The 71,943-nt window shown below is 43.5% G+C and overlaps 4 protein-coding genes across 4 annotated transcripts; 3 read left to right on the forward strand and 1 right to left on the reverse strand.

Moving 5' to 3' along the window:
• Positions 1–22,182: 22,182 nt before the first annotated feature.
• Positions 22,183–24,884, forward strand: LOC144716826 (Pseudouridine synthase family protein). The gene is made up of 11 exons (XM_078592077.1): positions 22,183–22,496; positions 22,581–22,622; positions 22,710–22,778; positions 22,847–22,927; positions 22,998–23,117; positions 23,215–23,289; positions 23,385–23,465; positions 23,645–23,718; positions 23,812–23,872; positions 24,405–24,460; positions 24,528–24,884. The coding sequence occupies exons 1-11, from the start codon at positions 22,320–22,322 to the stop codon at positions 24,604–24,606; spliced, it is 915 nt and encodes a 304-aa protein (XP_078448203.1). The 5' UTR covers positions 22,183–22,319; the 3' UTR covers positions 24,607–24,884.
• Positions 24,885–26,407: 1,523 nt separating this feature from the next.
• ECH2 (enoyl-CoA hydratase 2) lies at positions 26,408–31,250 on the reverse strand. Its single transcript, XM_078592078.1, has 11 exons — positions 31,115–31,250; positions 30,999–31,021; positions 30,764–30,869; positions 30,254–30,324; positions 30,086–30,158; positions 28,611–28,650; positions 28,368–28,440; positions 28,149–28,296; positions 27,209–27,279; positions 26,874–27,047; positions 26,408–26,599 (listed from the first exon to the last, which is right to left on the reverse strand). Exons 1-11 carry the CDS (start codon positions 31,151–31,153, stop codon positions 26,512–26,514), a joined length of 906 nt encoding a protein of 301 aa, XP_078448204.1. The 5' UTR covers positions 31,154–31,250; the 3' UTR covers positions 26,408–26,511.
• A 63-nt stretch (positions 31,251–31,313) lies between these two features.
• Positions 31,314–33,393, forward strand: LOC144716829 (2-Cys peroxiredoxin BAS1-like, chloroplastic). The gene is made up of 4 exons (XM_078592080.1): positions 31,314–31,737; positions 32,718–32,851; positions 32,934–33,010; positions 33,122–33,393. The coding sequence occupies exons 2-4, from the start codon at positions 32,803–32,805 to the stop codon at positions 33,263–33,265; spliced, it is 270 nt and encodes an 89-aa protein (XP_078448206.1). The 5' UTR covers positions 31,314–31,737; positions 32,718–32,802; the 3' UTR covers positions 33,266–33,393.
• Positions 33,394–56,345: 22,952 nt separating this feature from the next.
• LOC144716825 (GDSL esterase/lipase At1g71250-like) lies at positions 56,346–58,217 on the forward strand. Its single transcript, XM_078592076.1, has 5 exons — positions 56,346–56,881; positions 56,980–57,095; positions 57,182–57,421; positions 57,512–57,761; positions 57,845–58,217. The coding sequence occupies exons 1-5, from the start codon at positions 56,635–56,637 to the stop codon at positions 58,060–58,062; spliced, it is 1,071 nt and encodes a 356-aa protein (XP_078448202.1). The 5' UTR covers positions 56,346–56,634; the 3' UTR covers positions 58,063–58,217.
• The last annotated feature ends 13,726 nt before the right edge of the window (positions 58,218–71,943 follow it).

Below are 71,943 nucleotides of genomic sequence, written 5' to 3' on the forward strand. Positions count from 1 at the left end.
CTAATATGGGAGAAAATGGTGACAACTTGATCCAAATTTCTATAAATCATTCTAAATTAAAAAGAACAAAAAATACATCTTTCAAAAAGTATCCCAAGATACCTTAAAACAAGTTTGAAGCTTTTCATTCACCTCTTTTACATTAACATAATTTTTGCACCCAGATGAGCTACATAAAGTCACCAATGCAAACCAGTCTATTTCGATCAAAGAAACACAACTACATATTTGATCCAAAGAGGTTTTTTACATTTTTTTTCCATGAAGGCGAAAAAAAACTTAGATTCATATGGACTTGAGCTATCTTGATCACAGTGGTTTCATGGGAGTTGACACGACCTCAGTGGCGTGTGGTCCACAGTAATGTGTAAGATATTCATCAAATATCTCACATACTTCCATGTATACTTGCATACAAATTCAAAATCATGATTCCCTGATGAAGGATTTTAGTTTTTGAAAGAGTATATAATGGATGTAGAGAACATTGATTTGAAATAACCAATATCCACTGGATAACAGTGGACCACCTATGGTACACTCCTGTGTCAGGTTGGTGTTGTGTTCGCCTAGAGCTATACACTCACATACCTAGAGAGTGAGCTATACACTCACTCACTCCAGTCTATTACCGGCATGTAGATGCAGCCACATCAACTGCAACCTTAGGGCCATGACTGATGGTTTGAATCTTAAACTAATTAAAATTTCATAACTAATGGAATGACATGGTAATGGTAAAATAATCATGAAATAACAATAACATGCATCATATTCATGATAATTAGGAACAATATGCATGTTAGCATAGAAATGAATGATGATGGAATTGAGTGCATGCTATCATTTTTGCTTAAGGAAAGAGATAAAGGAATTCATCTATATGAATCCCTCAATGGTGTTCTACGTAAGAATCAAATTTTAAACTTTTTTATGGTTGTATAAGGGGTTTTTGGACCTAAGCCATGGTTGATCCATTGTGGATGGATGGCTATGTGTTGACTATGATTTATGACTCCCTATTGACAATATTCCAATTAGACTGGGCTCAAATATAGCAAGCAATACAAAAAGGTGATTGAGTGGTTAAAATGTGATCATCTAGCCTTTTAATAGGAGGGTATTAACTTGAAGAAGATGATGCATTAAATTCCTAGCTAGGGTAGTGAAGATATTAAAGATAACTTTATCAAATGATTCCCGTTATGCGTCACAATTGGAATGAAGGATTATACATATAAAGTAAGTGATGATGATAAAAGTTCCATCAAAGTTCATTTAATATTTTGTATGTTCTAGCGCATAAGGTCTAGCTTGGAATGCCATGGGCTGAAAACTTACTCTATCTGCTAAATTAACTATATCTTTACTTAAAATAAAAATGAGGATTTAGTTATTTTATACGGCTTCCAATAAATATTATTAGGACATACAATTTATTTATCAGACTGATACGTTGGCCTAGAGAGTCACACATACAAGATCTATGGACATTGGTGAATATGATAAAATTAGGGAACTTTCCCGAAGAATTAAAAACCCAGAGGGGTACCCATTTTGGGTTTCCATGCCAACCAGATTTGGGCACCTCCATTTATTCTTCCCATTTCAAAACCTCACTTTCTCAATTGTGACTGGATGTTGAGAATATCTAGAGGATCTTCAAGGAGGATTGCAAAAGTTCAAGAGGATATCTATTGTCTCATTGATTACGTGAATACATCAGAAAGTCATGCACATGAACACTTGAAGATACACTTACAAGAGCAAACTGAGCATGTAAATATGTCCACAAAAGCTGATATCATCATCTTACTCTTTATGTTTTGAATCTTGTTTGATTTTAATTATTTTATCCCATACATCATGTATGATGATTAATCATGGTTAGGGACCACACAACCATTGGATCTGAGACAATAAATAATTGATGTGGATTGATGGCTGTGCTTTTACTATGATATACAAGTTCTTATATATGGAATTCTAAAATTTCTTAGATCAGATACATCAAGATCTAGTGGATTCTAAGGATTTGGTTCGCCTGAAATATTGAAAACTCACATAGTAAAATACTTGGGATAGAATCATAACAATAATTAATTCATGATGATAAAATCACATGTACACAGATCAAGTTTCTTGGATCATAAAGAGAGAGGTATTGAGATGTTCATGTGTCAGGCCTCTAGACCTATCCATGAAAATCCTGGTACTTCAAATTTCATCTTTCATATTTGTGATCCCCATTAAAAGTTCACCATCATCATAACACAATTTTAGTTGTATTGAGAGTGGATGAAAAGGGATAAGAAAGGACGGACACCTAAAAAGTTCTAGCCTAATAAAATTTCATTGAAGATCCAATCATATTCATAATTGATGAGAGTCTTTTATACAACTCTCTAAAATCTAAGTATATCTTCCAACATTCAAAAGACCATCTGGTTGTGACTCTATAGGACTGTGTACCATTCTACTTAACAACTCCATTGACCCCATACCAATTATTAGCCTATCTAATAAATCATCATACAAATATATACATATTATATAGATTGTCATGGTGTGCAAAGTTAGTCATCATTCTCAACACTATACAAAGAACTTTCTCCCCTTATACCAAGGGATAGCTGATCATATCTTCACTACATAATTACTTTCATGAACTTATTGAAGGAAATATATATTTTCCAAGCAAGCTGATCACACATTTCATTTCTTAATTGATGTTCATAAAAATGACCTATTCATGATAATGCACATATGGTGCTTACGTTGAAGTCCATAAATACATGATTGATAAGGTCAAATAAGGGTAGTCATTTCTTGCATTCTTCATGTTAACTCTCCTGAAATTTAGTTCAACACTACCAAAAACTCTCATTTCACATAATAATCAGTTCAGGCCTTATACTTTTTGCAATGATTAAAGAGATACATTTTTCTTACTAACTTGAGGTTTCTATCGATGCTCTGACATATATTTGACCATTTATATAGTTTGGTACTTATGTTTATAGGCTTTCAGGGACATTTCTAAACCCCACTAGACTCAATGTGTCAAGTAGGACGTGAATCTAACAATTTCCTTAGTATGTTGACTTTTCAGGTCAAAGTCTCACTTCCGGTGGTCATACAATTACAACATTTTATTACGAGGCCAAGACACAAGTCTTGAGTCTTGGGACAAAATTTTAAATCAAACGGAGCTATGAACAAAAACGGCATGGTAATCAGAGGAGTCGGCTCAACTAATATGCCTGATGTGAAGTAGCCTAAAGAAAACCTTCTAGAAGGTCTTTGGAGGCTTAGAGGATGGTCAAGACAACTGAGGAGGACTCCAGCTGGACGGTATTTTTTGGAGGAGAGCCCAGGTTTGGGATCCAGCCTAGGATTCATGAGATGGAACCCATCCATCCATTCCAGCTCAAATCACTGATTTGTAGCCGACTCCTGCCAACTTGGTATTTTCCATCCAAATTGAACCTGGAGGGAAAGACTCTGACTGGTTGGGGCCTGATCACCTGGATTAAGGCCTCAAGAACTCAATCCAAGATGTTCATCCATGATCCAACTACCAGGAATGACTGAAAAAAACACTTGTAACCCTATAAAAGGGCCCCCTCACCCTCCTTGCGGGTATCCAAGAGTTGACTATTGTTTTGATACATTTTCTTCATCAGTTGAGCTTGTTCCTGGGTCCAACTTCATCCTGAATGTTTAAGGAGTATTGTGGGGTGATAAGGTGAAAATAGGGGCGAATTTTACTAAATTTTAATCCCTTATCGTTGTCAATTTTAGCTTATACAATAATATTTATTAAAACCATACTTAAGATGTGTAGTGATAAGTAAAGGGTATCGTCCAAGGGAAGCTAGTACGGACTCCAATTGATGATCTGCTTGAGTAATTGGGCCTAATTAGAGTTACTTTGATCTTGAATGAAGACCAAACCACCCTAATTAGATTATGAATTTAGAAAGGGGGGTAGAAGAGATGGGAGGAATAGAAGAAATTAGGGGCTCCAGATTGGCCTCTTTGATCCAAAGAGAAGGGTCAAAGGGGTCAATTAGAGAGGTTTAGAGGAGAAATGTGATTTGGTTTGGTTGGTTTTTGAAGATTGGTAATTCAAATAATAACTACACTAGTAGATGATATAAGGGGGTAATTTAATCTCCTAAGAATTAAATCTTTTTTAATAGTTTTTCTAATGTGCACTTGGAATAGCTAGGTAAACCTCTCAATCTCAGTAAGGGCTTGAACATTTCTTCATCGTTCTTCTTGAACTTAGTCTGAACTTCTAAACCGCTAGGCTTGAACATTTCGCTCAAGCAGAACGAAATGTTCTTCTTGAACATTTCGCTCAACAAGTTCAAGAAGAACGATGAAGAAATTCAACTAAAACAGCATCCAAAGTACACTAAAATTCAAATACAATGAAGAAAAAGGTACCAAAAAGGTTGGATCCAAGCTGGATATCCTCTTTGTCTTGCAGCTGTGATAGAGCACCATCCAGAATGATCTTCTCCTCTCAAAATTACATAGGTTACATTGTAAAATTACCATTTTACCCCTTTTAGTAATTAGTTTTTATCTATCAATGTTGGCTTTATCTGAATGATCCAATGATACACATAGAAATAGGAGGTCGAGATAAGCAAATCCATAAGAAAATCGTCTCAATCGGACTTCAGGATCAAAATTTATGAATAAATGAATTTAAACCACTTTTAGCCATTGGATTTTTAAATCCATTTATTTATTAATTTTCTTTTTAAACACACAATGATGTGTCCTTGTCTCGTTGGCTGATGAATTTTAAACTTCAAATGGTGGGTTCTTTCTCGTTGCTCCACGTACCCCCTGACGAAACTAAAAACAAAGAAAAAAATAAAAAGAATAGACGATGTAAATTTTTAAATGCACCTAAGTGTGTGTTTTTTGCGGTATTGACGAGTAGCAGAGCACCACATCATCACCCGTGCACACGCATTGTATCTGCCGTGCGGCGGTGAACTTACCTCCCGGTGCCCCCTCATCATGCACCATCAGATTCTCATCCGACAGTCGAGATGAGGCCACGTCGATCGCGCGAAAACCACTCTGGTGATTTTGCGTTAAAGTCCTTCTTAAAATGTGAAATTGCCGCCTAATGATGCCCAAAAATCATCATATATATGCCCCCTTTGCACTCTCTCTCCTCTGATTTTTTCCTGAAATTATAAAACATACCATGACAATTTTCAATTAAATCCATGCAACTTTTAAATAATTATATCTGCATTTTTAGGGGTATAACTGCAACATGTATTTATGAAAAGCCCCTCGAAGTTTGAAAATTACTTTAACACTCATTTTTTCCTTATAAATATATCTTTTTCCTCTTTAAAAATTTATTTCTTCCTCTAATAAATCCCAAAAAATCCAATAAAATCCTAAAAAATCTTAGAAAATTCCAAAAAATTCTAGAAAATTCAGTAATTCATCCCCACATAAATTAACCTCAAAAATAAAATTTAAACCTGCCATTTTGATTTAAAAATAATTATTTCAAGCTTAAATAAATTCCAGAAAATTCATAAAGTAACAAAAAATTATGGAAAAATCAGAAATCACTTGGAAATATATGATAACAACCCCACTTTAATATCTTTAAATGCATAAAATTGTGCTAAATTTTTTTAAGTAAAGACAGAATTTAGGGTGTTATCATGGAGACACTCTGGACCTTGAGCCATTTGGTAGGGAGCTGAAGGGATCACCTTGGGCCAACTGGGTGTGACAAAAATGTTCAGCTCTCCTTCTTGTTTTACCTCCTCCCAGTATTTTCCTAAGCTTCTTGGTTATCACTCGGACACATAGCGAACATCCTAAGCTTTCCAACACCTACTCATACATGTCAAAATGACTTCTGGAACTCCAGATTCAGTCATTTTGATTCAACGAGCATTATGAGCACTTCTGAGCAGCAGAGCGCCCAAGGCCTCTCTCTCCTCCCCCAATTATCAGGAATCATTCACAAACTGAGTTGACTCAGTTTGGTAATGAATCCATTAATTATCTGTCATCCAGGTCAACAACTTTGAATCGGATATGACCTTTATAACCTTTATCTCTCTTCGAAGATGATAAAAAAATCCCAAAAAAATCTCAAAAATCATTCTCTGTCTAGGATCTTAACAGAAAATTTTCCATACCTAGTAAAAATAGTAAGCATTTCTTTTCTCTGAAATAAACTCTCATAACAAATAAAACTTATCAAAGATATTTATAAACTTATGGAATTTAAAATACAGATTAAGATTTATCCTAATTAGCTCCCTAGCTCCATGTGGGATAGACCCTTACTAATTACTACAAGTAATATAACAAATCTGTTGATTAGGTCCATACTAACCTTGCAAATGACTTATATAGTGATATTCATATCATCTACTTTGAACCCCTAGTTTGGACCAATCAATGATCTGTATTAGTGAATTAGGATGAGGTTATAATGTGGCAATCACTTATCTTTAAGCATGTACTCCAAATATTGATATTTGAATGATACTCAAGACGGACGTAGAAATATCCAAATAGAATATTTATATCAAGTCCCACCCAACTGATGAGTATAATCGAACTTGTAGCCATTATTCTGAATACCCTAATGACAAATAATAGGTGATATTTATTATAAAGAGTTTATTTAATCAATTTGTATGAATACTCAAATGCTATTATGACAAAATTCACAACTAGATTGGTTTATGTCATTGTTATGTAACTAGTCCTTTGAGTTGTGATACCAATATGGTCTTTTGGATAGACCTTTTTGTAGTTTGACTATGACCTGCATGTTCTTATTTATGGTATTCTTAAAAGTCATAGGTTGGGTACATCAACAGGTATGATTGAATGGTCAAGATGCAATCATCCATGCTATTTTTTGTGGCAAAATACACAGTGTCGGGTACGTCCAACCTTGTGGTTGTGCCCCTCGACCAAATCAGCCGTGCCCTAGGCGCCACCCAGGGGGGGTTTTGTATATGAAATCGATTGTTTATCAACATTTATAGGCATGGAGCGAGCATAAATATCCCAATTACACTCGGATCCTACTCGTCCATGCCCATGGTGCGGTTAAAGAAAACATACATGAGTGCACCTAGGAGGTGCTCGGAGAAGGTCGCTCATGCCAGCGTTGCGTAGGGTCCACCACAGCGGTGATGGTGCATGGAGTGTCTAGAGCTTTTCCCACCTTCAATTGGTGTTAGCGTTGAGGTGCGTTGCTTGTACATTGGTCAGGTGAGAGGGTGAGCGCTCTCGCCTCTATTGCTCCATGCAATACGTAAGTCGCGGGGATTATCCTTTGACTGGGTGTGACGCATGCGAAGAGCCGACAAGCCAAGGCACTCAATGCGGTGGCTACCACGAGCTGCCCGATTCGTGCCAGGATGATTAAAGAGTATAAGGGACTCGAGTGCATACCGCATGGTTGGTAAGGGCATCCGTAGTCTGGTTGCCCTCACGCAACTAGTGACAGATGTTGATCAAGCGGGGGCGACACGTATGATGTCCTATTATACTTGTTACAATCGCCACTGTGAGTCTGATTCTACGACGACATTATGAAGGTTTCATGCCTCGCATAGGAGCAAGCCATTGTGAATTGCCATAGCCTTGGCTGTTGTGTTAGTTTGGATACCATAAAAAGATGAAAAGGCAAAGAGACTACTCCCTGTGTAGTCGTGGAGGATACTGCCCCCCCCCTCGGGGTCTGAGTTCCCTTTGGTTGCACCATCCACATTCAACTTGAGGATGCCAATTAGCGGTGGGTGCCAATGGACAAGCTGTAGCCGAATGGTGATGGGACCGAGGGTCACCGAAATGGCCCAAGTGCGAAGGAGATCATGAGGGCTGAGCTGCAAGCGATGGGTGGTATGAGATGGTTAGTGCGTCTTATCCACTGCTTGACTCGACGCATGATATCCAATGCTCGCTTGGGGGTCCCCGTAAAATGAGAAGAAGTTTGACCTATCCAGATCTCCCATAGGAAGTAAGCTACGGTGACGTGAAGGAATGGGCTTCGCTTAGAGAGTGTTGACAAAAGAAAAATCTTGCCAAAACACTCTAAAGGTGTTAGAGTAGAATGGGTACAATTTAGTGGGAGCTAATGATATGTAATTTGGCGCCAACAGTCTAGGGCTGTCTCACTATGGAAGAAAGATGCTTCATTTTCTCAACCTAGAGAGATGTAGGGCAACAATGGCAATGCAAACTGAGGGAGTGGCCAATACGAGTCACCCTGATGGCGCGTCACCTCCGGACGTCATCGAGCCAGCAGCAGAGGAGCAGCAGGACTTCCCCGACCCAGCACCCGAGGAGCCGGCACTACCCAGCTCGCCACCGAGACGAGTCCAGCCACCACGACGAGCCGCCGCAGCAACACGGGATCCCGCATTCCGTTACTCGGCATGACGCGGACGCCGACCACCGGAGCACACCGACACCTTCGGTTCCCTTATTCTATAGCTTTTCGGTTTTATCGTGTTGTCGTGTAGCGGGGAAGGATCCATATGAGGAACTCTTTCCCCCCCCCCCTTTTTATGTTGGGCCTGACAAGCCCGTTTTCATTATTTCCTTTCCTTTCCTTGTTTTGTTTTGTTGTTTTTGGACTTAAGGAAGGGCCTATCTTCACCCATATATAAGGGGAAGAGGTGGGCGCTTCCGCTCACTTGACCTAAATTTTTGAAGAATGGTATTTTGAGAAGAAGGGTCAGGTCGTGGAGAAGAATAGAAGAAAGAAGAAGAAGAGGAGAAGGAAGAAGAAGAAGGGAGGAGGAGAAAGGGGGAGGAAAGAGGAAGGAAGCCGCCACACGCCGCTGGCGCGCCCGCCGCCGCCCGCCGCTGGCCACCGCCGCGCCGCCGCCGCGCCGTATCGCGCGCCGCCAGCGCCCGCCGCCGCCGCCGCGATCGCCGCGCGCTGCGTCGCGCGCCGTCCCAGCGCGCCCGCGCGCTCACGCCGCGCGCCCGCGCGCCCGCCGGCGCGCCCGTCGCGTGCGGCCAGCGTGCCCGCGCCGCGCGCCACTGCCGCGCGCCCGCCGCGCCGCTTCGCGCCGCGCCGCGCGCCGCCCGCGCGCCGCCGCGCGCGCGCCGCGCTGGCGCCGCGCCGCCGCGCCCGCCGCCGCGCCCCGCTGCCGCTGGCTGCCAGCGCGCCGCGCCGCGCCGCCGCGCGCCGCCCGCCGCGCTGCCCGCCGCGCGCCTGCCGCCAGCGCCCGCTGCTGCGCCCCGCGCTGACGCCGCCGCGCCAGCGCCCGCGCGCATACCGCCGCGCGCCGCGCGCCACCCGCGCCACGCGCCGCGCACCAACCGCGCGCCGCCCGCGCGCTGCGCCACCGTCGACCACGCCTCCTGCATCGCTCGCGCTGACTGCGCACAACCGCTCCTCCGCACAGTCAACCCCGGCGCACCCGACAACTCCCTCCTCCGGAACCAGTTGGTGCGAAAATCCACGTCGCCAGCGGCGAAGGTACCCTGCTTTCCCTAGCCTCTTTCGTCATTTATTTCCGTCAGTATTCTTTCGTATTGCCTCCACCGCGCTCGGGTTAGATAGGTGAGTGGGACAGATTGAGAGAACGACGAAACAAAGACGGCGTCTTACCTGTCGATGCAGTCGGACGCCCGGCAGCGTGTGAGCATTCCATGGGAGTTACCCCATTCGGCGGCGTGCGCGCCCTCGACCCACCTCGGGCGACTTGGAGGGCTGGTCCGACCCAGCTTGGCGACCCGTCCCGCTCGGGTTGGCTCTCATAGCTTGTCGGCGCATTGCACGTACCGTTGTAGAACCATCGTCCTCGTTATCGTCCTTGTCGTGGACGTAACCCGATTAGTTAGCGATACGACACCGAGTTCCTTCCTTCGGTGACGGTCGGACGCCGTTGAGACGACGTCCGGCATCAAATTGGTATCAGAGCCCGGCTGTGGTCGCCCACAGCACGTCTCCGACCGCATCGCATCGCATCGCATCGCATCTAGTGCATCGCATCCATCGATTTCGTGCATCCATATCGGTACCCAGGATGGCCGTGAGGCGCGATCCGCGCGGATGGCGCAACGCGGAGGTTCTACCTCCCCGCGACGAGTCGAACCGTCGCGAGACGAGAGAGGCAACGAGATTGCCCTATCGGGACCTCAACGGGCCTCGCCGGTTGCGGAACCTACCTTACCCCGTATCGAGGACACGCCGGTCCCACCCGACGTCACGGGTGCCCCAGGCGCATCGAAATCACCGGCATCGCCCGGTGGTTCACGCCGATCCCAGCACTCCCCACGCGGCACACGCGCGCCCTCGGCGACTTCGATCGAGTGACTACGAAGACCGGGATACCACGAGGCGGCGACCACGGAAATCTCCGTCGCCGAGTACTCCCTAGAGCGACCTCGCGGGGTAGAGGACGAGGACGACGGCGCCACTCGCCAGTACCCGCCAAGAGAAGAACTTCCGGAAGACCAAGGAGCTCAACGCCGCGCATCGGCAGCTAGGACGAGCGCTTGGAGCGGATGCTCGCCGACACCAGTGTCCGAGCACGGAGTTGGCGGGACCGGTTGCACGAGGCCCCCTCGCCTCTTACGGGGCTGGTAGACCCGAATACCGTGGTCACCCCGACCGGACCTTGCTGATGATTACGAGGTCCCTGATCGCCCATTTACGGCGCGCATCGCCACTGGTACGCCTAGCCAGGAGCCCGTCGCGACCCACAGGATGTCCGCGCTTGGGACATGCATCGCTCGGGATGACTACACCCGTGGCTACGACGGGTCCCTTATGCTCGACCTGATCTCCTATACGCCAGTACGAGCGCGACCGAGCCGTGACTATCCGGCTCGTCGGTTCGACCCGTTCCTCCCGTGGTCCGCGGTTCGACGAGCCACCGCACGACGCGAGGACTACCACGCCACCACCCCGCCATATTACGGGGCTGACGGTGCATGCCCACCACCACATCACCGGTGCCTTGGGACCGAGCACGCGGATGGTCGTCCCTACCACGGGGACGACCGCGGACACGACCCATTCCCGCCCCGTCGCCCCATGGACCCGCGACAAGGGGACTATCCCGTGCCCGAGCGGCACTATGATGACGACGAGCGTCGGTGCGAGGAGCATCGTGCACGCATCCAGAGGAGCGTGCGCGCCCGACGCACCGTCTACGAGGGCTCGAGAGCCCAAGGAGTTCATTGACTAGGAATCAAAATGAACTCGTATTTCAGGTGGTACAGGATGGATGGCGACCTTTGCGTCGAGTACGCAGAGACACGGCTTGACGGACAAGCCAAGATCTTCTGGGAGAATGAGCAATTCTCGGCCGAACGACGAGGACAGCCCATCATGTCATGGGCAGAAATGGCGCGGAAGCTAAGGAACAAGTACGTTCCTCGTCAGTACCAGATGACACTCTTCCTCGTGGCTCGACCTTAAGCAAGGTCGACTCCGGTGTCGGAGTACATCGAGGCTTTCGAGGAATGCGGATGCGTTGCCGTTTCGTGGAGGACCCCGCGTCATCATTGGCCTCTTCGCCACGGCCGGCCCGCCTTGCGCAGCAAGGTCCTGACTGCCAACCGGCAGAGGTCGACGAGGCATACCACCTAGTGGAACACATGGATCCGCCTGTCGAAGACACCCGCGCCCAACGCGCACACCACGCCGCGAGTTCCTACGGTTCGCTTGCACCGCTGTTCCACCCTACCGCGACCACTCGGTCGCACCGTCACCGGGGCCAAGGAACGACCCCAACCACCTCAGTGGGGTCTACCCGCAAGCCCGGGCCTCGACCGCGATGCCCCGGCCCGTAGCGCTGCACCAAGTCAAGCACACATCACGTGCTACAAATGCCAAGGACGAGGGCACCGGGCCCACCAATGCCCATCTACACTTTTGATTGATGTCGGGGAAACCGAACAGGATTATTGCGATGGAGCCGACGCACCCCGGAGGACCACTATCACGGAACGAGGAATGCGCCGAGTACGAGGAGCCCGGTGGACATATAGGATTCATCCAGATCATCGAGGCGAGAGCCCCACCCGCGACAGGCCGTCGTGCGTCCGTCCGGCCGTTAGCCAACATCGCTGTCGACACACCCGGCAGCGGTAGAGATAGGATATCACCGCGGGTTGACAACTCCGATAGACTTCCACGGGCCGCTCAACAGCCGACACCGCTCGATGATGCGCCATCCGCATATCGATCTTCTACACGCATATCAAGATCAACGGCAAGGCGTGCAAGGTGATCGTGGATAGCGGTAGTTGCATCAACGCGATCTCAGATACTATGGTCAGCGGCTTAGGGTTGACTTCGATAGAGCACCCCACGCCATACGACGTTTCATGGATCGACGCTTCATCACTATCTGTGAAGCGCCGCTGCGCGGCCTGAAGGTGAACACATACGCCGAGACGCATTTTGATGTACTACCCATGAAGGTGGGTAGCATCATCCTCGGTCGGCCATGGTTATATGATCACGACGTCACCTTAGCAGGGCGCGTGAACACCTGCTCCTTTATGCACCAGGGACGACGAGTTACGTGGCACCCGTACACCACGAAGCCGCCCAGCAAGCCGGCCGCGACCCGACCAGTAGGGTTAGTGATAGTCTGAGGACCCTTATTCACTCGCGACCTTGGCCGCGAGGGTGACGATACACCTATGTGTCTGGCCGTCACCCTTGACGTCCCTGCTGATAGTGCAGTGACCCCTCGCACCCCAGAGGTTGAGGCTCTCCTATCGGAGTTCGGAGATGTCTTCCGGAAGAGCTACTGCGGATTACCCCGATGAGGAACATACAGCATGCCATCGACTTGGTGCCCGGCGCCGCTCCGAACCTACCGCATTACGCATGGAGCCGCCGGCACGAGGAGTTGCTACGGCAAGTGAGGAGCTTTGGGGAAGGGCCTCATCCAGGAGAGCATGAGCCTGCGCAGCACCCGCTCTCCTAGCGCCGAAGAAGGATGGCACGTGGCGCATGTGTTGCGATAGCCGTGCCATCAACAAGATAACGGTCAAGTACCGCTTTCCCATTCGCGTGTGCAGGATCTATTCGACATGATGGCGGGATCCACTATCTTCTCCAAGATAGACTTGAGGAGTGGGTACCATCATACGGATCCGTCCGGCGAATGGAAGACCGCCTTTAAGATAAAGGACGGTTTATATGAGTGGAGGGTTATGCCTTCGGCCTCTCCAACGCGCCCAGCACCTTCCAACGTCTCATGAACGCAGGCTGCGCGCCTTCATAGGGAAGTTTGTGGTCGTCTCGCCCGACGACATCCTCGCCTACAAAGCAGATCCAGAGCGAGCATGCAGACCACCTTGGCAGGTCTGCACCATCCTACGGCAGGAGCAGCTCGCCCACCCCAAGAAGTGTAGCTTCCTAGCGTCCGAGGTTGCCTTCTTAGGGTTCATCGTGTCCGCCCAGGCGTAGCCGCCGACCGGAGAAGGTCCGGCCATCACGTCGTGGCCACCCGGCAAACATGCACGACGTTAGGAGTTTCAGGACTGGCGACTTTCTATAGGCGATTCATACGAATTTCAGTTCCGTTATGCCCCATCACCGATCGCCTCAAGGAGGAGTCGTCGCCGACACTGGCGCAGAGAGCTTTCCAGCAGATAAAGCTCATGATGACACAGCGCTGGTATTACGCTTCCCGACGGGAAAGTGTTCGAGTTACATGCGATGCCTCGGTATCGCATCGGGCGCCCTCGGCCGGAGGGCCACCCCGTGGAGTTCTTCAGCGAAGCTGAATGATGCAAAGCCGACACTCCACGACGACAAGGAGTTCTACGGTCATCCAAGCCTTACGGCATTGGAGACACTACCTCCTATCATCGGAGTTCGTGCTCTTCTCGGATCACGAGGCGCCAAGTACCTGCACTCGCAGCAGAAACTGGCGATCGGCACGCCAGGTGGGTCGAGTACCTGCAGGACTACACCTTCGTCATCAAGCACAAGAAGGGCAAGGACAACGTCGTAGCCAACGCCCTCACCGGAGAACTCACGTGCTCAACGCCATGAAGGTGACAGTCTTGGGGTTCGAGACCATCCGAGATGGGTGCGATAACTGCCCTGATTTCGCCCCATCAACGCGGAAGTCCGGCGAGGACCATCCGGATTACAAGGACTATGTCCTTCGACGGATACCTGTTCTTAAGAACAGATTGTGCGTACCTCGCACATCACTACGTGACTTCCTCACTTGGGAATGTCACGAGGCCTTAGCGGTCATTTTGGCGCGATAAGACGATCGCCGCCATGGAAGGCCAATTCACCGGCCTTCCCTAAAGCGCGATGTTGGCAACATAGTTGCCCAGTGCGTGTATGTGCCTTGGCCAAGCAGGTCAAGAAGAGCCGGACTTTATACCCCATTGCCGACGCCGAGGCGCCCTAGGACGACGTGAGCATGGACTTCGTCTTGGGACTGCCCGCATCGCGAGGCACCACGACTCCATCATGGTAGTCGTGGATAGGTTTTCAAGATGGCCCACTTCGTGCCCTCGCGGAAGACGCTCGACGCCGTGAAGGTCGCCAGATCTTCTTCCGAGAGATCGTGCACCTCCATGGCTCGCCATCCTCGATCGTGTCCGATCGCGACGCGGCGCTTCACGAGTTACTTCGAGGACCTGTGGAGCCTCTTGGGCACGGCTCAAGTTCTGACTGCCTACCATCCGCAGACCGACGGTCGACGGAGGTGGTCAATCGTAGCTTGGGCAACCTATTACGTTCCTCGAGGCGAACACCTCGCGCCTTGGGATCTTGTCATACCACGCGCCGAGTTCGCATACAACTCCTCGGTGAACAGAACCACCGGGTTGAGCCCCTTTGAGATCGCTTACAGCCAGGCACCCCGTCGACCCTAGACCTAGCTCCCATAGATCCTCATGTTAGGTTTCCGAGGACGCACTTGCATTTGCCCAGCATGTCTCTGCATTACATCATCGCATTCATGATAGGATCACGCAGCAAAATGCATTGTACAAGCAAGCCGCCGACTTGCATCGCCGACCGAGCATTTGACGGGAGACCTAGTGATGGTCAGACTCAGGCCGAGAGATACTCTCCCGACGGCAACGGTTGCATGCTCCCGCCCGCCGTTCGGATCCTCCGAGAGTGGGCGACAACGCGTATGTCGCCGAAATTCCTCCTACGTGGGGAATAGGCTCTACATTCAATGTGGCGGACCTAGCTCAGTACGGGCCCCTTCTTCCTCCCCACTCCCAGCCTCTCTAGACCCCTTCAGCGTGAGTGAGTTTGCGAGACCACTCCCCAATTGTTTCACCCGACAGGCACGAGGCAATCGATTGTGTACTGCAGAGGTAATTGACCATGCAGGTGGGGAAGCATCGAGAGATTCCTAGTACGTTGGGCGGGCCACACTGCGTGACGACATGTGGGTTACAGAACAGAGCTCGACGCCTCCGTCCCGACCTCCTTCCCCGTCGCCGATCCTCCACCCCGACTCGCGGAGTCGAGTCCTTCCCACCCCGGGAGGGTTGATGGCGCGTCACCACCGGACGTCATCGAGCCAGCAGCAGAGGAGCAGCAGGACTTCCCGACCCAGACCGAGGAGCCGGCACTACCCAGCTCGCCACCGAGACGAGTCCAGCCACCACGACGAGCCGCGCGGCAACACGGATCCCGCATTCCGCTACTCGGCATGACGCGGACGCCGACCACCGAGCACACCGACACCTTGGTTCCCTTATTCTATAGCTTTTGGTTTTATCGTGTTGTCGTGTAGCGGGAAGGATCCATATGAGGAACTCTTTCCCCTTTTTATGTTGGGCCTGACAAGCCCGTTTTCATTATTTCCTTTCCTTTCCTTGTTTTGTTTTGTTGTTTTTGGACTTAAGGAAGGGCCTATCTTCACCCATATATAAGGAAGAGGTGGGCGCTTCCGCTCACTTGACCTAAATTTTTGAAGAATGGTATTTTGAGAAGAAGGGTCAGGTCGTGGAGAAGAATAGAAGAAAGAAGAAGAAGAGGAGAAGGAAGAAGAAGAAGGGAGGAGGAGGAGAAAGGGAGGAAAGAGGAAGGAAGCCGCCGCCACCGCCGCCAGCGCACACTGCCGCCGCGCGCCACCCGCCAGCATGCCGCGCCGCGCGCCGCGCCAGCGCGCATCGTCGCAAGGCGCCCGCGCCGCCGCGCCCGCCGCCGCGCCGCCGCTGCCGCTGCCGCCGCGCGCCGCGCCGCGCCACCGCTGCCAGCGCCCGCGCGCGCCCCGCGCCGCGCGCCACGCGCGCCAAGCCGCTGCGCCGCCACCGCTACGCCGCGCGCCGCTGCGCCGCCCGCGCGCCGCCGCGCCCGCCCGCGCTCGCTGCCGCCGCGCGCCGCTGCTGCGCGCACAAGGCCACGCCGCCGCTGCCGCCGACGCCGCGCTGCCGCTGGGCCGCGATCGCACGCCGCCGCGCTGACCGCGCGCCCGCCGCCGCACCAACCGCGCGCCCGCCGCCGCGCCGACCGCGCGCCCACCGCCGTCGACCACGCCTCCCTGCATCGCTCCGCGCTGACTGCGCACAACCGCTCCTCCGCACCAGTCAACCCCCGGCGCACCCGACAACTCCCTCCTCCGGAACCAGTTGGTGCGAAAATCCCGTCGCCAGCGCGACGAAGGTACCCTGCTTTCCCTAGCCTCTTTACGTCATTTATTTCCGTCAGTATTCTTTCGTATTGCCTCCACCGCGCTCGGGTTAGATAGGTGAGTGGGACAGATTGAGAGAACGAAACAAAGACGAGCGTCTTACCTGTCCGGTACGAGTCGGGACGCCCCGACGCGTGTGAGCATTCCAGTGGGAGTTACCCCATTCGACGGCGTGCGCGCCCTCGACCCACCTCGGACGACTTGGAGGGCTGGTCCGACCCAGCTTGGCGACCCCGTCCCCGCTCCGGGTTGGCTCTCATAGCTTGTCGGCGCATTGCACGTACCGTTGTAGAACCATCGTCCTCGTTATCGTCATACATGTATTTCTGTTCTCCGCATATCCATCGGTTGACGTCGTGGACGTAACCCGATTAGTTAGCGATACGACACCGAGTTCCTTCCTTCGGTGACGGTCGGACGCCGTTGAGACGACGTCCGGCATCACACCCAATCATCCGTCGGGAGGCCACAATGCATGAGTCTCCATGGGAAGAAAGAAATGCGAGTGATGATTGTCGGATGCTAGATGCGGCGGCCTTAGTGCTGGATGGGGGATTTCTCACAGAAATGTCCCAAGAAGACCGACAAGAAAAAGGACCCATCGAGGGTAAGCGTTCAAATAGGACGGTCATGACCATACCCAATGAGAGTACTTCGAGCCAGGCATAACGTATCTATGGGTAGGCCATGTTGCTCGTAAAGGTGCCACGTGTCGCCCGTGAGCAATTGTGCCATGGCTCAATTGTAATCAATGGGATGCAAAGTGGGGCTGGAGGGCTAAAGGCTCATTGCCAATCCATGTATCATAACAGGCGCTAATGTCGCCGCGGCCGACATGCCAACATGTAACCTTGGCTATCTCTAGCCAATGTTGCTGCCAAGTCCGCGATCTGTGATGGACCCGGGTATCCATCTCTATACGTGCCTATTCGTCATACTTGGCTGAGATGAAACTTGCCAATAGGGAGTGCGTGGTACGCCTATGCCAAACAAGCTTCTTCTGAAGCATGTCTTGGACGTCTTGAAGGAAATCATCCATGCTTAGTTTCGAAAGGGAGAGCTCAAGGAAAATGATGCGACGCGGTCCTCACTAATGGTAGTGGAATATTGAAGAAGAGCCCTCTGACGATTCAAGTTAGTATAGATTGGGATAACTGATTCTGTAGTGGCATTTGATCGTAAACTATTTTATCTTAGTAGCATCAAGGGGATGAGGGGTTATATGTAGATGATAAGTGATGATGGAAAAGGTTTGGTGAGGGACTAGATATACTCATTTGTATCTTTAAGAGTACAGCTCATAAATTTGCACAACACGAGGTAGAAACTCATCCTATGGATAAGATTAAATCCATTCATATTTATACTGATAAATAATAATATATATTTACATAAGCTTCAAGTTTATTTCAATGTACACCAAAGAATATCGACATATTCAAACTAATGCACGTTACAAAAATCTTCATTAAGCAGTTGGTAGAAAAAATATTAAGATAGAGCGTCATAGTGATCAAAAATTGATTCTAATCTGAATCAATTTGATAGAATGTTATAATTATACATCAGAGATTAGGTATGCAAGTCATGTTTAAATGATTGAACCTAATACATTTGTTTACTATTTTTCCCCATTATACTTTGCATCATAAATAAATATATCCATTAAGGAAAAAAAAGATATCGAATGATTGTATTTCATAAAGAAAATAGAAATTAAATTTAGTTAGGGGATGCAATTCAATTCAAGCATTAGGATTTTTTACTACATTAAGGTTGGTCAATAGGCATTATTGGATCATTGTAGTCACTAACAAGATTTATTCATGGGCCTAAAGGGTTGATAAGCTAGAAAATAGGGTATTTACTTGTTGTTAATTCCTGGATTAAAATAAAACTTTAAATATAGACTTGAGTAAGGATGAAGAGGTAGAGTCTCAAATATTTTTGGAAGTGATTATATGTATTGAGTTCTATAGTTCAAAAAAACTTCTAATAGCAAAATCACTTTTATAGGCAATTGGAGTGAAAGAAAACCTAAAAAATGTTTATTAGAATTTTGGAGGATTTTTTATGAGCTTTTGGAGTGAATTAATGTTAAAAATTATATAAATTTTGACTTAAATTTCTTATGGTAGTTCTTGGCAAAGACCACCAGGTATGCATGCAAGAGCTCCTCGAATTTGTGTGGTGGTACTAGAAAACGTGTGAAAGCTCTCCAGTTTTGAGGTTCAGAAAAAATATGATAACTTCATCTATAAGATGATATGTTAGAACTGTTTGCGATGTTGGAAAGCCATGGGTCTTGGGTATTATGCTCAATAATATCACAAGATAAAAATCAACTCTGGAAGGTGGAAACTGCTGAGAATGCACAAAGCTCTAGTGTCATTCTCTCTCAGGCCAAGGATGACTCTTCTTCAATGAACCTGAAACTCAACCATAGTTGATCTAAGAAACTGCTGAAATCATATCTTCAAAATAGGTTTTGTTACATAAAATAAAGGATGATTACAACGACAAAGAAAAAGGGGTATAAACGAATACCAGATTCTCAATATGAGAAACCTTAAATTTTGTGGCCAATATTTGTCAATCTGGCCAGTAATTTCCATGGCCCCTTTCAAGGAAAAAACCACAACCATCTAATTTATGTTCACCTTGAAAATAAGCTCCCATTTTATTGGGTTTAGGCTCCTTTCACGGTCCAGATTGGCCCTGCTCCATAGTGGGCTTAATTGTGCTTTGGCTCCCTATCTCTTCTATCAATGATACAAGATTAATATTTTAACTACATAAGTCCTATAATTCAATGAAAATCCATGGAAGTGATGAAAACAATCCACTTGATTCAAGATAATGAAGTGGACTTGGTTCATAAATCTTAGAGTCCATAAGAAAGGACCAATTAGAAAATGGATGTTAATCTTATTTTAAATGTAAATAAATTATAATTCATGTGTAGATTCTACATATAAATAGTAGAATAAAGCATGAAAACACACACACTTATCAATTTAAATTTGAAGTCATTTAGGGCCACAATCAATGCTCTGTTGGACATCAGAAGATATACTAAAACATTAGGGATTTTGTACAAAATTACCATCAAGTATTAATAGGAAGAGGCCTTGAGCAGAAATTTCCACATTAGAGATTTGTTTGGATGCCCATCATTCTTCTATTTTCTCTCCCTAGGTGACATCCCCTCTTGATGTGATTCAAATGGTGAGCCGTTGATGTTCCATAAATGATGGTATTTATTTGAATGAAGAAGAGTTTTGATGTGTGAAGGATCTTGTCGATTTGATTAGAGGCCACACACTTGAACGGGTCAGCATGAATCATTAAGGAACTGATGAATCATGATGTTGATTTGTGCCAATATAATTTCATCATCATGTTTTCAATTACAAAAAATGCTGTTGGATTTCATTTTATCTTCCCTTACAAAATTCACATGTGGATCAGGTCAATCATGACCTATGAACTCAACACTAATTACCATAGCATGTTCACATTATGATTCACTTGAATTCAAAAAATTAAAGATAACACTGAACATTATTAAAATTAATTATATCTAACTGAAATGTAAATTTTGAAAATTTTTTATAAGACATGTATAAGTCCATTGATTTCTTGCATGTACAATAACAAATTCCTTAAAAAATAATGAATTGATTTGGTCAGCACATTTGCTTGAGTTGACTTTTTCTAGGGTTTTGAATCTAATTTTTAATCTAATTTTGATCTACTTTGTATATATATATTAGACTACGTCTTATATTTATTTATATATACTTAACTTATTACATGTCTCTTTGTCCAATTCAATCAATGTTAACCAAGTAAACCATTTTAATAGTCAATTCTAGCACTCAATGGATTTGACCTGTAATCATTGTAGTCAATTTTATATTTTGAATGAATTCATAAATTTATTTTTGATCAGCGATTAAAATGTGTGCAGGGTTTGATACCATCAAGGTACTACAATTTGTGCTTCATCTCTCTACACTACTGGTCATGTGATCTGTCATACCTATTATATGTCAGATCAGATAGTCCTAGTCGTTCCGCCTAGATTGATGTGCATCTTGAGCATCGTTTTTTAAATATGAATATTTAGAGCACATGTTTGGAAACTAGTGATTAGGATATTACGATCTCCTTATGATTCACTAAGTCATTACATCTATTCAAGGACTTCATTTTAAACATCACATGAGAATAATAATGAATAGATGTTTATTTCAATAAACTTAAACATGACATGAAAGCATGATTTCCTTGAGAGACAAATAATATCCATCACTAAGACAGTAAGGACATCTTATAGATGTTTGGTATTATTTTGACAATGAATTTTGACTCTCTAACCGTGCTATTCCAAATAATCCTATCTCGAATGTAGAAACAATCACGTAATTGTGATTTTGTGGTCGAGCTGGGAATGTTAACTTGTTATATGCGAGGATACAAACTCTATGAAAGCAATGAAATAATGTCTTTGGTCAACTTAGTGGAAATTTTAAATGATCCCAGTGTATTAGTCCTATCGAAGTTGTCAACTTGTTATATGAGAGGATACAAACTCTATGAAAGCAATGAAATGAAGTCTTTGGTCAACTTAAGGGAAATTTTAAATGACCCCCAATGTATTAGTCCTATGTAAGTTGATAGGTTATAAATCGATTGTTGCACATGCCATAAGTCATTATAATAGAGCCATAATACACGGGATTCTATGTATTTGACAGTAGTCTTTTTTGGCACCTCAAATGTTGGTGACTCGAGATTTATATAAGGTAAAATTGATCCAAGATTATTAATCTATATGTTATAAATATTGAATTCTTCAGTATGGCCAATAAAAGGTTATTGCACAAATGAATTAACTTGACTGATACATGGGCATAAACGGTCACATGTGTATGGTTCTATGGCCATTAGTGGATATACCTAAAATATAGAATTTTTATGAAAAACTACATTTAGTATTAAAAGGCCCCGAAGTCCTAAGTTAAAAAGACCCTCGTTAGTTTCTCCTCCAACATCCACCCTTTATCTCTATTTTCCTTGAGTAGCCTCCCCCTTGGTAGAACTGGAATGGTGAGAAGACCCTTGCAAATGTCTAGCAATGCAGATCCAGCAGAAGACAAGGAGATATGATGTGCCAAAGATGTGTGCATGTGTCTATAGCCCTGGTGTTGATGTGTCTTGAAAGGGCTCTTTGGGAGAACAAAAGGGTAATGAATTGGACTTCCTGCAAGGTGATGTAATCATCGACAATTTACGGTTTCAAGCCTTTAAAGATAATGCTAATCCCATTCCAGTATCATGACAAAACTCAAAAAAATCCTTTTAGCCCATCTCTTTTTTCAGATGATTCTAGTCCTTTACTTGATACTTCTATGCTTTCATGGTTGACCAGGCTGGTGGTGTTGAGCCAACTTGAAAGATAAATGTTAAGAAAATTTGAGTCAACATCTCCATAATAAGCTTTAGTGTTGTGTTCTTCTCTTTGCGTTCGGATTCCGTCCCGTTAGAACCCTATTCATACCCTATGTTCAATCTCTTATCGTTTGTCTCCTATCTTCGATCGGCAGGACGGAGAGCAGATTGGCTATGGGGTTGGATCAAACTGATCTATTGTCAATTAGTCACGATCCTCTCGTGGCAATGTCGAAAACAGAACAATCCTGCGAGAACGAGCGTGCGAGTTGTGGGGAAATAGACGGGGTCGATGGGTCGCAGGCGAGCTCAGCAAATGGAAACCACCCATCGTCAGGATCTTCTGAGAAGGTGATGCTCGTAAAGAAGTAAACTCGTATTATATTTTGATTTTTATTATTGAATATGAATGAAGAATGCATCTTTACTGCTCAGAGTTGTCAAACGACAGTATACATTGCCGGTAGATATTTGAAGGTGATCCTCTCTTTCCCTGATTTGATTGATGATTGTCTACTGTTCTGGAAAAGAACACTACTTTACTATGTTTAATTCTACGCGAAGCTTTCGAGGAAAGTCAGCCAGACGCGTTGGATAATCGATGATGAAAGAATGGGAGTAGCTTCAGTGGAGGTTAATTCCTGTGTCCGAATTTATTTTTTTCAACTTTTAATTGTTCTTACTATTTAACTTATTTTCAGGAGATACTTGCCAATAGCATTCTTCCCGTTTGTAATGGAGACGGTTACAAGTTTCATGCTGCTGGAAGAGAAGATATCGATGTTAGTGAATTTCTACTTGAAATCATTGAAAAAAATTGTTTTATTTTTGGAGATTAATGATTTTTTTTAGGTCCGGATGCTGGGTTCTGGCCGCCCTTTTCTGGTCGAGGTCTCAAATGCAGCATCGCTGCCGTCTTCCGATGATATCCGTGAGATAATTGAAAAAATAAATAATTCAGAAAATAATCTAGTAAGTACCGCCGAAAATTCATTTTTCAGTAATAGAACTTCATCATTCTCTTTCTCTTCATTCGCCAACGTATCATCTGTTACTTTCTTTGCGATAGGTCAACGTTAAAAATCTTAGAGTGATTGGAAGCGAAGCGTGGAGCCTCATGCGTGAAGGTGAAGCTGAAAAACAGGTTTTCTGTCGCAATGTTTTCACATGTTTATTCATTAGTTTGATTAATATACAATTTTCTTGTGGCCTAAGATTTAATGTCTATGTTTTCTGTAGAAGCAATATGCTGCGGTTGTTTGGATTTCACGGCAGCTTACTGAAGAGGATCAGCAGAAGATAAATTCAATGGTTAACATGGTAAAATGAAGATTTCAAAATGTCTGTACACTTATGGTGAAGCTTAGAATTTTTTTTTGAAGGGCAGAAAAATCTCCGTTAATTTCATATTTAAAATATTATTATTTTTGGACGTGTTTCTTTTGGTTTCGCTGATCCAACGTACTGCACCAGTTTATGCTAATTTTCTTAATGTATAGGAAATCACGCAAAGGACTCCGATTAGGGTTCTTCATCGCCGGAGTCCAATGGAACGAAAAAGGATGATACATTGGTAGGTGAATGGTTTATGTTATCCGAATCAACATCAAATTTCTACTTCTTGTCATGGTGACAACCGACTAGACTCTGGATGGTCTGGTATCAGGATGACTGCAGAGAGAATCTCAGGCAGCTCTCAGTATTTTCTGCTCCATCTTTGTACGCAGGTACTTCAATTTTTTTACAATATGATCATTTGTCTTATTTCCTTTTCAATATGATGACTTCAAGTCCATTGAAATGCACTTCTATTATCTAGTTCGTTTAAAAAAATGATCTGGAGGAGTAGTATGACTTTAATAATCATGGCTAAACTTTGATGGCTCTAAGACTTTAATATGTTTTGATGCTTACATGCTGATTTCATTAATCCTAGAGGGGGGGGGGGGATCATGCCTCCTTTTTATCCTTTCTTTATGTTTTCATTTGTAAACATCTCTTCTGAGTAATTTGTTAGGAATATGGGTATTATTATTATTTATTTAGGATTCCCATCCCTATACAAGGGTAGGGAACCCGTTAGTTTTATTGACTTTGTTCTAACTTCCTTCATCTCTTCATTCCATCTTTCTTGCATTTATGTACTCCATCTCCCCTAAGGAGTTCAACAGTACGCATAATCCTGTCATGGGTGTGTTCTTATTTTTTCTTCTTCAATGTCTCATGCACTTGCCTCCTGGCATCTCCTCATAATCGCAGGCTGGAACATACATCAAGGAATTTGTCCATGGAGATTTTGGGCGTACTCATCCCAAGTAAGAACAGGAATCATGATTTCACTCTGGTTTGTAAGCGAAATGTCTTATCCCAACTCTTCTGCAGCATGGGTTCTCTTCTTGGTTGCCGGGCAGAGATACTGCAACTTGATGTCACTGATGTGAAAATGGATCTTTTTGATTGAGTCAACGACTGGGATTCTGGAATAGGGTCTGAGCCATTCGAGATCGTATGCCAAATGTAAGTGTTTGGCTTTCGACGAGTCAAGTGATTATGAAGAACCTTCATGGTTGAGAAGTTATGGATGGACCAATTCATAACTGCCGCTTGACAAAGATAGGGTGGTGAATTTGAAAGCGATATTTAAGTTGAAATAGAGAGTATTATACTGACTGTGAAAGGGATTTTGAATGGTGCTGACATGTGGGTTTTCGCCGCAAATTGCATTCATTTTTTGATGACTGCTTCTGGTTCCGGAAGCTGAGTTTCGTTTATAACTTCCCATTTTTAATATTCTGTTGGGTGATGCGTAAAACTGAAATGTACTTCTGGCGGCAAGGTTCTGCAATATCCAGGTTCTAGACTGATTGAGCTAGTTCATAATAAGTATGCTGAAAATTTGGATATCAACAGGCACACTGTTGGGTGTACTTTATTTAGACATCATAAATTATTTCCGTTAATGGATGCCTCAATAACTCTACCAGTTTGCACAGTAATGTTATTCATAACACAAACACATCGGTAATCAGACAGAAAGAAAAACCAGGTATCCAGAAGACCATAGTTGATTATTGTTGTAGTATAGCATTCCATCAATATATGCCTGAGAATTGTGTTATGGAATTATTTGTTTTGATTGTTTTTCTCAATAACATTAGTTCAGAGTGCTTTTTCTATGCACGATGTGAAGTTAGATCATAGAAACTATCTTATCACATCCCAAATCATGTTTTCCCAATGTAGAACGATCAACACCATGTTGTAGGTCAACCTGTCTCTCACAACATCTGAGTTAATGTGTTTCTTATACATTCTCTACGCTCTTCTCTACTCGTAGAGGCACCTAATTTCTTGTGACATTTTCAAACATAGACTATGTTGGTTACATTGTCGTTTGGAAAATGATCTTAGTGTTTTGATGATTGTTTTTCATTTATATTTGAAGTATTACGTAGGTGCTCGTTGAAGCCTAAATTTTATGTCAGCGTCTTATTTTCTATCTTGTTTAATCCTGAGCAGATTTCCTCAATTTTATATTGAAATGAAGTGCTATTCAGACTAACTACTTTTTTTGAGTTTCAGATTCTAAAGTGCAGTGATTTTCGTGATACCTTTGCCCTTTGTGTGGAACTTCTTTGAAGTTTTTTAATACCAATAAATCTAACAATGAAAAAAAATAAGATCTATAGATCCCAAAGACGGAATACATTATATTAAGAAGATAAATCACAAGTCATATTTATATACCTTTCATAAATCAAATAAAAAATGTTTTGGCATTTTTCATCAATATCTTGATTGATGGTTGAGGTAATTTAGTATTGAATCTTTTTTATCACTTGACTTTTCTGTTGAAAATGTGTATTGAAGGCACATATCTTTCTACAGTTCTTACTACAAAACAATTATTACGAGAGTGACCAGAGAGATAGACACTATAGTTCCTTTCGAACTCACTGGAGATTAGTTTTCTTCAGGCCTCAATTTTGGCCTCTTCATAAATTGACGGCGAAAAAGTCAATGAATTCCTACATTACAATTTAGGACGACTATTGTCATCCAAATGTCCTAAGGATACGTAGTTACTTCAAAACCTGGTCATTCTAGTCAACCGAACCATGTATGTGTATTCTATTCTATAAAGATATCAGGGAAGACAAATTGGAAAAAGATGGTAGAATTTCAAGGGTTAGTCAACAAGACTCATCAATGTTCAACTCATAATAAAATGGTTCCATGAATAAGAGCTCTGTAACCCTATATCATAAAGTCAGGAATTTATTGATGTTTGTAAATAGTTAAGCATTCTTTAGGGGCAACACACACAGATAATCACATCCTAGATCATTCAAATAAAAATCACAACCTAGAGAGACGATGGAATCTGTCTGAGATCCACAAACCCATGGAGCACTGGTTTCCCCCGTTCCTTAACCTTGGTCTGATAGGTGACCCTGAAGCACCAAATCACTTCATTAAGCGTAAGAAGAAAGGGAGGAGAGATACAGACAAGGAAACGTAAATAAAGAGAGATACATAGATAGATAGATATATAGAGAACGAAAGAGATAGATAGATATATCGATATATAGAGAAACAGAAAGAGAGGTAGGGAGAGATGAAGATACATGCAGATAGTAAGAAATATAGAGAGAAACAAACAGATATTGAGATACACAAATTGAAAGACAGAGAGAGAGATGTGTGTGTGTGTTCAAGAGTGTTGACCTGAAGCCGTCGAGCCACATTTCTGTGACAAGGGTTTCCCCAGGATACACATGATGAAGAAAACGCCCGAAAATGACTTTCACAGAGGATGGCTCGCCGTTGCAGATGACGTTTACAACTGCTCGGACAGCAAAGCCAAGAGAGCACAGACCGTGCAATATGGGCCGTTCAAATCTATAAACAATCGAACATAAACATAAGCTTATATTACAACGATACGGCCTCAGAATCATGAAAATGCCAACCCCATCTTATCTTTTATAGGTAAATAAAATGAAGTTGTGAAAAATAAAAATTTCTACTGGGCATAAATAAAGATCAGAAACATTACTCACCCAGCTATTTTGGCAACCATGGGATCTGAATGCAGAGGATTGTAGTCACCTGATAATCTATATAACAGGGCCTGTATGATCAACAATCACGAAAAATCACAAATACGAATTATTGAATGTAAGGGCATAATAAGCTATTACAATGTATCATCTATCGGCCTTAAATAAAGGCCTATTATCACTATCGGGTCCATATGGCCCATTACCCTATTTGTAATAACAAATCGGGAAAGTGATAACGGCTAGTTAAAACTATCCGTTATAAGTAACGGCTAGTTATCGCCCTATAAAGGGGTTACGAAATTGTACTGTTAGTATTATTGGAATATATTTTCTATTTCTTCTGCCTTCTCTATTCTCTCTCTTCCTCTCTCACTGAGCTACCAGAAGAATCGTCACTAATTAACGATGACCCAGGCAGAAAATAAGATCATTTAATGATCCCTTTTACATACATATTTCAGGTGACTACAAGTTCCTATCGGGAAGTTCCTATAGGGCAGAGGAGAGGGAAGCAGGGAGAAGACACCAGAGTGGTCATTGGTGGAGACACAGGAGATGCTGGAGTGGTCCTTGGCGAGAGGAGAAACCCAAGCGAGTGCACACCGCTCAGGGAGGAATCATTGGTGAGATGGACATTGCACAGAGGAGACAGAGGAACCAACTTGATTCTACTTCCTTGTCTGCCATTCTAAAGGGAGGGCTGCCCTGTTTAAAGGTAAATACAAGCATAGCAGAAAATGACAAAAAAATGCCACCATTGGGCAGAAACGAGTGAACTAGTCCTAGACATGACACATCATATGTATTTTAAGATCATTAGAAGAGAGAAGAAGCAAGACATGGAGGATAATTAATCTATTACAGTTACAGGTAACAAAATATCATGCAGAACATTGAGATTGTTCTAATGTAATCCACGAATAAGTGCTCTGCGTACCTGGTCTTGTTTGACGTTGTCTTCATACATTGCAGTCGGCTTAGTTTTTGGTACTTGAACAAAAACCTGGCCCTCTGGATAGTTGGAATAAGAAAAAGGTTTGGATGATTTAGAGAACCCGCCCGCACCGCGTAAATAAAGAGTGGACCTGAAAAGGTATAATTAAAGGCATTCTTAATAAATATTTTTTAGAATACGCAATTGATACACTGGATAAACCTGTTCAGGCACAAAGGTTCGCCAGATTCCTTCTCATAACTGATCATCTCAAGTTCAACGACTGCAGCCTTTCCTAGAAAATCAGCTAAGCATCATAACCCATAAACCCTACTATCTGTATAATTACTTCCAATAAATGACCAAATTAATTCGGCAATGCCCCAAAATATCTGAGTTGAATTCTAAAAGAGAATCATAATGCTCCAGTATTATACCAAAATTAAGATTTAGGTAGGGACCCACCTTTATCATGAAGCCCTGCGACCACTTGCTTATTTTGTAACTGCAAATGAAGGGTGAACCGTTGTTAGATTCTTTAAAGTGAACTGGAATCAAACGATACTCTTCGAGGAACAAAAGCCCACATGTAAGTCAAGTTTCCACAAAAGACACTCAAAATAATTCAAGAATAGTCATAGGGCATTTGTCTGGGCATACATACACTACTAAATTAACTACATCGGATACAAAATAGTCAGAAGCAATTATGGATCTGATTGTAATAAAAACCTAATCACTATATAAATTAGATGGTACCAGAGACAAAACAGTGAAATATGAGTTTGTTTCAAATCCACGGGAAAGTATGAGTTTGTTTTGGATTCGTAGAAAAATTAACCAAAGCCTGGATGATGTATTTTCATAATTAAGTGGTGCATGTAACTGTCAGATAACAGTACATCAAACTTTCAGTTGTTTGACCATCTTCCCATTTGGATAATCTTCTGGTATCGTATAACTGTCAAAAGTGAGTGACTGTTCATCGGAACTGTTATAGTACTAATACTCATAAGGTTGGGTCGACGCCCACCTCCCCCCAAACTTTACTTGCAAGTTTCCCCGCAAAAAGCTCTCCACACCTACTCGTATAAAGAGCACTATTCTTCTTTAGTTAGGTGGTTATCCCCTCTCTCTAAGAGACCATAAGACCGCGGCGAAGGTTACAAAGTAAGGGTCACAGGCGAGAAACTGGGAGCGGCCCTACCTACTTCAGTTAAGCTGGAACCGAAAAAGACCTGTTTCCACACACATGAGACACGCAGAAGGTATGGGACAGTTCACCATGGATTCTTTATCTGAAGATAAACTTTGTTCGATAAAAATGCATATCCAATGCACACATCTCCTACTATTATTAAAGCAGTGTGTTTTCCATTAGAAAACAAAGGAGCGAAGGCTGCAACAACTAAACTGAGGCAATCAGCTACACAAACCAATGCATAATCTGTGGAACCAATTTAATTTAAATTCGGTATTTTTCTGTGGAACGATTTGACTCATGTAAACATCTTTGAGCCATCTTCCAGGGGAAACATAAGAAATTTCGGCAAGAGATGGGAAGATATGAAATCAAATATGCGCATGTTACCCAAAAGGATACTGAGAAAAAAAGTAATATTAGATCGCCGACACAAACCATTCCTGTAACTATGAGTAAATGTAATATTTATTAGTTATTAGTGAGGTAAATGTAGGTGTTAGCAGGGTTTTCTAGCGAATACAAAACAGAAAAAAACTAAATGAAAAGGTGTCTGCTGCAACAAGATTTCTGCTTTCGCTAAGGAGAGAGAATAATTTTGACGCTCGGAGTGAAACACAAACATTCTTATGCATAGCAGAATCAGCACGCCTTATAGACAAACGAAAAAAGCGTATGCTGGGTGCAGTAGAAGAACATGAATAATAAATCAATATTGTCTTCCATGTCAGTATCTTACACTGCTACTTGTCGGCAGAGTCTTGTAGATCTCAATATATTGTTGCCCATGTAAAAGCATGCGAGGATCAAATCTGCATGATTAATATTTCATATGTTCAATTCGCTAGACAAGAAATAAATCCGAGGCCAACTATCTCAGAGTCATAAAATTGCGTGGGAACTTAACTCTAAACCAGGCAAATCCAGAATGCCTGGCGCCTCTCGGTACGTGAACACGGTGACATATGTGGGTAAAACCTGAAAGAAAGAAAGTATAAGAGCCTTGATTCGTCCAAAAAAAAAGGCCAAATATCGAATTTATTGACGTCTGATCGGGACATGATAGGGCTGAGAAACATTGATTGTTATTGTTCCATCATCTTTTAAACTTTGGTCGGTGGAGGTCTACAGGGCTAATTATAACATCCATGATGTCGTATTGAGGAAAGCCCTTAAAACCTTATAATCTTGTTTGAGCGATTCATAATTTGATCATCGGGCGAAGCAATAAAAAAAGAGTCTGCTTGCCTTAATTATTTTTTTAGAGACAACATTTCTACATCTACATTATGAATCGCCTCCCCGAGAGAACACTGAATGACTGTACCATTCCAAAAAAGGGTAAGAAGTGTAACATATTCGTCAAACTAATACAAGAAAACGAAATTTCGAATTATCTGCAGTTCAAAATTTGGACCTTAACGCGGCTCTGACCATCTTGATGATATACGAAGTTCAATTCCTTTTCATCCAGCGCATCCCTACCGCAGGCGCCGATTCCAAGGGCGTAAAGCACCACATCTCTGTAATCTCGCAGTGGAAAAGCAAGAAATCACTGGATTCGTTGGGTAGGAAAACTAATTACGACGACCCATCTGGTAAATAAACAATTGAAATGGAATTCGAAGATGTAATTGCTAGAAATTTCAAACCTCTCGTTGTACTTGAAAGCAGTCTGCAACACAAAAAATGTTATTAACCGTCAATCCAACGAAATTTCCAGGGATACGTACACCGGAAGATACGAAGATCGCAGGATTAGACATACCACAGGAAATTTGTGCGAGATCACGCTATCGGGGTCCATGCTCGTGCCTGTTCTGATTCCCTCAGAAAAAGAAAGATCTCAGGCGGAATTTTTAGTATTCCAGCGGGGAGGTCCAATTTTCTAAAATAAAATAAGGACCCAGCTACAGGGGCAACCAGTTGCCCCAAAGGAATCTTGGGCAACCGGGAAACGTGGAAAAAAACCACGTGTCGCCCAAGGATTGGGCGATTAATCCTCTCTCTCTCTCTAAAAACCAACCGGTTGCCTCATTTTTTTTGGCGCTCTTCTTTCCCGCTCTCTCGCCCATTTCATTTTCCTATATTCTCCCTCTTCCCCGCGATTCTTCGGCTTTCGGAAAGCCCTGCCACCAGTCACCGCTGCCGCCGCCATCGGCCTCCGCTCGTACGCGCCAGCCGTATGCGCAGCTGCCCTGTACGTGTCCGGCGGCTGCAACCCATCCCGCATCTGTGCGCGCCCGGCGCCCACCCTCGCCCAGCCACGCGGCCCTCTTGCGCGCGGTCCCCTCGCGCGCATCCTGGTGTCCGGCGCCCGCGCGGCCATCTCTCGTGCCCATCTGCGCGACACAGCTGCGCCGTGTGATTTGGAGACCGCTGAAATCGCTGGTGTGCCCTTTGAGTTCAGGAATTGAAATCGCTGGTGTGCCCGTTGATCGCCGAAAAATCAAGTTTTTGAGTTCTCCTTGGCATATAGACCCTGCGATTCATGCCTCTTCAAGCAGTAGAAGATTAGTTCTCCTTGATTTTAAAGCCGTCGCAAAGCTGACTTTGAGCTATCCCATGGCCCCTGCGCAAAGAAATTGTCCCCGTGCTTAGGATCACTTGTCGATATCTTCACAATCACGGACTATCAGACATTAATTTTCACTCATTGAGATGAACAAGCACTCCAGTAAAATATTCAGCATGTTTGATTTATTAGTAACGTGCCTTGTTCTGCTCATCCCGGTTAACTCTTATTCTTTCCGCCAGATACATTAGTGTCGTTTTTCGTTTATTAATCAATTGCAAACGTTACATTTCTAGTGCTAAAATCGCATAGAATGTACACAAATGAATACGATGCACGCAAACTAAATTTCTTTTCCACATTTGGAAACCATGCAACGACGAGCCGATATGCCAAGATTTCTTTTCCACCGATTAAATCATAAAATTTGGGAAAAGAATAACGCACAAGCAATATATCCAATATTAGACCATCCTGAGCCGGAGATTAGATAATATAGTACATATTTTCATTGTTTCAAACTCGTATAGAAACACATCGAAACATGTTGCATAATAACACGACAAATATATGATTCGGAATCGATATGGCTTATAGTGTAAACTGGTTGAACATATGCCGTTTGAAAAATGCTTGTTTAATAAATAAATACGTGCGCAGCATCCGAAATGGGAGAAAAAAAACAGAATCTGAAATGGTTCTATGTACTTATTTGGAAAGTAAATTTATGAGGGAACTGCTATAAATTAACCAGCAATTGTTTGGTAAATTTCGAAATTTTACAAACCAGAATAGTGTGTAATTCATTTGCATTTTGTTGTTCATTCGGGGGAAAACTGATACAGGTATACTTTAGTTTTTCAAGGGCCGGACATTTGATGTGGTTTGGATGATTTGCACATTATGCTGCATTCATCTCCGACTACATCGGGAAGAAGTACATGATCCTATTCTTCTACCCGCTTGATTTCACCTTCGTTTGCCCCACGGGTTAGTCCATGCACAAAACATAGCAAAACAGTTAAATTAGCTAGCTTTATCTGGCTGAATCTCGTCGATTTATGCGCTGCAGACACCGCCTTCAGCGACCGATACGCGGAGTTTAAGAAGCTGAACACTGAGATTCTGGGTGTCTCGATCGACAGTGTGGTAAGTTGTTTCATCTTTTTTACTTTTATGAATACAATTTTTGAAGAAGTAGCCAATTGCTCCGCCCTTAATCGTGAACTAAGTGAGACTCTGTTCCTCTGAAAATCGCAGTTCTCCCATCTCGCTTGGGTCCAAACCGACAGGAAGTCCGGTGGTCTCGGAGATTTGAACTACCCGTTGGTGTCGGATGTGACCAAATCGATCTCCGATGCTTTCGGAGTCTTGATTCCCAGCCAGGTTCGGTCTCCAATCTGAGGATCGCCGGAGAATCGCCGGGAAGAGGGAGAATATAGGAAAATGAAATGGGCGAGATAGCGTGAAAGAAGAGCGCCAAAAAAAAGGAGGCAACCGGTTGGTTTTTAGAGAGAGAGAGACGATTAAGGACCCAATCCTTGGGCGACACGTGGTTTTTTTCCACGCGTCCCGCTTGCCCAAGATTCCTTTGGGGAAACCGGTTGCCCATGTAGCAGGGTCCATAAAATAAACCATTTACATATTATTCCCCCCTTCCAAACCTCATACCGCATGAAATGGGATATGCTGATTTCTGAATATTTCCGAGTAGTTTATAGTTCAAATATAACCATCAAATGTCAAAATATAACCATGAAAGTTTAAGGCATTTCTTTTAAACATAAAAATCAAATTTTTTATGTTACTGCAATCCAAAATTGAATAAACATATTAATTTCAATCATTTTAATGATTAGATCTATCAAAAGCTGCAAAAAATTCATAAGAAAAGCAACAGAAAACCCCTTAGACCAACAACAGAAAACGCTTGTGACCAGTCTTCCGAAAGGTCTAGGATCAAGCTTACCAACGGTCAAGCATCAGCATATCAAGGTAGCACAATGATAGACTGCATCAGCACATGTAAAACATGTGTTTTGTAGATTATATGTTTTTTTGGGATGGCAGGATTTTTCAAGGTCTGATCAGAGCTTAGTCGGGGATTTTTCCAATCAAGATGAAGCTCCAAGTAAGACCAGAAGCCACCTTCATTTAGTTGGGCTCAGATGATTGTTTAGTGTGACTATTTGAGATTTGAATCCTCAGGTATTTATAAGGGTAATGTATTTGAAAATGACATCGTTTCTGGATACAATTGAATCAGGAAGGGCATTTTTATGGTACAATAGATAGAAATATGGAAATGATAAATGAAGTAAACCAATTCATCAAAACAGAAACATACATTATTCCACATAGACTAAGCGAGTTAGAGTAAAAAATAGTACATCAAGAACAACTAAGTTCTCAGCAGGTTCAGTTGTAGAATGCTGTAATTCGTTGCAGTCATGTTAATAAAAATACTTACAATACCTAACTCTACGAGTCTTACAATTGTCTTAGGTGGTGCGCCAGACTTGACGCTCCCCACCCCCCAGCACTGGAGCTAGATTGAAAGTAAGTAGGGTTCAAAGGGAAGAATTAAATCATATTATAAATCAATAAGAGTATTTGAGGTAAGAAGAAATATTTAAATTCATCAAGATTAAAACCCATAATAGTAGAGAGGACAGTCAATGGAGACGCATGAAAATGTATTGGATTTTGTGAGTGGGTGATAGCTTATTACTGATATTTATGAAGTTTTATTGAGTGCAGGATTTAGGCTCCATGGGCGAGATGGAGAAAACCAAAAAATATGAATTGGATCTGATGGAGGAGAAATGAGGCCGGAGGGAGAACGAAATGCCTCCATTAAAGCTCAACTAGGCTTCCTTGGGGACCTTGCATTTAATACACGTCCAAGAGAAGTCACCTATTTATGAAGAAGTTAAGACGTTTCATCTCCCAATGTAGGAATATTAAACTCATGAGAAACTCAAATTCAGGTTAGGTAATAGTCATTTTTATTTGATGAATAAAAATTATTAACTTTGGTTCATTGAAGAACTTCACTAATTAGAGATGAAGAATTATCGTCTCCACATAAAACTGATATTAGAGACCTAATACCTTTTGAATTGTCACCAGAGAAAGAAAAGATATATTTTATAAAATAAGGGATGCAGTGCTATGGGAAGAATGATAAATAAGAATATTTATATTTAATATTTTTTCATATAATTGGGTACACAATTGGATCATGATGAAGGGTAAATGGGTGCATGTCATATATGGATAAGGGTGGGTTGTATATATTTGGACAGATATCTAGAAGAAGAAAAAGAAAAAAACAAAAGATGAATTGGGCTCTATGGCCTTTCTCATACAAAACAAGTGATTCACACATCTGAAGATTGAAAATAGAATCCGATACTCTAAAACAATTGATTGGATCTAGGATTTTTTCGGTTCCTTGAGTGAGTTGCATTGAATTGTTCACGTATCCAGCTTGTAAATTTATCCATGTGATCCCAAACATATTTAATATATCTATTCATCTTGATAATCCCCTTTAATAATCCACTATCATTGTTATGTGATAAACTAGAATTTGGATTAAATTAGCCGTTTTAGCGATCTGATATATGCAATAATATTTATAAAATTTTCCTTAGAATAGGGTACTCAAGGAGCAAGTAACGAGAGGGTAAATTGCCTTTCAAATATTAAAATAGTTCTTTTAGGTAATTTAATATTGTAACGGATTTCTAAAGTATTTTGTACATAGGAAAATCAAGGAAATAAATGAAAATTAGTCAAAACTATTTAAATACATATTTATTTTGTTTTAGATAAGTTCTAATAATTAAGTATGGTTTTTAGGAATTTTGGGGGAATTTTTAAGGGAAGAAATAATACTTAACATTAAGGAGAACCTTCGTCGCAATTTGCTGGCAGCAACACTCTATTGGGCAGGATAATTGGGTACCAACAGGTAGTAGACTCGAAATGCTGTAACTTTTAACACAATAGGAATTTTTCAGTGCCATTTGACGCATTGGAAAGCTTAAAGTCTATGGAATAAGAAAATTCAAATCAAACATTGAATATATGACATGAACCTTGTTGTCACTTCCTCCAAGGCCCAAGTGGTGCTCTTTCTCCAACAATCTTGATCATCCTTGATTTCTCTCTCCCAAACTCTTGTATAAAAAAATCGATCAAAGAAATCTGTTGCACTAGGCCTCCAACAACATATTCGGAGAAAAAATCCAAGATGAGATACAAAGAGAGGGGAGAAGAGAATAAGTAAAAGCCCTAACTCTCCCAGCCATTGGATTTAGTTCCTAGGGTTTGGAGGGCTATGATTTCCTGATTTCCAGTCCTAGTTCCCTCCTTCCAATATTTAAAAATAGGACTTTCAAATTTAAATTGTTGGTTAGTTCCACAATTATTGGCTTTAGTTGGCCTGGTCCATAAGGGGGTTTGAATGGGCTTCTAGAGTGGGCTTCTTGTGTATTATGCCTCTTCTTAGTATCAATTAGATGGTTTAGGTTTCAACTTTTCTCTCCTTTCTATCTCAAATTCACCATTGGATTTACCTAAGTCCTATTTTTCAAATAAAACTCAGAGAAGATGTGAGAAATCCACTTTACTCTAAGGAGTGAAGTGGGGTTAGTCTCAAAATTAATAAAATATAGCTTAGGAAAATAAATCATAAATTTATCATTTTATCCGTAAATGGTGAATAATTCTAGTGAAAATCTAAAATATGTGCTAAAAAAGAAATTTAAAAGCATAATTTTATTGATCAAATTTGATGTTATCATTATGCTATTACGACCGCTTCCGAAGTGGAGAGGAGTCAAGGAGAGAAGGGAGAAGAATGGTTGACATCTTAAAAATTCTAGCTCAGTGAGTTATCTTCAAGGCCTTTCCCTGTTTATAATAAATGAGACTGTTTCAGAAAACCCCATAAACCTTAAATATATCTCCCTACATCAAAACAACCATTTTTAGGTTAACCTTGATGAAAATATTTCTGGCCGACAAGCCAATCATATATTCCATATCACGTTCCATATTCATTAATTGAATTTGTGCATTATAGTGCATGTGTGATGCTTAGAATGAAGTCCAAGAATACATGATCGTACTTAGTGAATTATCATGAGATCATGGTATGGAGATCACTATCTTTAAGCCTCGTCTTTAAGCCTGTGCTCCAAATATTATTTTTCAAAGAATACTATCTTGCCTCACTTATATTATGAGTATGACTGTTCTTATAGCCATTACTGTGGACATACTAAGGACAAATAGTGGCAGCTCTTTAGTAGAATGAGTTCATTTATTTGATTTATATAAATCCTGATTAGTATTATGCCAAACTGTTAATTATGTTGATTTTCGTCATGGTTGTGTATTTGGTCCTTTGACCTGAGACACCAAAGATGTCTTGTGGACATATAATTATACTTTTACTATGACCTAAGAGTCACTAGTCACGGGATTCTAAATAGTCTTAGTTCATGTGCATCAAGAAGTTCACAAAGATGATTGATTGCTCAAGATGATATTGTCAACCCTTGATTTGAAGTCCTTGGCAAGGTAGTGCAATATCAAAGAAAACTTCTCTGATGATTTTTGAATGTATAAGCACTAACTCGGATGACCGATCATGCTTTGACAGTCCACCACACCTTAAGTGGTCTTAAAAGTATTGGTTGGATGAGGTAATCTATGTACATGGTAATCGATGACAAATATGTTCAACGAGTGAGTCTATACACACTCTTTTGCATCTTCTAGAGCACAAGGTATAGCTTAGCATCCCATGGCTGGAGAATTGACCCTATTGATAGGTGTCACACGACCAAATCTCGAGCTAGGTTTCTTGCTCGGAATTGGCGTGTATCGGCCTCAGTGCTTGGAGCAGAACACTGAGCAGCCTTGATCTCTTGCAACGGAAGCTTTGTAGATTGCTTAAGATCGCATAGAAGGGGTTAGAGGAGATGGTGGTGCTAGGCACCGTCAGGGAATAGGGTCATTGCATTCATATCATAAAGAGTACATCATCATTGGGGATAATTACATGGGGGAAGACGAGGGGTGATACAACGAACGAGACGAGGCGCTTTTCGCCGAGGTAATGTCACCACACTGCCTCAAGGCCGCCGCTCCGCGCGCACGCGCCCGCTCTGTTGCTACACAAGTGCGCCGGGCCAGCGCTGCGCGCTCGCCGGCCTGGCGATCACACGCGCCACCCCTGCCTTGATGATCACACACGCCACCAGCACCCGTGTCAACACTCTAGAGCGCAGTTTGCGCGACGCCGCTGCATTTGGCACCCCCTAGCTGGGCGTTGTGCGCCCAGCACTACCCGCAGGAGCGCTACGCGCCCGCTGTGCCGTCTCGGCGCTCTCTGTGCGCCACATGCCTTAGTCTCATGGCGGGATGTCTCCTAACCTAATAAGCCTAAAAATGAACGTAAATATGTCATTGATTTGACGTTTAGACTTAAACAATAAAATTTATGATTTCCCTTAATCACTAAATATAGAATATAGAGTAAACAACGGGTCGAACCACAGGGAGGCAACAAATAAGAATTTTAAATGAATTAATTCAAAGATGAATTAATTTTGTAATTAATAAATATTAATTATGCTTAATAATGTTTTTAATTAATCAAAATCAAGTTAAACTTAATTTTGATTTTAAATATTTTGGTCAGAAAGCTCAAGATAGGATAATTTTAATTTTAAGATCAGATTAATTTAGATTATTAACTTCCCAATTATTATAAAATTTTAAAATATTTTTAATGAATTAATATTGGGAATTTAAATAATCAAGAAAGGGATTTTTAAATTGGACTTCAAGATGGATGAATTTTCGAATCAAATTTTAATTTTACGTTTTTTGTATATTAAAATTCCTAAATAATAAAAATCAAAATCTAGAGAGAGAAACTAGACAAATTAACCTAGTGAGAGAAAGTGAAGAATTTGGGGAAAAGATGAAATCCGACTGATGGCGAGGACGCCAACACATCACCATCGGACACGTCGCCACGATCAACTGAAGTCAACGTCTCCGCCACGGATACGCCGCTACAGTCAACCGACGTTAACACTCCGACTACGAACACGCCGCAACCGTCTCCGCTACGCACGTCCCCACGCACGCACGCCCCTTCGCGCATCATGACACGTCTCCAATGACAGATCAACAACTGCCCCTTGGCGTGACATGAAGCACATCTCGTCTTTAATTTCTCATCTTTAAGTTGTATTTTCTCTTTCCTCCAAGGCCTATATGTATAGGCCATTGTTTCAAGAAACAGTTAGGCAGTCATTATTCAAGAATCGAGTTTTTGTTTAACTCTTCTTGGAGGACTGCCCAGTCTCCCCTATCCCTTCTCCACTCCTACCGCCGTCGCCGTCATCGTCGTCGCCAGCCTCCCTCCCGCTCTCTCTTCTCCGTCTTCCTTTGTCTCGCCCTCTCTTTTTCTCACCCTCTCTTCTCTCATCCTTTCTGCCTCGCGCTCTAGTGCCAGACCACCCCGCGCCTAGGCGCAAGGCCACCCAGTGCCCTAGAACCAGGCCGCCTCGCGCGCCCTAGCGCTAGGGCCCCCGCACCCAGGCGCAAGGCCGCCCAACGCCCTAGCGCCAGGCCGCCCGCGCAGCGCGCCAGCGCGCTAGCACCAGGCCGCCCCGCCTAGCGCCAGGCGCCCCACGCAAGCGCCAGGCCCCGCACCTAGCGCCAGGCCGCCCATGCCCAAGCCCAAGGCCGCCCAGCAGCCGAGCGCCAGGCGCCGCGACCGCGCCCAGGCGCCAGCGCGCCAGCGCGCGTCTAGCGGCGCAGCCGCCCTGCCAGGCTCTAGGCCACCCAACGGCCCCTGCGTCGCCACCGACCGCCCGCGCTAGTGACGCCATGCAGGCATCAAAAATATTTCAAAAATCAGCATTTTCTGATTGGCTGGCATTATTCTTTCTCGTTTTTCGCTGTCTCAGATCACATCCTGACACGTGATTGTCCGCGTCATCAGCGCACAATCATTGGCGCATAATGCCCCTTTTTGGATGGCTGAGAGAATGCCACGTCGCCCTGTCTAAAAAAAAGTAAACTTATATATATATATTTTTTCTTGTCGAACTGCAATGTTTGACCTGTCTTACAATAAAAAAAAGGGCGGTGAGCTTACCGTTTTTGTTGTTTAATTTGTATTATTTTACGGCATTGATTTCTGCATGTACGCGGAAAATCGACGCCGTAAAACTTCGATTCCAAAAAGGAATGTCGGTTGTCGCGTGCATTTATGCACGCGGCAACTCGATGCCGCATGCACGCTGCTTAAATGCACGTGCATGTCGGTTGGCGTTGTGCATTAATGCACGTGGCAACTCGACGCCGCATGCATGCTGCGCACGTGCATGTCGGTGCCCGTAAAAAATCTCTCTCTCTCTCTCTCTCTCTCTCTCTCTCTCTCTCTCTCTCTCTCTCTCTCTCTCTCATTATTTAATAATAATTATCCACTCATTCGTCCAAATTTCAGGCGAATGACGTGGATGCCCTTTAATATATATATAAATACATTATAAAATGCCAAATAAATTAAATATGTATTATTTAAATATATAAAAACCATTTCTTGCCTATATAATGGTCAAAAAATTATATACAAATATGGGAAAATTCCATAAAAATTAGAAAAACCCTTACCAACCTTTAGCCAAGATGTAAAACGCTGCAAAAAATATTTCTTCACTGAAATGAGGTTAAATTCCATGTAAAAATCAAATAGTAAAATGAAAGTGTAAGTGATAAACTTTATTTTAATATGATAACATGCAAATATAGTCATTAAAACACATAAATATGATGTAAAATTCATTAATTAATCATGTTAATTTGCAAGTTATCACAGCTCCGCGCCCGCACACGCAATGTGCGCGCTGCTCGCGCAGCCGCTGCGCAGCATCCCCCACAACTCCGCGCGCTGTACCCACGACACGCCACCCAGCTTGCGCGTCCCACACCCGCACGCAGCACTTCCTGTTCCTGTGCGCAGCGCTCGTGCGTGGCGCTTGGTGCGCGCGCACACACACTAATCAGCCCGCGTGCGTAGCACGCGCGGACCGTACCTGATTCGTCCCACCTTGGGCGTGGACGGGCACGTTCATAGTCTATCGTGAATCACCACCGACAGTGGCAATGGCCTGAAAGATCAGGTATTTGGGCATCGCTACCCATAATGACTCAGTCCTTTAATGTTGTGAACCGAAATACAACGGACACGCCCTCCCAATAAGCATGCAGGCCTTTGGGCAGGGAATGCCGCCTAGTTAGGGGCGTACCACGCCCCCCCCCACCTAAACTTGTCGACGCCCTCGTCGACACCTGCTGCTCCACTTCATATGCTCGTAGTAGGTCCTCGAACTGCCATAAGTCCGAGTCACGCTCCCAAGTGGCTGATTCCTCTAGTCTGTTCTTCCACTTGATTAGGTACTCGATCTTGTGATAGCAACTATGACGTCCTCCCCGGTCAATTTCCTGCTTGGCCAGGACTGCTTCTGCTGTTTGATCAAAATGCGGCCACACATTCGGAGGCGCACGCTGAGGCTGGTTCCTCACCGCGTGTTTGGGATCTGATATATATTTTTTCAGTTATGACACATGGAAGACCGGATGGACCGCCAGCCGACGGGGAATATTGAGTCAGTAGGCAATCCATCTGATTTTCACCACCACCTCGAAAGGTCCATCATAGCGGGGTACCAGACCCTTGTGACGTTGCTTTGCTTGCTTCGTCTTCAACATTTGTGCGTTGGTCTTCAACAAAACCTTGTCTCCCACTTGGAACTCTACGTCCCTTCTGTGCTGGTCGGCGTACTTCTTCATTATTTGAGCAGCTCGCTCTAGTGCCTCACAGGCTTCCTCAATGCCAACGTGATAGTCGCGTGCAAATCAGAAGGCTGCATGGAAATATCCATTCCCTTTCCTTTTCACAACTTCCGGAGGAGTCAGTGGCTGTCGTCCCGTTGCAATCTCAAACGGCGAGTGACCTGTAGCCGAGCTCCGGTTGATGTTGTGTGCAAATTGTGCTGCATCCAACAGCTCCACCCAATTCTCTTGATTGACCGAAACGTAATGTCAGAGGTATTCTTCGAGCATGGAATTGACACGTTCCTTCTGATCATCTGTCTGGGGGTGGAAGCTCGTAGAAAATTTGATCTTGGAGCCTATGTACTTGAACAACGACTCCCAGAAACGACGAGTGAACCTTGTGTCTCTATCGCTAATAATGTCCAGTGGAAGACCCTAGTATTTCGCCACATAGGACATGAATAGACGAGCCACGGCATCTGCGTGCACTTCTGACGTGGTGGGGATGAAGGTCGCATATTTGGAGAAGCGATCCACGACAACCAGGATGGCGTCGTGCCCACCCACACGCGGAAGGCAAGTGATGAAATCCATCTAAATAGACTCCCACGGTCTGCTCGCCCTTGGGAGAGGTTCCAGCGTTCCAGCTGCCTTGGCCTTCTCCGTTTTGTCTTGTTGACAGACCAGGCATGAACGAACATAGGTTTCTACATCTCGTTCCATTCCCGGCCAGTGATAGCCGCTGGAGAGGAGTGCAAGCGTCCAGGCCTGCCCTGGGTGTCCAGCGTGGGGAGCGTCGTGCGCTTCGTAAAGGAGCTTCCAGCGCAACCCACCCCCACGCGGCACATACGACCTTTTCCCATTTGCGTATATGATGCCATCCTCCATCCAGAATCTTCTTGTCTCAACCGCCGTAATGCGCTTCATCAAGCGAATGGCTTCTAGATCATTTTTCAGCGCCAACTTGATTTCATCGAGGATGCTTCCTTGGACAGCTGAAAGAGCAGCCACAAACACTTCTGGTTCTTTGTGGCTTAGGGCGTCGGCCACTTGGCTGGCGTGCCCCAGCTTGTACTTCAAGTCAAAGTCAAACTCCGCCAAGAAGTCTTGCCATCTTGCTTGCTTCGGGGTCAGCTTCTTCTAGGACTCAAAGTAACTGGTGGCCACGTTGTAAGTGTAGACCACGAATTTTCCTCCGAGGTGATAGTGGCGCCAAACTCTCAGGCAATGGACCACCGCCGTCATCTCCTTCTCGTGTATCGAATACCTCCTTTCTACGTCATTCATCTTGCGGCTCTCGTAGGCCATGGTGTGTCCATCCTGCATCAAGACACCACCAAGGGTGAAATCAGAAGCATCGGTGTGTACCTCATATGGCTTGTTGAACTTGGGCAATTGGAGCACCGGCTAGCTGGAGACTGCACTCTTCAGCTTATTAAATGCTCTTTGACACCGGTCTGTCCACTACTGCTTCACATCTTTCTTCACCAAGTCCGTTTGAGGGGCAGCTTGTCGGGGAGAAGCCTTTGATGAACTTCCGGTAGTAATTAGCCAACAAGAGGAAAGATCTCAACTGTGGCACTCCCTTCGGCTCCATCCAATTCCTAATGGCCTTCACCTTCGCAGGATCCATGCGTACACTTCCCTTCCCGACTAGGTGTCCAAGAAACTCAATCTCCTGCAAGGCAAACTCACACTTTTTCGGGTTGAGGTAGAGCTCGTGCTCCTTTAACTTGGCCATCACCTTCCTCAGGTGCCTCACATGGTCATCCAAGCTCTGGCTGTATACGAGAATATCATCCAAGTATACAACGACAAAATCATCGATATAATCCCAAAAAATATTGTTCATTTGGAAACAAAATGTAGCAGGAGTGTTCGTGAGCCCAAAAGGCATCACGCAAATTCGAAGGATCCGTATCGAGTCGCACAAGCCGTCTTCGGTTGATCTCCCTCCTTGATCCGCACTTGGTGGTACCCACTCTTCAACTCCATCCGTGAGAAGTAGCGAGCCTCGTCGAGCCTGTCAAACAGCTCTTCAGCATTCGGTACAAGATATTTATTTTTTAGTGTTACCTTGTTGAATGCTCGGTAGTCCATGCAAAGTCGGAGCGACCCGTCCTTCTTCTTCTGGAAAAGAACTGAGGCGTCGAAGGGAGCCTTGGACGGCCGGATGAGCTTGCTCTCCAGCAGTTCTTGGAGCTGCTTCCTCAACTCCTTGAGGTAAGCGGGGGGCATCTTGTAGGGTGTCCGCGCAGGGGGGTGTGTTCTAGGGAGCAATTCGATCTCATGGTCCACATCTCGCCTGGGCGGCAGCTTTGCAGGGAGTTGCGCATGCATCACCCCAGCAAACTCCCGTAGTACGTCCACAATTGGCCTCGGTAGTATACCCGTGGCTACACCGGGGTTGTTGTCATCGTCGTCACCCCAACTAAGTGCCGCCAAACGAGCTGGTGCGCATCCCTGCCTTTCACCCTTTTTCCAGGGTGTCGGCCCTCGTATGGTGACGAGGAAGGTCTCTTCCCCCTTCCTCAATCCATCCTTAATTTGCATGGCGAATAGGAGAGCGGTGTTCCGCGGCTTCTGGGCCCCTTGGTCCCTCATGAAACATGGATGAGATCCCTCTGAGAACAGGACGCCGTGGTAGTGGGGGAACACGACAGCACGTGAACCCATAAGAAGGTCGAGACCCAAGACAACCGTGAAGTCATCCATGAGGGACACCATGAAGTTGGTCCGGCCCTCCCACATTCCCACCTGCAGCAACACCCCCTTGGTCACGCTGACGATGTCTCGCGCCTCCGAGTTGACGGCCTTGATCTTCCCCGCATTTGGGAACAACTTCAAGCTGAGCTTCTTAGCTTCTTTCTTCGCGAGGACGTTGTGTGTCAACCCCGTGTCAACCATGGCCGTGGAGGGCTTGCCGTTAATCAGTACCAGGATGTGCAAGAGGTTCAAACCCTCATACTGGACTGGGCACCCCCCTATAGTGCCGCTAAGCACTGCAAGGGGTTCAGGGTCACCATACTACTTCCCCTGGGAACATCTAGTTGGGCCGGCGGCACGGTCATTGCATTCATGTTGGTGGCTGCTGCCTTCCCTCTTGGGCAATCCCTCATGAAATGGGGTCCTCCGCAAGCAAAACAAATTAGCCTGTTGCCCCCACCGCCTGGATTCTATTTCCACAGTCTCGCGCTCTTGCCCTTGTCTCGGCTCTTGCCATGGCCTTGCTTGAATTTCCTTTTCAGGCCTTGACTGCTTGGTCCTGCTGGTGCCTCGGCGCGCTCTTGGCGTGGCTTGCTCCCTTTCACGGGTCTGTCCTCTGTTCTAGCAGGTCTAGAGGGGCGGAGCTCCGTTCCTTCCACGACCTTGTAGGCCGAGTTTAGGTCTCTGCATTGTCTCCTCTCTAGCTGTGTCTACAGCCAGTGGGGAAGGCCCTTGGCGAAGAGGTAGAGCTTGTCCGCCTCAGACATGTCGGTGATCCCCCGGATTAGAGATTATTCCCTCGGATTGCCTGTCATCTTGAGATTTTCAAGTTCTCCCCTCGCAATCCACGCCGTGTTGTGCAGCATGAAGCTCTCCTTTATCTCCCGTACAAACTCGTCGTATGTCGGGGGTGACCAATTTTCACACTCTTCCCTTTGTCGCCACCACGACTTCGCCTCATCTGTGAGGAAGTAGCTAGCGTGTAGTACTTTAATTTCATCCGATAGTTGTCTTTTGCCAAAATACCGGTCGTAGTCGTATAGAAAATCTGCCACTACGTCTTCCCAGCGAGAACGGTCAAACCGCAGCCCGGGGAGTGAGTGCTTCCTCCCGTCATCATTGCTAGGACGACTGCTAGTGCCTTCTTCCAGCTTTTCCATCTGGAGCTTTAAGGTCACGACCATCTCGGTCAACTGCTGGATGGTGTCCTTGTGTTGTCTCATTGTTTCTTCGAGGATGTCTTCCCTCTGGCGGGTCTCCACCCGCAAGTCTCTTACGCCTGACTTCAACTCATCGTAGTTTCTGTCTACGTGGGTCTTCAAACCCATCACATTCTTGTTCAGTAGGCGATTAGTCAGCCTCTTCTCCTTCTCCTTTTGCCGTCTCTCTTCTTGTAACTACGTACAAAACAACTCCATCTCCTCAACCAAAATTCAAAAGCACAGGGGGAGGCGATCCAACCTGGCTCTGATACCAGTTCTCACATGGTCAAATCTCGAGCTAGGTTTCTTGCTCAGAATTGGCGTGTGCCAACCTCAATGCTTGGAGCATAACACTAAGCAGCCTTGATCTCTTGCAACGGAAGCTTTGCAGATTGCTCAAGATCGCATAGAAGGGGTTAGAGGAAATGGTGGTGTTAGGCACCGTCAGGGAATAGGGTCATTGCATTCATATCATAAAGAGTACATCATCATTGGGGATAATTACATGGGGGAAGAAGAGGGGTGATACAACGACCGAGACGAGGCACTTTGCGCCGAGGTAATGTCGCCACACTACCTCAGGGCCGCCGCTCCACGCGCGCACGCCCGCTCTACTGCTAGACAAGTGCGCCCGGCCGGGCGCCGCGTGCCCGTGGGCCTGGCGATCACACACGCCACCCCTGCCTTGATGATCACACATGCCACCAGCACCCGTGTCAACACTATTGCGCGCACTCTATGCAACGCCGCCACATTCGACACCCCCGAGCTGGGCACTGTGCACCCAACACTACCCACAGGAGCGCTAGGCACCCACTATGCCATCTCGGCGCTCTCTATGCGTCACATGCCTTAGTCTCCTGGTCGGATGTCTCCCGACCCACGCGGCCGCTGCGCGGCACCTCGCACAACTCCGCACGCTGCAACTGCAGCACGTTGCCCGGCTTGTGCGTCCCGCACCCGAGCATAGCGCTTCCCGCTCCCACGCGCAGCACTTGGCGCTGGCGATAAGCGTTGGCCCCCGCGTGTGGCGCTTGGCATTGGCGAGCGGCACTTGGTCCGCGCGCGCACACACTGATCAGCCCGCGCGCCCAGCATGCACGGACCGTACCTGATCGGTCCCACCTTGGGCGTGGACGGGCACGTGCATTGTCTGCCGTGAATCACCACCGATAGTGGCAATGGCCTGAAAGATCAGGTATTTGGGCATCGCTACCCATAATGACCCAGTCCTTTAATGTTGTGAGCCAAAATACAATGGACACGTCCTTCCAATAAGCACGCAGGCCTCTGGGCAGGGAATGCCGCCTAGTTAGGGGCCTAACAATAGGTGTTAGGCCCCTAACTAGGCGTCATTCCCTGCCCAGAGGCCTGCGTGCTTATTGGCAGGGCGTGTTCGGGCAAGACTCACGATCTATAATGATTGAGACCTATTTAGTACTACGACACACTAAGGGTGGTGACGCCCAACCTGATCTTTCAGGCCATCGCCTCCGTAGTGGAGATTATCTACGGATGGTGCGCATGCTTGTTAGCGCTTAGGCGGGCTGAATCAGGTGAAGTCCATGCGTGCTGGGCGCGCGGGCCGACAAGTGCGAGCGCGCGACGCCAAGCACCGCACGCTAGCGCCAAGCACAATGCACGGGCACCAACGCTTCGCGCGAGCATCAAGCACCGCGGGGGAGTGCCAAGTGCCGTGCGTGGACGGGATGCACTGGCTAAGCGGCGTGCCGGGGATGCAGCGCACAGAGTTGTGCGGGGAGCTGCACATGGGCCACGTGGGCAGCATGTGCATTGCGTGTGCACGGCGTAGGACGGGAGACATCTCGCCACAAGACTAAGGAAGTGGCGCACAGTGAGCACTGAGGCAACATGGGGGCATTGCGACCCCGTGGGTAGTGCCAAGCGCGCATCGCCCAGCTTGAGGTGTTGAATGTGGCAGCGTCGTGTAGCCTACGTGCAATAGGTGTCAGCGCGGGTGCTGGTGGCATGTTTGATCGTCAAGGCAGGGGTGGCGTGTGTCATCGTCACACCCGTGGGTGCACTGCGCCCAGCCCGAGGGCACACGTGTAGCGGCAGAGCTGGTAGGTGCGCACGCGTAGAGCGGTAGGCCTCGAGGCGGAGAGGCGACACTACCTTGGCGCAATGCACCTCGTCTTGTTACTTTGTTATCATCCTTGGTCTTCCCCCAAGTAACAATCATGACTATGATGTAACCTTTTGTGATATCAATGCAATAACCCTATTCCTCGACGGGGCTGCGTCCCCACACTCTCCTCTAACCCCTTCTATGCGATCTTAAGCTATTGCTCTAAGCACTGAGACTGGCAGGCGCAAGATTCGAGCGATTGATATAGCTCAGGATTTGATTGCGTGACAAGTGGTATCAAAGCAAGGTTGGCCTTTTTCCGCTTGTGTTTCTAAGCGGTTGGAGGAGAGATGGATCCTATGAAAATTTCTAGGTTATGTGAGGATATGAATCACTGACATTGAAAGTTGGACAGATCCCACAATCAGGTGGGATACTCACGACATAGGCATTGTCATTAACTTTACAGACAATCAAGAAAGGCCCGACACTACGAGCATGTAGCTTCGTAGCGACCCCTGGAGAGTGTCTCTCAGGCCTCAATCTAACCATGACTAACTCTCCTTCTGAAAATAAAATTTGACCGTCGTCTTGAATCACCAGCTGCCTTATACTTTTTGTTAAGAGATGAAATGCGAGAATGAATGTTTTCATGCATGCTTCTAATTTGCTCAGTAAAATCAGATGCATCCTTGGAAATTATAGTATGAGACTCTAATGGTATGAGATCTAGTGGTTTGTCTGGTATTTGACCATACACAATTTTGAATGACGCTTTCCCAATAGTACGGTTCACCTGATCATATAAGAAGAGTTAAAGGCAAACTCCGCGTGAGGTAACACCTGATCCCATGAGGAAATATTTTCACCAACTATTGATCTTAACAAGTTGCCAAGACTACAATTGACAACTTCAGTTTGACCATCCGTTTGAGGATAGTAAGCCGTGGAAAACTTTAATTGGGTTCCCACATGGACCCAAAGGGTTTTCCAGAAGTAGCTCGTATATCGCACATCACGATCCGAGACAATAGTTTTGGGCACTCCGTGTAATTTGATTATGATGCATCAGCCGTCCAGGAGCAAGGCACAAAGTGTGCCATTTTAGAAAATATATCGACCACGACCATAATTGAGTCATGATTGCGCGAGGTCTTGGGAAAACCTAAACCAAAATCGATACTTATGTCGTCCCAAGGTTTAGTAGGAATGGGTAGGGGAGTATAGTCCCGTATTGTGCTTGGTTAACTTGGCCCGTGAACATGTAAGGCATCGTGAGACGGTCTTTCACACACCTCATTTTAGGGAAGGCCAGTAGAACTGGTACTCCAATGCTTGAATGGTCTTGTTAACCCCAAAATGTCCACTAAGGCCCCCTGCATGGGTTTCCCAAATTAGGAAATCACGTAGTGAAGTGCAGGGAACACATAGTCTCTTCCCGTTGAAAAGATAGCCATCGGATAGATAGTAGTCTCGAAACTCGGTGCTCGTCTTGTTTGCAATGGTTTGGATTATCTTCCCAAAGTAGAGGCAATCGTGGTAATCGTCTCGTAATTTCTCAAATCCGAGGACTTGGGCCTTCATCATATTTAGGACTAGGGGCCGTCTACTAAGTGCATCGGCCACGGCGTTATCCTTTCCTTTTTTATGTCAGATAACAAAGGTGAAATCTTATAGGTACGCTATCCATCGAGCATGTCTATCGGTTACTTTCTTCTGATCATGTAGATGACATAATGCACTATGGTCAGAATATAAAACTAACTCCTTGGGCAGGAGGTAGTGGCGTCAATGGCATAGAGACTGCACTAAGGCATAAAATTCTTGGTCGTAATTATCATAATGCCGTCATGTGTCTTTCAGTTTTCCACTGAAATATTCTATAGGGTGCCCTTTTTGATGGAGGAGATCCCCAATTTCGACATCGGAAGGGTCACAAGCTACTTCAAAGACCTTTGAAAATTTTGGTAATTTTAGAGCTGGGGCATACGACCGAAGCCCAATCGCACACCGTCTATTCAGATTGTTGTGGTCATTTCACTGAATTGATCGCCCATCGCCAGGTTCTTCTTGTCTCCCCTTCTTCATCAGTATTTTTTCTTTCTTTAGTGTCGTCTTTCCCAATATGTTCCTCTGCCGAATTCAACATTATCATACATAGGTTAGCCACCGAGGTCGAGTGATAGGATATTATTTGTGGTAGAAGACTGACTGCTCGATAACGAGAGTTGCGAACGCAACTGGGCTGACAAGCTCCTTGCATCGTAGGTCTCTAGTTAATTTCAAGGGTCATTGAGAGTTTAACTGTGATCAATTTTCCCCACCGAGAATTAATTTGAAATCGTGTTCCTGGATTGTTAGTTGCCATATACGCTCATTTTGAGTTACGTTTCAAGGGTCATACATATATCAATTTGTGCATGATTTCTCATTCCATGTGTTGTCACACGTGCCGACCGATCCTGACGGCTACATGTTACATCATATTCCTTTTTCAATTGTTAGCCGAACAAGTCATTGGCCAAAGATTAACATATGGTGATCGATGTTTAAACCTAAAAAATTAGCAGTAAATGCATTTAACTAATTTTAAAATATACTTTGTAGCGTCTAAAGTTTATTTATTTATGATTTAATCATTAGAAATTTCTAAAAAATAGAAAACTGGAGTAAGGAATATTATCTGACTTATTGATATGCTTCTTTGATAAAAACTAATATCATTAAAAGTTGTAAAAGAAATAATAGTTAGGAAAAAGATAAAATCACACTAACAACAATTTTTTAATCAATTGCAATAATGATATCATGGAAATATAGACATTTTGATGCACATATTTATGGATTATGTATTAATTTTCTATAAGAATTTGCAAGTTAACACATTTCTTAAATATATTTTCAATTAAAGTCAGTTATGGGGTGTATACATAGAGAAAATATAAAATTCAAATATTTTTTACCAATAAATATGACTATGCGCAATCTATTTTTAAAATGTTGGATAATGTTTTGTCAGTTAATTACTATACAACTTGTCACATATCTCAAAATTGAAAAGGGCATTGCAGTAAAGTTCCAGATTTGGCATCGCAGCCAATAAAGACAAGCCATGTCGTAAAGTTACAGATTTGGCATCGCAGTAATTAATATACTCTACCACCTTCATAACATTGATTTGGAGCACACAAAGTGTCACAATAAACTACTCAGGTGGGGAAGTGGAGAATTTATGACAATATATGATATTAAGTAATGATAGATAGTAGTAGTGAAAAGAAGGGTAAGATAGTTATATAATGGGACGTTAACTATATCATTTAGTTGGATGAATATTTTTATGAATATTTGATATAGTAAGTAAGATCATAAAGTTTATGTAGAGTATCGTAATGAAGGAATATATAAAGATAAATAGGGGAAGAGTTATATAAGATTAATAAGCTAGAGAAAAACAATTTACTTTTCTTAGTAGAAGACAAGAAGGTTATTTATCTAATTAATAGTTGGTTATGTATAGAATGAGAAATATATATAGTAATGATGATTTATTTCATGATATGTACATTAATGAGATAGAAAGATTTATATATAAAAATAGCTTAAGGGAGATGGATGAGAAAATAGGTGTTGTCTCATTTTCGAAGAATCAAGTAGTTAGATTGAGATGATATATTTAAATATTTAAAATAGTTTAATTAACTAGATAGAGAGAGATTAAAGAAAATTTAATGTTTATGAAGATAATTAAGAGACATGTAAGTACATATTTTATTATTTTATGTTTATGGTTTGATTAGAATAATTGATATACGATTTATATAGGTACATATATTTAATATGTATCTTTACATATTTTTTATCAGATTAAATTAAAAAGAAATATTAGCTAAAATTGGGAAATTACTAAGTGCCCTGTACATGTTCAATAGAATGCCTTAAAGATGTTGGTCTATGAAATCTTTGTGAAGTTCAAATCGATACGTGATTTAATCAAAAGTACTGTAAAGTAATATGTTGTATTATGCATTATCATCTAGATCCAGTCAAAGGGAGGTACTGGATCTGCACAGATTCCTCAGAGTAGGAGTAGGTCGCCGATCATCGTCCCCTAGTGTCGGTATGTACCCATGCTCATCTTCCTCAGTGCTGGTGAAGATCTGGTTCTTTCTCTACTCTTCCTGGTGACATTTTAAGAAGTTGAATTCATTCAAAAAGTGTCACGCTCGTCGTCTCGCTCATCCCGCTGCCGGAGGGGTCTCCCTAAGTTGTTGCAACTCCTGTGGTGAGAGATCTCAAGCTTAGGAGCCATCAAGCCCCTTTTTCAGGCCTGTGAAGGTCCCCCATCACTGTAAAAGTCTGAACCAGCCCTAGGGGGCCTCCCAGGCCGTCCGATAGCTTGTGGCTGTCCACCCTTTGCCTAAAACCACCGTTCAGCTAGAGGAGGATGACAACTAGGGGTGAAGATGATGTATCTGTCCCTACGTGTTGGATCTCCTATGATAATTGTTTAACAACTGCAGTCTAATCATAGCCATCAACCCATTTTAAATGGGTGCATCCTTGCCACATCGCTCATCCCCGTCAGTAGCTCTTTCACCTATTTTCTCTGTTTTGATTCGCCTGTCAAGGCTCCCAGCATGTTCGTCAGCAGCTACATCCAATCAGGACTCTACAAAAGAATCAAAAGAACATTAAAATCACATGTTGTAAATCTCACCGTCCGCGATTGATCTTGTCACTTGTTGGCATGGCCCAACACGCAGCTGAAAATAAATGGTTAGCAATAACCCCATTCCAAAACATTAGAAAGTATAAATGCCAAGTGGGCATCAATATTGAATAAATAACGTCTTCCCTTTCTGCATACGTGCGCAGGCTTGAAAGCCACGGACCTGTGTTGGCTCGTTGTGGGATTGGTGGGGCTCTTGATCGTCCTTATGCTTGCTTGAAGCACTTTCTACTAGCTTGAGTGCTGTACCGCTGGCGCTTTGCTACTCTTAACTAAAAACAACTGCTTTTTAATTTTATTTTCATTGAATTTTTCCCTGAAAAATGTCAAATACCCACTTATGCCAGAATTCATTACAGTGAGGATAAAGATTTTGAAAAATGTTCTACATGAGAATGTATGACTTTCAAAACTTAGGTAGAAATTTCATTAAAAAAGATTGTTTTGAGTTCATTTCAGACTATATATATGAAATGAAAATGTATACTGAAATGAAGATAATATCAATAAAATGGTGCATGAATGACTCTAAGATGCGTATGTTCTCCTGGCTCAAAATAGTCTCATCAAAGATATACTTGCGTTTAAAGGATAATTGATTAGACATTAAATCCCTAAGATTGACCTCTGTTTTTATATCTCGCTCTGTATGGGACAAGCAGTATCAAGAATATTTAACTCTCTCATCCTCTCTTCTAAGTCTCATGTGAGGTGGATTTAGAGTGCAAGACGAGGTTTGGTAAGCTAGGGTTGCGTGCTTTATCTTACACCACCCAGAATACTCTTCATCTCTAACTACAGGCGGTATCAAGAAAATGTAAATCTATCATCCTTTTTTCTTTCTCCCATGTCAGGAGGATTTAGATCTGCAAGATGAGGTTACATACCTTATCTCACAGCCTCCAAAACACTCTTAATCACTTTCCACAAGCAGTACAAGAAGGTGTAACTCTATCATCCTCTTTTCTTTCTCTCATGTCTGGTGGATCTGAAGCTGAAAGACAAGGCTTCATAAGCTAGGATTCCATACCTAATCTCACATTCCCCATAAATTATCTCTAAAATTATAAATTAAAATACACCCTATTCTAATAAGATACTATACCCCCTTACAATCTGTTAATACTTAATTAACACTTAAATCAATCTCTCTATCTAATTTCTCTATTATTTTAAATTTTTCTCTCTATCTAATTTCTTATATCCTGTTAAAATTTTAAATAAAATTTCTCCCTATCCCTCTACACCACTAACTCCAATGTTATATATAATCTACCTTGACCTGATTAATCAAGATATATTTAATTAATGTCTTCTTATCATTTATCTTATTCTTATTCAGTTTCTTTGTCATTCATTCTTATATAATTTATCAAAAATTAACTACACGCAGTAACTATCTCCTTAAATCATATTTTTGATTAAATTATTTTACCTAGATCTCGTATCATACAAATAACATACCTTTCAATTATATGATGAAGATATCATGTGTTAACCTTTCTCAATTTCCCTCTCTAGCATGTTAATTTTATGTCTTAATTAAAATCTAACCACCTATCGTAAACTCTTCCTTCATTATAATACTATAAAAATTTCCTCAAATTGTGATCTCATTATTACCTACTCTAGTAAATCCACCCATGAAAGCAACTGTTACCCCCTGGTCAGTTAGGCTATGTATCCATGCATATCCAGTTGTAGCAGGAGTGTGGCTTGATAATATAAAATGATTTCTTTCCCTATGAACCCTAAAGAATCAACTTAGGCATCAGTACGCCAAATTTGTTGTATTCCCTTTTGTTCTCTTCTTTGTTATATTCCCTTTTACTTTTTCTTCTCTTCTGATCTTAATTACTTCTTTTCTTCCTTTATTCTTCTTTTTCTTCTTATTTCATATTCCTTTCTTCTTATCTTCACTTCTGGTCTTCTTTATTCTTCTCTTCTCTTCTTATCTTCATCTTTTTTTTCTCTTATCTTCTTCTTTTATTCTTCTTTTCCTCTTTTTTCTTCTTCATTTTTTTGATTTTGTTATCTTCTTATTTTTTCTTTTTTTCTCCTTCTTTTATTCTCCTTTTATTCTTCTCATTTTCATCTTCCTTCCTTTTTATTGTTCTATTCTTCTTTATTCATCTTATTTTCATTTTCCTCTTTTTATTGTTATCTTCTTCTTCTTTTTTTCTTCTTCTATAATAATAGAAGAATCTTTTTTTTCATGTTCTAATTGGTTTTGTTTGTTACTCTTATTACTTATTATGTTGGTTAATACTCTTGCACTCTCTCATCCTGATTAGCGTTTATAATTTTATCCTTGAGTTCCAAGTCCAATCAGCATTGGATTCATGAATTTTGACTTTGCCTAGTCAATTTGATGGGACCGGACGAGACCAAACAAGACTGGACCGGAACCGGACCTCACTTCAGGAAAGTTTTAGGTCCATGCCAAAAAACTGAACTGGGCCGGGACTGCCAAACCCTACTCGTTACACACTCAATGCTCTATAGAAAACTCAACACGTACATGGCTTGCATCACGAAATAAGATTGCTTTTCTCTCCTATTTTATTGTCTCTCTATCCTTCTTTCTATCCATCTTCTTGTTTTCTTACACACTCTACTAAGCCTCTGATAGATGAAAAGTATAACGACATACCCGAATGCGTAAATAAAGATCGATGCCTTCTACGCTCGTTCGTGTTTTCATTTCTCTCAGACGTGCAATAGTGAAAATGGGTTCCTTCTTGCATTTTTCCCCAGCGGAGAAGTTCCATACAAATTTCTCTATGACGGGTAGGATCATCGAGGAAATACAAAGAAGATCTGAGTGGCGCGGCATGTTCTGGTGGATAGAATGGAAATAGGGGAAAGGAAAACAAAAGCGCGTATACAATATGGTGGGCCTCTGCTGCATTTTGACCATATTATTTAATATTAGATGTATATTGAAATTTTTTAATATGTTTTTAATGAGCTTTCTCGGTCAACTCATACCAATTTTTATCTTGGTGAGATAAGAGGTTATGAAGCGAAATTCCTCCGAGTGTTTGAGCATGCGCAACTTTGACTAGATTAAGCGTCTAAAGATGAAAAATTTATCGAAATACCCAAATGCGTAAATAAAGATCGATGCCTTCTATGCGCTCGTTCATGTTTTGTTGGGGTGTGTCAGCCCCCCCATTACAGGAATGTGAAGGGGGAGGGCTTGACTAGTCAAACCCCAATAAAGGAAGGGGGAGTTGAAAAGTTTTAACCCCCCTCCTCTTGTCTCTTTGTGGGAATATGAAGAGGCTTCTTTGGAGAATATGAAAAGGCTCTCGGCTTTTCATATTCCAGACCTTTCAAATTCCCTGAAACTGTAATTGGCCCTCTATATATAGAGGGCAAATCTATTCTGAAAAAAAAAGGCATATGAGTTTTCTGTTCATTCTTCTTGTCTCTTCCTCTCTTCTCCTCTCTCTCTCTCCTTTGGTTTGTCTTCATCACTCCTTGGTGGCCGCTCCCTTGTCTTGGGAGTTTGAGGAGTTGCTCCGCAGCACCATACGAGAAGTCGTTGCCCTGCACCAAGAGCCTTGCACGTTGACGTCATGCCGGTGACGTAAAGAGGTTCTTGTTTCCTGTCTCTATACGCCGACACAGTTATCACGTCTGAGTTGATTCCGCATTTCACCGTAGCGTCTTGGGTCGTTGTTTCTCTTCAACGAGTTTCAACATGTTTTCATTTTCATCAGACATGCAATACAGAAAATGGGTTCCTTTTTGACATTTTCCCCAAGCGGAGAAATTCCATTTGGATTTCTCTGCCATGGGTACGGTTCATAAAGAAATACAAAGAGGATAAACGGGAAATTGGGGGATGAAAAACTAGAAAGGCAAGTGGGTCCAGTGTACAATTGGCCTCCGCTGCAGTCGGTTTCACAATTAATTATTGTGAGTGGTAATGTAACATCTTTGACTTGTATATTTTCAACGACGGAACTCGAATTCAACTACGAATCCGCGTTATCGACATCGTTGAGCATCTTAGATTTGTCACATGGGGACAATGCCTTTACACTCACAAATCGGCTGTGGTAAGGACCGCAAGGTTGCTATAAATACTGTGTGATGTATGACAGTTCTGTTTAAAATTGACGAGTGCCAAATTAGCTGCTTGTGAGGAGCGACCAAAATGGAGAGAATTTATTTCCTCTTTCTTGCCATGGTTCTTGCTGTCCCCATTTGTACTCCGATCTCCGCTGCAGCTTCCTCCGTCGCGGCGGTGTTTGTCTTTGGAGACTCAACGGTCGACGTTGGGAACAACAACTTCTTAACCCAAAGCCCTGCAAAGTCGAATTTCCCCCCATACGGACTTGATCTCCCCAGTGCCAAGGCGACGGGCAGATTCAGCAATGGGTATGTCGGTGTTGACTACTCTGGTAAGCCTCGCCCCCATCTTTAACTCGTAGTTTGCTAATTTGCAAGATTCTTATATTAGACAGCGAAATGAACTTATTAAGCCTCTTGCCTGCCTCAGCAAAGCGGCTTGGATTCAATGAAAGCCCTCCTCCGTGGTTCTCCATAGCGCACGGCGAGCAAGTGACCCGCGGAGTGAACTTTGCTTCTGCCGCCTCAGGCATTTTCGACACAACGGTAAGCTCATAAAAAATCCTCATCAAAACAACGTTTACAAATATTTCCGCCGATGGCTATGTTTTTTAACCTGGGTTTATCCACAGGGCGCAAACATCTCGATTCCACTAAGCCAGCAGATCAGTTACTTCGACGTGGCTTCTCGCCAGTTAAGAAACCGAATCGGTAGCCGCGCGGCCCGTCATTTCCTTTCGAAATCCATATATTACATGAGCACAGGGAACAACGACTTGATATTATCCTACACCAAGACTGGAATTCTGAGCGGAAGTCAACAGAAGTTATTGATCACGCAGCTGGCTGATGAGTTCAAGAACCGGATGAAAGTACGTGCTCTTTCTCACCCTCAATCTCCGACTCTATGAACACGAACTTAACTCATGGCTGAAGTTTTTGTTGGTTTCTTTCTGCGATAGGGTCTTCACAAGCAGGGAGCCAGGAAATTCCTAGTGTTTGGCACGTCTCTTATTGGCTGCATTCCTATCCTAAGGCTGACCGTTCCCGGCGATGTGTGCGTCGAATACCTAAACCAACTTTCCCAGCAATTCAACAACGCAACAGTGGTCGTCCTTCGTGACCTGGCATCCGACTTAAAAGGCTTTTCCTACTCCTTCATCAACATTTACGATTACGTCTCTCTCATCTCGTCGAAACCACGGCAATATGGTGCCCCCTAACTCCCTTAAAGACTCAGCGTTAGGTCACTGTAATTTTCCCGTCGCTGATAATTTTTTTCATTCGATATTTAGGGTTCACGGAAGTCTCCTCTGCGTGTTGCGGTCTGGGCAGGCTGAACGCGCAAGTACCATGCTCAGCAAACACAACCTATTGCTCGAACAGGGATAATTATTTCTATTGGGACCAGTTTCACCCAACCCAAGCCTTCTATGCCGGAGTAACCCGTGCGGCGTTTCAAGGGCGTCGGTACGCCTCACCTGTTACTATCAAGCAGTTGGTTCGTCTTTGATGAAGATCGATAGACCCATGTGCACGGGCGTTGCCATTCATGGAGCCAATTATTTCTTCAGTATCAACAAATAAGGAAGCCGTTCATTTGTACGTTAATAATGTGGAAATTCATTTTCGGGAGTCTTTAACGGGCAATCGTCCTACTTCAGTTGACCTCCACTTCTAGATGAAAGTTTCGGATCTGACTTAATCGTTTCGCGTTCGTAAGACCAGTTTTACAAATAACTATATGGCAAGTGGCTTCCAGAAAAATTTCCAGCGCGTAAGCTGGAAAAAATGTTAATGCTGTGATCGGAATGGTTATTGACGGTAGAATCGTTCGCATTCTTTAGGCCTGTTGTAACTCGTTGAAGAAAAGCAACGACCCAAGACGCTACGGTGAAATGCGGAATCAACTCGGACGTGATAACTGTGTCAGCGTATAGAGACATGAAACAAGAACCTCTTTACGTCACCGGCGTGACGTCAACGTGCAAGGCTCTTGGTGCAGGGCAACGACTTCTCGTATGGTGCTGCGGAGCAACTCCTCAAACTCCCAAAACAAGGGAGCGGCCACCAAGCAGTGATGAAGACAAACCAAAGGAGAGAGAGAGAGGAGAAGAGAGGAAGAGACAAAAAGAATGAACAGAAAACTCATATGCCTTTTTTCTTTCAGAATAGATTTGCCCTCTATATATAGAGGGCCAATTACAGTTTCAGGGAATTTGAAAGGTCTGGAATATGAAAAGCCAAGAGCCTTTTCATATTCTCCAAAGAAGCCTCTTCATATTCCCACAAAGAGACAAGAGGAGGGGGGCTAAAACTTTTCAACTCCCCCTTCCTTTATTGGGGTTTGACTAGTCAAGCCCTCCCCCTTAACATTCCCGTAATGGGGGGGCTGACACACCCCAACAAACTCCACCTTGGCAGACACCCCAGTCGCGTTAGGTGTTCTTGTCGCTTTCCCACGTCGCAGGCGCTCCACCTCCATCAAGGTATCTGCAACATGCTCCAAGTCCAAACAATGTTTGAACTTCTCCACCGTGACAACCTTCGTCAACATGTCTGCGGCATTCTCCTCCGTGTGCACCTTCTGAAGGATAATCTCCTCAGAATTCAACAGCTCCCGGATCTTGTGATACCGCACGTCAATGTGCTTCGACCATGCATGGTAGACCTGATTCTTTGCCAAGCAAATGGCACTCTGACTGTCACATAACAGAGGAACTCTACCTTGAGCAATGTCGAGTTCTTTGAACAAACCCTTCAGCCATAAGGCTTCCTTAGCAGCTTCTGTGGCCGCCATGTACTCCGCCTCCGTTGTAGACAATGCCACAGTTGACTAGAGTGTTGACTTCCAGCTCACAGGTCCACCGGCCACTGTAAACACATAACCGGTCGTGGATTTCTCTTTCTCGGGGCAATTCAGTGCCTCCTTGAAAGATGTTGGTTCTCCATCTCCTACAAATAAAGCAATAGTCACATAATCCTCCAGACGTGCAGGCGGCCTTGTCTCCCGCCTCGCCCGCCTAACAGCAATGCTCTCAGAATTCTCTACGGCCTCATCAGCTGATTCTCCACCATCAGCTGAACTGGGTGGAATCTGCACATTCTCCACCTCCACCCAAGTCCTCTCTTGGACATTGCCGCCACCTGAATTCTGATCTCCCTGCTCATTGGAAGGCTTCACCATGTGATTTTCGTCAAAAACCACATCCTTGCTGAACACAATCTTTTGCACTTCCGGATCTCAAAGCCGATAGCCTTTCACTTCGTCGCTATACCCCAAGAAAATGCACTTCTTGGACTTTGGATCAAGCTTTGACCTCTCATCAGCAGGTGTAAGGACATAACGTAGACATCCAAAAACACGCAACATGGAGTAGTCCATAGGTTTTCCAGTCCATACCTCTTTAGCCACCTTCCCGTCAAGAGCAGAATTTGGCAACCTATTCACCAAGTACGCCGCCATCTGAACTGCCTCTGCCCAGAACTCCTTGGGCAATTCAGCATTCAACCGCAAACATCTTGCTCTCTCCGCAATGGTGCGGTTCATGCGTTCTGCAACGCCATTCTGCTGAGGGGTCTTCTTCACTGTAAAGTGACGCCGAATGCCATGCTCTGCGCAGAACTGATCAAATTCAGAATTCTTAAATTCCGTACCATTGTCAGTCCGCAAGACCTTGATCTTCCTCCCCGTTTGGTTCTCAACTCTTGCACACCAAGTCTTGAACCGTGAGAAAACGTCCGACTTGTGCTTCAAGAAGTAAACCCAAACTTTCCTGGAAAAATCATCAACAAACGTTAGAAAATACCGAGCACCTCCACGGCTCATCACGTCAACAGGCCCCCAAACATCAGCATGGATGTAATCCATGACACCGCCAGTATCATGTTTTGCCGCCTTGAACGTCACCCGACACTGTTTGCCCATGACACAGTACTTGCAAAAGTCCAATTTGCAAGACCTCACGCCGGGTAGCAGACCTCGTGCATGTAGCTTCTGCATGCAGGCTTCACTCATGTGGCCCAAGCGCAAGTGCCACAAGAGTGTGTAGTCCGTCCTTGGCTCCCGTGGTGTAGCAACTGCAGCTCCACCGATCACAGTGCTCCCTTCAAGCTTGTAAATGTTGGCTCGTAGACGTGCCCCCTTCATCACAACGAGCGCTCCTTTACAAACTTTCAATACTCCGTCCGCGGCCTTGAATGTGCAGCCATTCGCCTCCAAGTACCCGAGCGAAATCAAACTTTGTCGTAGATCCGGCACGTGCCGCACATTACCCAGCATTCTGATTGCTCCATCGAACATCCGGATCTTCACCGTTCCAACGCCAACAATCTTACAAGGAGCATCGTTCCCCATGGAAACAACTCCTGAAGCACTTGCATAAGAGTGAAACCAGTCAGCGTGAGGGCATAAATGGTAGGAGCAGCCAGAATCCAAAATCCACGAGTCTACTAATTCATCAGCGGCGACCAAGGCAGAGTAGACGTCTCCGTCGCTACCCTCTTCAACCCTCGCGACATTAGCAGTGCTCGTCTCTACAGCATCTGTCTTCCCATTCTTCAACTTTGGACAATCTCTCCGAAGATGTCCTTTCTCGTGACACTTGTGGCATGTCACGCTCTTCACCCAATTGGTCCGAGACTTGGACCGATGGTTCTTCTCTCCCGACTTCCCCTTCTCCTTCTGCCGTCCACGTTCCTTCCCGTTCTTCACGTAGAGTGCCTCACCATGGGTATCTTCAGCTCCTTTCTTCCGCTGATAATACTCCATCAAGGTTGTAATAACCTCCTCAAGACCTGGCGCTTTGCTTCCATGCAACAAAGTCGTCAAGAGGTGATCGTACGACTCGGGAAGAGAAACCAGCAGAAATATCACTTTGTTCTCGTCAGAGAACACCTCCTCAATCTTCATCAGATCTGTAATCAACTGATTAAAACAATCAATGTGAACAGATAAATCAGCACCTTCAGCCATTCGTAGCCCGAACAATCTTCTCTTCAACGCCAACTTGCTCATCATCGACTTTGATGCAAAGCGCTTCGTCAACTTATCCCAAATCGCTGTGGGATCTTTGTCACCGAGAACATGATAAAGAGCACTATCGGACAAGCATGATCGAATCGTGCTCGCGGCCTTCTGCTGATACTTGTGCCAATCCACTGCCGTAACATTATCAGGCTTCGGCCCATCCAAGGTCAACGTCAAATCCTACTGGATCAACAGATCGTACACCCGCTGCTGCCACAGGTTAAAGTTCGACGAGCTGTCTAGCTTCTCAACATCAAAACGAGATGAAGACGACGTCATATCAAATCCGAGTAAAACAACCAATAGCTCTGATACCACTTGTTGTAACTCGTTGAAGAAAAACAACGACCCAAGATGCTACGGTGAAATGCGGAATCAACTCGGACGTGATAACTGTGTCGGCGTATAGAGACAGGAAACAAGAACCTCTTTACGTCACCGGCGTGACGTCAACGTGCAAGGCTCTTGGTGCAGGGCAACGACTTCTCGTATGGTGCTGCGGAGCAACTCCTCAAACTCCCAAGACAAGGGAGCGGCCACCAAGGAGTGATGAAGACAAACCAAAGGAGAGAGAGAGAGGAGAAGAGAGGAAGAGACAAAAAGAATGAACAGAAAACTCATATGCCTTTTTTCTTTCAGAATAGATTTGCCCTCTATATATAGAGGGCCAATTACAGTTTCAGGGAATTTGAAAGGTCTGGAATATGAAAAGCCGAGAGCCTTTTCATATTCTCCAAAGAAGCCTCTTCATATTCCCACAAAGAGACAAGAGGAGGGGGGTTAAAACTTTTCAACTCCCCCTTCCTTTATTGGGGTTTGACTAGTCAAGCCCTCCCCCTTCACATTCCCGTAATGGGGGGGCTGACACACCCCAACAAGGCCAGACGCCCCTTCAACTTTAATAAAATATTCCGATGCTCAACCTTCCGCATGGGTAGGACAAGGATAAAATTTCTTTCAACATCTTGCTAGGGGATGGGGACCAGGGATCGAATCTTATTCATCGAAGTAAGTTAAATGATTCGATAGATCCGAACTGATTCGACCATATTTTATCGAACTTCTCGATCGAAAAATTAGTTGGATCGAGAGATTCGATTGATTTGTTTTCAATAGTTGATCGAATGATTAATCGAACAATTCCAACAGTTTGAAAAAATGAAAAAATTCAGAGTAGAAATAGACTATTCCGGCTAAGCTGGACTTTACGTGCTGAATATCAAAACCGTAAAGCTTACTCTTCAGTCGGACCGGGCATCAAATCTGATCTAATCGAATCCTTCAAAATTTTATCAAATGTTACAATCGAAGAAAAGTCAACTCGAAAAAAAGTCACTCTTGTTCAAGAACAAAAAGATAAGAGAAGAGGGAAGGAAGAAGATTGATAGGGAGAGGGTAGACATCAGAATTAGATTAAGATCGTATGTATAAAATATTCCGCTGAAATTTAATGATATGGTTGGTTGATATTAATAATAAATATAATAGTTTTTATAATATTAATTTTCTTAAATTACTCGTAGCCATCATTACTGACTATCATGGCTGTGTTCAGATATGATCCTAGCCGTTAATATGTTTCCTATCTAGGTTTAATCGAGCCATCTATCTTTGATCCTATGCTATATTTGAACTTAGATTGAACCATAACCTCTAATTCTCATAAGAGTACAAGGGTAGGTGGTCAATTATTACCAGCTACTCAATACTAAGGATCCTATTGGTCCAACTGGCTTCTGACTGGATACCCAATTTGTTGACTCACTTCACACCCCCCCAAGCGCAACACCGGTAGGGTTGGACATTTAGGACAGAGGACCGGTTTGACCAGACCGAACTGAGACCGTAGGTCCTCCATTTGAGAGTGGACCGGATTGTCAAACAGGTTTAGGCCCAAGAGTCAAAACAAACTGGAACCAGAAGTTTATTATTCAATATTAGTTTGATTTTTTTTATAAAATTCTAAAATTATCAAATACAACTCGAGGGAGAGGTTTCTATTGAGCTTAGCCAAGACGCCATATATTTGAACATCTGAGGGTACTAATTTGATGTAGAGGATATTTAACATTACTATGAACATAAATTTTCCACTTTGAGTTTGACATTGACAACTCAACCTGACCAGACTAGGACCAGTCTGGACCGGACCATCATCTGACAAGAACGGACCGGAACCAGACCAAAGTTTAGGTAAGGTTTAGGTCTTTTCTAAAAACCTGGACCAGTCGAGGACCATTAAACCCTAAACAGTAGGGCATTGACATTAAGCTTGTCTCTAAGCAATGTGAATTGAGATTCAGCGATCAATTTTGCTAGTGCATCAGCTAATTGATCATCACTGTGCACAAACTTGATCTGTAATTAAAGTTTAAATCTATATGATTGGTCCTGGTATGAAATACTTTTGTTGATAGATAGATTAATTCGATGTTATCACTCCATAGGAATGGAGTATGTGATGGATATTATGTGGCCGTCAAGCTAATAACACCACCAAGTTTATTTAAGTTCATTGAATAAAATATTATGTTCAATATTATTTCAAAGGTAATGATTATCATGAAGCCCATGAATATGTGCAATGACCTATGCATTATGCTGAGATCATAATACAGTGATCGCTACCCTTCAAACATGTATTCCAAATATTTCTATTCAATGGATACCTGAGATGGACATCGAATAATCCATATAGAATAGCACTAACTGATCTCACTTATATGATAAGTATAGTTGATCATGTGGCCATTAGTATGGCAACACTAAGGTTAGATAGTGGGTGCTCTCTGGAGAAAGAGTTCACTGAATTGATCCATACCAATCCCTGAATGGTATTATACCTAAACGTCAATCAGGTTGATACATGTCACGGTTGTATAAGTGATTCACTTACCTAAGACACCAAGAAAATCTTGTGAATGGACAAATACATTTTGACTACAACTTATGAGCCTCTAATCATGGGATTCAAACAAGTCATATCTTGGATGTAGTAAGAAGCCCGCGAAGATGATTGAGTAGTCAAGATGGGATCATCCGCCCTTGACATAAGAGGAGATTGACTCAAGGAAGATAATGTATAAAATCCCTGGTCAGGGTAGTGAGGATATAGGAGAAGGCGTTCTCCAATGATCCCCGTTATACATCAGTACTGATCGAATGACGGGTTATGGCTTGACGATCAACCATACACTAAGTCGTTTGAGAGTCTCGCACAGATGATGCATTATACAAATATGATAACCGATGATGGTAAAAGTTCCATAAGAGAGCTCAAACACTACTCGGTATCTTCTTAAGCACGAGGTGTAGCTTGGCACCCCACGAGCTGGAAACTTAACCTATCAATTGGGTTAAATCGATCCACAGTTAATTAATCTATATGTCAATATATTAAATTAATAAGTTTGGCCAATAATTGTTATTAAGCCACTAAAGTTATTGAGTAGAAAGATACATGGGCCTAGAAGGTCACCCGCATAAGGTCATAACGGCATTGGTGGATATATTTTACAATGTAGGGTTTTTGAGAAAAATTTAAGTAAAATATAAATATGGAAGAGGCGCTCATTTCAAGCACCTAGGCCAGCCAGATCTGAGAGCCTCCCCTTTCTCCACTATCTTATCCACTCAACCAAGGAGAGTGTCTTCATGGTGAGAAGATCTTCAAGATTTTCAAGGAGAGTTGAAGAAGAAGAAGAGGTGGAGATCCAAGTGCCAAGTGATCGTGTGGACACTTCTAGAGGCCGGACACATAAACGACTTTAAAATGATCTCACGGCGACAAAGTCAAGGGTGGAACAAGTTCCCCACAAGTTACATAAATATGTGTGTTTTCAAAGATTGATTATGAATCAATTCATATGTTTCCACATCCCTAGAATCATGTTTTCCATGGATGAATCAAGGCACATAACCCAACAGCATTCTCAGTAGTGGTGTTGATCTCTTTTAATATGGATTGAATTCGGAGAACTTATGCATCATAATTAGCCACAAGATGCCAAGTTTACTTGCTCACTTCCAAAATTCAATCAAAAGTTCAAAAATTGATCCAATATTTCAATAGACTAAGGAAATGGATCAAGTTCAATCTACCGATTCAACCAATTCAATTTGAGGTAATCCAGATTGTGTGAAGAGCTATTTGAGCTGTTCAATCAAAATGGAACAGTTCAAGAGACAAAATGAGTCTCTCTCTTTCTCTCTCTCTCCTCTAACCCCTCTCTCTACTCTATCTCCACTCTCTGCCCTCTCTCTCCCTCCTCTCTCCTCTATCTCCTCTCTCTCTCTTGCCTCTCTCCTTTCTCTCACCTCTATATTCTCTCTCTTTGTCCTCTCTCCTCTCTCCTCTGTCTCCTCTCTCTCTCTCGCATATCTCCTTCCCCTCTCTCTGCCCTCTCTATCTGTCCTCTCTCTCTTGCCTCTCTCCCCCTCTATCTCTTCTCTCCCTCTATCTCCTATCTCTCTCCTCCATCTCTCTCGTGGTGTCGGAAACAACCTTAAACCATTACATTAAATGGCAGTTTCTTTCTCTGAGTGTTTCTTTCTGTGACTGTTTGCTTTTTATTAAGGGTTGTGTGTTTCTGAATTTGAAAGTTCATCTTTTTGTTTAATGTTTCTCCTCTATACAAAAGGCTCTAGAAGACAAGTTCTTCACCACCACAATATTTTCATCTCCGCCTCAATAGAAGATCTGTTATCTTCTCCATATCATCTTCTCCTCCTTCAATCTTATTGTGTAGAGATTTCTATATTGGTATTAGAGCATTTTTGTCCAAATATGGTTTCACAAAATTTCATGATGTGGAGAAAACTCATCTCAATATCTTTCTGTAAAATGAGTGCCAAAAGGGTTAGTGGAGCCAACTAATATTGATGGTGCGGCGCAGCCCGAGCCCCAAGGAACGTCTTTAGAAATGTTGCGGTCGCCAACGACACCGCAGCTGACTTGCATTCAGCCTGGCCAGAAAGCCAAGGTGATGGCGCGAATGCCCCGATTCAAATATCCAGGATAAGGGGCATATCATCTCCATTTTTCCGTTATTTTCATCCGAGTCTTTATCCGTATTTTCCCACATTTTCCGTCATCAGCGTTCGACTTTATATCATCCTCCCTTTCTTTGTTTTTTATATCATCTTCGAGGGAAGTCCATTCTATAAGGATTTTCCCCTCTCCTTTTCCCCATAGATGGACCTTAACCATGTCTTTATTCCCCTTGATATTGCTAGGGGCCCATTCATATCCTTCCCCTATAAAAGGAAAAGGATGGGTGCACTAGCCCTTGGACTTGTTAATTTTCTTATGAAAAGTTGTGTTGAAGAAAACAGGTCCCGTCCTTTGAGAAGAAGCAGGAGGGGAAGAGAATCAAAAGGGGAAGACGGCATCGCCTGCTTCGACCTGGCCGCAAGTTTCCCCCCTCCCCTTCCTTCTTGCTATCGTTCATCCCAGCAACCCAGGTGCAGAGGACGGTCATTGGTTCCCTCTACGCCCCTATCACCGTTGAATGACGATTGGAGGCTGTCGGTGACCGGCGCTCACGGCCCCTCCCGACTGCGTGGGAGTCTCTGGACGCGCCTGAGTCGGGTGAGTCCCCCGCAGTGCCCGCGCCCGAGTTGTCTACGAGCCAGGCGCCCTGACGTCTGGTGATTCGGATTGATATAAAGTTGCCCTTTTCAAGGACGGTCCCCCTTCCTGACCATGTGGGAACCCCCCATAACACGCCAGAGCCGGATGGGTCGCCCGCGATGCCCAGCCACGTCGAATGAGCCAGGCGCCCCGTCCGTGGTTGATCCAGATTGGTCGAGCCCTACACTGACTGCAACCTGGTCAAACGACCGGGAACGGGTTTGTCAGAGCAGAGTCCCTCCGCCAACGCACACACACACACCAACCAGTCAGTGATGCTGCTTCCTACGAACTCCGCTCATCTTATCCAGCCCCACAGTTGTCACGCCTTGCCGGCCCTGTACCCGGTCTCTATCAGTACTGCCATCGAACACGCACGTTCTGGACTTATGAAGCAATGGAGAATTGATTCGCAGGCGCGGACAAGGTACGTCTTCTCCCCGCTCGCCTGTCTCTCTGTTGTGCATCTTCATATTGCCTCCACCGTGCTCGGGTTAGATATAGGTGAGAGGGACAGGTTGAGTGAAAACTATGAGAATCTTGAGCGTCTCCCCTTTGTATGAAGTTGGGTCCGCCCGTCCCGTGGGGGCAACATCTGGCGGAGCTACTCCATTCGGCACCGTAGTCATCCTCGTCTCTTCGGATGAGGCTCGAGAGGTTTACCCTTCCACCTCTAGGCGACTCTGTTGGTCCCGGGTGTCGGTATTCCGAGCTAGTCGGCACTTGCACGTACCATATACCATGCATCCTGCATTGCATCATAGCATATTTTCTGTTTAGGGATTTTTGGTCAGACGATGCCACTGTGGTAGTCCGATATCATTATCATTCACCAGCACTGAACCATCATATTCAGTGCCGACCGGACAACATCACCGACGACGTCCGACATCAATTATTAGGATGTTTCTAATCCTTCCCAAGTGCAACTATCAAGTATGGGCTAGGAAGAAGTGTCTTCATCTGAAAGGTATGTACCTTTGTATTGGGATCTAGAGTGAGAATCTTGTAAATGAGAGAGACCTTCAGGTTCTGTCAATCATACTCAGTACAATCTCTGATGAGATTAGTTTTTAGCTGAATGTGGAGGAGACATACAAGAAAATATGGCAGGCTCTTCTGACCATTAATGGCAGAGTTTGAGGGCTTTAAAAAGCCACGGTTCAATCACTTAAGAGGGAGTTTGAGGTGTTCTCCATGGAAGATAAAGAACCAATGCTAGACTATGACAGGAAGCTTTCTTGAAAAGTCATGAAAATGATAAGCTTAGTAGAGAAACTACATAAAGATGTTGTTTCTAAACTTCTTCGCTCGGTTTCTGGTAAATTTGACTCTCTTACTTGGTCAATAAAGCAGTTTCAGATAATGGATGCTCTAATGGTGGATGAAGTTGTGGGATCTTTAAAACCCATAAAAACAAGCTGAAGGATGGGCAAATCAGAAGAGAGGAGAATGATCCTCTAGTGATGGGCAGAAAAATGGAAATAGCTCAAGAGGAAGAAGATGAAGTCAAGGAAAACCAAGAGGAAGAAGTTGTGTAAAAGGCCACAGTACAAGTACAAATGGCAAGGATAAAGAAGAAGACGACAATGAAAAATATTGGGATAAACCAAAGTTATAGTGCTTCAGTTTAGATAAGTTTGTTCATTATACTAATGAATGTTGCAAGGAGAAGAAAGACAATAAGGGAACAAATTGATTACAATACAAATTTATGTCAAGTATGATGGAGAAACTTCTTTTATGATGGCTGATTTTGAAGAATAGGAGTTACTACAAGGAGTTTCCAAGATCGAGTTGAACAATGGTTTGTGAAATCTTGACACGCGTGCAAGCAGTCACATGATGGGAAGAAGATGAAGATTCTTCTACGAGATTGATGATGCCTATACTGGCAATTTGAGATTTGGTGATGGCCTAAGTAGTCGAAGTACAATTTTTTTTCCACAAGATGTCTTTGGTGTCTCAAGTCTAATGACCACTTACATAACCGTGACATGAATCACCTAATTGACAGTTCGGTATAATACCATTCAGGGATTCATGCAAAGAAATCCAGTGAACTATTTCCACTAAACAGCACCCACTATTTATCCTTAGTGTCTTCACACCAATGGTTATGGAACTAGTCCTACTCATCATCTGAGTGAGGCTAGATAGCGTTATTTTATCTAGAAATTTCAATGTCCTTCTCGATTATCCTTTGAATAGAAATACTAAGAACACATGCTTGAAAACTAGTGATATTTGTAATATGATCTCATCATAATTCACTAAGTCCGATCATATATTCTTAGACTTTATTATAAGCATCACACATGCTCTATAATGAGTAATTTTCTATTGATGAACATGGAACGAGATATGGAATGTGTTACAAATTTTTGAAAGAATTTATACAGAATGTTTACATAATTTTCCAACATCTCATAACGACCAATGACTAACTAACATCTTGTTAATTTTTTTAATCCCTATGGTGACATGGACCAATAGAAAATGAGGCTTGAATTAAAATGCAATAAATTTGATCACAAAGACTATGAAAAAAAACATGTCATAGTCAACATAATTATTCTTTTATTATGTATTTAATGCATTTGAGGTACAAACGTATGTGACATCTTCACGGAATTCACTCAATATTTACACACATTGTGCACAAGGGTATACAGGGTGAACCCTTGTCCAATCAGAATATGATAGAACATTAAATCCACTTATGTGACTGTGTGCTGATGCATAACCAAGGAAGACAGTCATCGCTTATTTAGCTTTATTCATTTCTATACACAAGTACCTGTGATGCTTTCATAGTTGTTGAGGAATGACACGAAAAATCAGGGTGAGACATTGAGGAGAATCATTTTAATTATATAGGATACCATGAATTCAAACCTTGATATCTTAAATTCCAAATCCATAAATCAAGCTGAAATTTTGTGGGCAGCTTTGTCTCTCACACTTCTTTTAATCTATGACATCAGACCTATAAGTGGAGGTGTCAATCACTGTGAAATCAATCTTTTAAATCACGTCCTAAATTTTTTACATGATTGAAAGAGTGTGAGATTAGATTTCCATCAAGTGTTCTTAGTGGTTCGGGTAATTGAGGAGCGGCAACAGAGAACAGGATGATCTTACATACATATCCAAGTCATCGTATCCCCGCATAGCATAAGCATCAAGGGTAATTCCCTTAAGTTATCAATATTGATCATCATCATTACTAGGTTAGATTTATTCATCCAATCCTCACATCACATTCCACTTCACTAGCTAGATACTTACACTTCACTGGCCACATCACATGTTATTGTTAGATTTATTCATCAAGTGTCCATGATTGTCAAGACAATCTTCACTCATCCCTAGATTAATTTATTTTAGTGAGTAATGATATTTCTAATTTTTATTTATTTAACTCAAAATCTACCTAAAATTGAGTGTATCAAGGGTCCTTTATATTATTGATTTCTAGTCTCCCTTCTTGACATTCAAATTATTATGTCATCAAAATTCTTGAGATTATCCTTAGTTTTGTTTATTTTTTAAAACAAAAATTTTAAAAACATAATAGTCAGATGTTATTGCTACTCTACCACCTTAAATTTTAATTTTAATTAGAGATAATATCATCTCTTAAGGAAAATTAAAAGCTATCCACCCATTCTGAGTAGTGAAATCATTAACCTTAGTTCCCTAAGGTCTGATGGCATAGGTAAATAGAAATTATGTCAACAAACACATTGATTAGCAAAATTTAGTACCTTTCAAATATCTAAATTTGTGAAATTCTATTTTTAAGGTCTATTTTAAGTTCTATATCACCTTTATCCATATATGGGGCAAGATTCAAATCACAAATTTAATTATCATATAGTTTTTTATAAGGTTTTCTAACATGCCCGTAACTTAGAAGTATCTCCTATTAAATAGTCTTTAAATCCCCAAATTGAAATTTATCATTTTTTAATTGAGGTAGAATATATATGCTCACTCAAGAATCTTAAAGGGATCACCTAAAAACTATTCCACCTATTTCTTATTTAATCTATGGACCTCCAGGATTCATTCCCTTCATAGTAACCTCATTTAGAGAAATAAGATGATACTCTCAGAAAAATGAACCATTTTTTATTTCTTATAAGGTTGACAAAGCTTGTTTACAAGTTTTTAATCAGATGAAAGAACATCAATTCAACATATAATCATGGTTACTTCTTTCAATATTCCTTACATGTTACGATAACATGATACATTATGAGTTATTTCCATGCTTTTAGACTTATTAACCTTGAAATTATTATCTTATTAACTAGATAAGCTGAATATTCATTCATCACATATAAATTTGAATTATTGCACATCATGGAGATTTTTAAAGTACCTCTTATACACTTCTACAAAGTCAAGGTGTTATAGTAACTAAATGGAAATGTATTGAGTTCTTTGAACAGGTTTAGGGACGTCCATATTGAGTCGTCGAGTGAGCAAACATCTAGGTCCAGTTTTGGATTTCTGGATCTTTTGAGGAGCACTCAGAAGAGATCTGACCATGACCTATCCCATAAAGCCTCTCTAATATTCACCCTTAAAGGAGGATATCTTAATTTAGACTACATAAATGAGAAACGGAGAAAAGGTAATATAAAATCATGAAGGGGTATTTTAAGTATTAATCATTATAATCAAATACTCTATTTTTCCTTGATAACTGATATGCTCTTGAA

This window comes from Wolffia australiana, chromosome 2, assembly GCF_029677425.1.
Source record: "Wolffia australiana isolate 7733 chromosome 2, ASM2967742v1".
Lineage (NCBI taxonomy): Eukaryota > Viridiplantae > Streptophyta > Magnoliopsida > Alismatales > Araceae > Wolffia > Wolffia australiana.

Bases quoted from the DNA above. Each gene is read 5' to 3' on its own strand.
- LOC144716826 (XM_078592077.1), top strand. From the start codon at position 22,320: ATGGGGTTGGATCAAACTGATCTATTGTCAATTAGTCACGATCCTCTC. The intron at 22,779-22,846 runs GTTAATTCCTGT...ACTTATTTTCAG, and splicing joins TGGGAGTAGCTTCAGTGGAG to GAGATACTTGCCAATAGCAT. The intron at 23,719-23,811 runs GTAGGTGAATGG...GTCTGGTATCAG, and splicing joins CGAAAAAGGATGATACATTG to GATGACTGCAGAGAGAATCT.
- ECH2 (XM_078592078.1), bottom strand. From the start codon at position 31,153: ATGGACCCCGATAGCGTGATCTCGCACAAATTTCCTGTG. The intron at 31,022-31,114 runs GTATGTCTAATC...TTTGTGTTGCAG, and splicing joins TCTCGCACAAATTTCCTGTG to ACTGCTTTCAAGTACAACGA. The intron at 27,048-27,208 runs GTGAGTAATGTT...GATTGTTTATAG, and splicing joins ATGGTTGCCAAAATAGCTGG to ATTTGAACGGCCCATATTGC.
- LOC144716829 (XM_078592080.1), top strand. From the start codon at position 32,803: ATGATCCTATTCTTCTACCCGCTTGATTTCACCTTCGTTTGCCCCACG. The intron at 32,852-32,933 runs GTTAGTCCATGC...TATGCGCTGCAG, and splicing joins CACCTTCGTTTGCCCCACGG to ACACCGCCTTCAGCGACCGA. The intron at 33,011-33,121 runs GTAAGTTGTTTC...TGAAAATCGCAG, and splicing joins GTGTCTCGATCGACAGTGTG to TTCTCCCATCTCGCTTGGGT.
- LOC144716825 (XM_078592076.1), top strand. From the start codon at position 56,635: ATGGAGAGAATTTATTTCCTCTTTCTTGCCATGGTTCTTGCTGTCCCC. The intron at 56,882-56,979 runs GTAAGCCTCGCC...TGCCTGCCTCAG, and splicing joins TGTCGGTGTTGACTACTCTG to CAAAGCGGCTTGGATTCAAT. The intron at 57,762-57,844 runs GTGCCCCCTAAC...TTCGATATTTAG, and splicing joins GTCGAAACCACGGCAATATG to GGTTCACGGAAGTCTCCTCT.